General features: G+C 42.3%; 5 protein-coding genes across 6 annotated transcripts; all 5 read left to right on the top strand.

Annotated features, from left to right (window-relative positions):
- Positions 1-4,839: 4,839 nt before the first annotated feature.
- On the top strand, positions 4,840-15,248 carry LOC131081149 (glutathione S-transferase-like). The gene is made up of 7 exons (XM_058020043.1): positions 4,840-4,867; positions 9,124-9,240; positions 9,889-9,940; positions 13,079-13,211; positions 13,523-13,664; positions 14,674-14,805; positions 14,948-15,248. Exons 2-7 carry the CDS (start codon positions 9,154-9,156, stop codon positions 15,068-15,070), a joined length of 669 nt encoding a protein of 222 aa, XP_057876026.1. The 5' UTR covers positions 4,840-4,867; positions 9,124-9,153; the 3' UTR covers positions 15,071-15,248.
- Positions 15,249-17,751: 2,503 nt separating this feature from the next.
- Positions 17,752-24,072, top strand: LOC131080970 (glutathione S-transferase-like). Its single transcript, XM_058019781.1, has 7 exons — positions 17,752-17,815; positions 18,872-18,984; positions 19,631-19,682; positions 21,410-21,542; positions 22,408-22,549; positions 23,207-23,338; positions 23,657-24,072. The coding sequence occupies exons 2-7, from the start codon at positions 18,898-18,900 to the stop codon at positions 23,777-23,779; spliced, it is 669 nt and encodes a 222-aa protein (XP_057875764.1). The 5' UTR covers positions 17,752-17,815; positions 18,872-18,897; the 3' UTR covers positions 23,780-24,072.
- Positions 17,753-33,454, top strand: LOC131080972 (glutathione S-transferase-like). Of its 2 annotated transcripts, none has more exons than XM_058019784.1 (7): positions 17,753-17,815; positions 27,095-27,208; positions 27,814-27,865; positions 30,761-30,893; positions 31,759-31,900; positions 32,558-32,689; positions 33,050-33,454. In XM_058019784.1, exons 2-7 carry the CDS (start codon positions 27,122-27,124, stop codon positions 33,170-33,172), a joined length of 669 nt encoding a protein of 222 aa, XP_057875767.1. In that variant the 5' UTR covers positions 17,753-17,815; positions 27,095-27,121; the 3' UTR covers positions 33,173-33,454. The 2 variants fall into 2 exon arrangements, with proteins under 2 accessions (XP_057875767.1, XP_057875766.1); XM_058019783.1 differs by lacking the exon at positions 17,753-17,815 and adding an exon at positions 25,830-26,014.
- A 3,311-nt stretch (positions 33,455-36,765) lies between these two features.
- LOC131080971 (glutathione S-transferase-like) lies at positions 36,766-43,089 on the top strand. The gene is made up of 6 exons (XM_058019782.1): positions 36,766-36,868; positions 37,465-37,516; positions 40,396-40,528; positions 41,394-41,535; positions 42,193-42,324; positions 42,685-43,089. The coding sequence occupies exons 1-6, from the start codon at positions 36,782-36,784 to the stop codon at positions 42,805-42,807; spliced, it is 669 nt and encodes a 222-aa protein (XP_057875765.1). The 5' UTR covers positions 36,766-36,781; the 3' UTR covers positions 42,808-43,089.
- A 2,151-nt stretch (positions 43,090-45,240) lies between these two features.
- Positions 45,241-52,310, top strand: LOC131080969 (glutathione S-transferase-like). Its single transcript, XM_058019778.1, has 7 exons — positions 45,241-45,330; positions 46,406-46,518; positions 47,121-47,172; positions 49,903-50,035; positions 50,904-51,045; positions 51,740-51,871; positions 52,191-52,310. Exons 2-7 carry the CDS (start codon positions 46,432-46,434, stop codon positions 52,308-52,310), a joined length of 666 nt encoding a protein of 221 aa, XP_057875761.1. The 5' UTR covers positions 45,241-45,330; positions 46,406-46,431.
- The last annotated feature ends 3,583 nt before the right edge of the window (positions 52,311-55,893 follow it).

Below are 55,893 nucleotides of genomic sequence, written 5' to 3'. Positions count from 1 at the left end.
AAAACACAGCTATGACAGGAGTGTTTGTGTCTTAATTAGACAGGCACACTATTTTTCTAGTGCCATGGTGCTTTTTTGCTAATAGTAACAGGTGCTAAAATGAAGGCAGTGTAGGGATGAGGCTGGAGAACATGTATCTGCAGGTTCTGGGGGTCATTTTTACCCTTACCATGTAAGACTTCACTAGTTGGGCAGTGTCTTGTCTCTCCTTGAAGAAAGAGGAATGCCTCTTCAAAACTGACAACTGAGCTGTATAGGTTTGGGCCCCAAAGATGTTTGTGTCTTTTCTGCTCGTTCCAATATAGAAGATTAGGAATCTCCACTTTCAGCAATGAAACATATCCCCATCAACACTTTTCTAACATGAGTGTACGTCCTGTGTTTTATTATTACAACTTCATTACCTTGTGTATAAAGACCACAGGCAGTTTCAGCATGGTTCTTAGGCACACCCAAGCCATCTTTCAGTATTGGTGCTGTGGTAAGGACCGTGCAGGTCTCTGTGTACATCCATTCAGTTTAACCTCTCACCCTGCAGGCTGATGAAGAGAGGCCTCTGTGTAAGGGAGCTGTTCCTTTGTGAACTGGGCACTGAGAGCAGTCCATAGTGCTGCTAACTAGCTGGGCAAGATGAACCAGATTCCTGTTCCATTATCAAACTTGCATTGAGAACTTCCCTTTGAGAACAAGAGAACAAAAGCACATGAAGGTTTGAAGCATCTGACTCAATGCACTTATCTTTCCCTTCACTTTTTATGTGTCTTGTACTATACTGCCAATTTCTTCTGATATTTTTTTCATTTGTAGTTTTTATGGAAATGTAACAACTGTTGTACATGTGCAACCTACAGAACTGACTAAGGATGCAAAAATAAACCTGAAATGAAGGTTTAGATTGTTAATAACTGCATTGCCTCTGTTCTGGAGCAAAACTCAGAAAATTCATTAGGTTTTTAATTCCTGTAAACATTTTTCCTCTTGAATCAAGATGGTTACAATTTTTCATATCTGTCAAACTTATCTGGACAGAAATCCAGCAACTGGTAGAAGCTGTCCTGATGGTAGAAGAGAAAGTGCCCTCCATTCTCTCCAAGTTTCCTTTTCTGCAGGAAATTAAATCAAAGAGTTATGCACACATATACATTTTCAGTTTTGAGGAAGACAGAATGTTTGGCAGTTTCTTGCACTCTTACATAATGCAGATGTAATAAGAGAGAATCAGAAAATACAACCAACAGAGTAAAATACAAAGAATACAGAAGGAAAAAAGCAGAGCTGGGAAATGCATGTGAGAAGTGAATTACAAATCAAATAGTTACAAAAATTATTAGATACATTATTTTTTATGCATGTGATTTCAGTATGAGAGACAGAGAAGGGCTTTCATCTCTCCTATCTTATGATAGAAGTGGAGGAACACAATTAAATAAAAGCAGCAAAATACAAGCAAATAAAAGCAACATTTTCACACTAAGACAGTGGATCTCATTGTTAGAGGATGTCATTGATGCCAGGAATTTAAATGGATGAAAGTAATGTGAAGGATATAATGAACACAGTGAAATCTTGAAAGATACTGAACATTCAGGGGCTAAGCAGCACTCCAGTGCAAAAAGATTAAACTGTGAAAGGCAGGTTATCCCAGTATTGATCACTGTGTGGTTTTAAACCTTGTGCTGTAGGCTTGTACCATCTGACTCGTACCTGCTTTTCTCTCTCAGCAGTTGGACCATCTGCTCTTAGGAAATTGCCTCCTCCCTCATCATCAGCCCTGAGCCACCATCTGATGAAGCTGATTTCACAGGCTTTTGTTGGCTTGATTAAAGGTTTTCCCACCCTATTCTTAGTAGTAGAAAATAAAAATATTCTTTAAACCTTAGTTTAGGTTATTAGTAGTTTTAGTTGTAATAATGCACATAAAGTGAGAGTCTTAGAAAGACCCCCACACCCCTAGACCCCCAGAACACAACAGATACCACATAGAGGAAACATACACTAATTTCACTAATTTTGGTAGAAACACAAGTTTCTACCAAAATATGATGCAATTACAATACATGAGCTATTTAAGTTAAATATTTTACAATTCCATTTGTAAAATATACTAAAGGTCTGTTTCAGTTATCTTTGAAACCTTGATCTTGCCTATCTCACACCTTGATAAAGCAGCCCTTTGACCATGTTGAGACAGATCAATAAAGACTAAACCATCCAAATAACAATGTACTAAAAACCAGATCTCCATTTAAACTCTCCTCACAGCACTAGAGTAGGTGTAAATTTACAGTGGGTGTAAATCAGAATTAGGGTTATTGTTTTCAGACTTTCCCATGCCAGTGGTCCAGCTGAGAGTCAAAGAGCTCAGGGAAATATGTGTGAGGGTTACTGCAGGCTTGGTTAACCTTGGTTTGGGCAGTCAGTAAAGCTTCCTGCACAGAACCAGAGCAGTCACTGAAGGTTTGCAGCAAGGCTTGAGTGATTCATGATTTGTTCAAACTATTCATGTGGACTCAAAGTATCTTTATCACAGTGGTGTTGTGTGTCAGCAGTTTAGGAGCTTGCATGTTTAGGAGTGCAATGAGCAGCATGAGGAGAATCCTCCTACACTTCTATGTTTAATTCTTTGGTGGCATTTAGTGTTGTACCCTGTGCTCAGCTCTGAGAGGATGCTGCACTCAGGCATCATTCCCCAGGCAGCTGCTTGGTGTTTCGTGAGGATTGCAGGGAGGTACATTTTGAGAAGACTTTGAACCTACCTCATCTGCAGCACAAGGAAGTGTGTCTGCAGAGCACAGTGGGAAGGTGACATGCCAGGGCATGGAATGCTCACTAGTTAAAATCTGCCTTTGCCCAAGCCCAGATCCCTTCAGCAGCACCTGGGCCCCATGCCCACTTCTTGAATACTCATGGGTGTGTCATGTGTAGAAGAAACTTATTTTCTTTTCTGCTCTAGAGGTTTACAGAACACCCATTCATGTTATAGATAACAGCAACCTCTTTGATATGATTATCTTCAGGTTCCAAAGGAGCTTTGTAATTACATTATGAAAGGCTGTGCTGGAAGCAAAATAAAAAGAGAGCAAGGGAGAAAGTCTTTCTGCCAAACAAGAATGGGTACAAGGGGAACAACAGACAAATCTAGATGTGGCCATAGTCAGCAAATCCAAAAAGTATCAGAATGCTTTGCTTGACCACTCAGTCATCCCTGACCCTTAAATTAGGGACCTCTCCCTCCCACTCTTTGCCACCAAGCCTACTGCTGTCCTTGGCAGCTTTTGCGACTGCAGAGAGGACAGAGACTACAGTCACATGCATGCTCTTCTGTGGTGTCTGTTCCACACACTCAGGTGCATGCTGACATTAAACACCTCAAAAACAGGACTAGATTAATCTTGATTCAGTACTGGATAGGTATGAACAAATGCTCCTTTCCTACTCAGCTATTTCTCTGTGTGCTGCATTCCTACTGGAGCCACATCTGTATTGCACGGGGATCACCGTGCCCGTGCGTGGTGGAGCATGCATTTACATAATGTTCAGGTAGTCCAAAACAGGGTACCTATTCTGCCAGCTGGGGATTGTTCTGGGCCTCTGCTGGACTTCTGATCCATATTTAGGATTTTTCTCTAGGGTAGCCTGCTAGTAACTGGGTTTGACATAGACAAAATACAGACACATGCATTTAATGTCATGCTTTACTCAGTATACTATGAACTTATGAGAGAGTTAGAAGTAGGCAAAGTGTAAAGAACCACTATACAGTTGGGTTTTGCTGACAGCATCAACCTCTGAAGCACATAAATTACAAATTTGCAGGAAGCCTCTAAGGGAAGTGCATCCTCTGAAGAAACTGTGAGCAATTACCAGGCAGAAAAACCATTACAAAACTCCACCTGAGAGGAAAATGTTACCCGGAGACTTTTGTCCTGAGATTCCCCATAGTGAGGTGCTGTGTTAGTAGAGCCATGGCTTTAGACAGACAAATACAATTTTGATAACAGTGTGGGTTCTATGAACAGATCATCAGATTAATTGTACTGATGTTTGCTGCAGGGGTGTAAAGCAATGCCCAACATCACATGTGGGTCTGTGCTAGAGGAAAGAACCTTGTCTTGGCACCCAAATCCCATTTCCCATTTGCTGTGCTATCCTTGTGTCTGTTCACATCCACTTTCAGTTTTGGGATTTTTAGCTGAAATACAGATAGAAAAGCTGAAACAATTACTTCTCATGGGTAAGAAAATTATCATTTATTTAATCTTTGAGTGTTAGCCATGTACATTCAATTTCAAAAATTAGTGCTATTGCCTTGAGACATAGGGTGGGTTGTGACATAAACTGCTCGTCCATTTTCTATATCAAGTAAGCTTGATACTGTATTTCAAAGTAATTGAGCCCTATTATTCCATACTTTGAGTAACTTCTCTATGCCATACAGCAGCAAAAATAAAGACCTGCCAAATAATTAAATAAGCCTAGAAACTTTAGTGTTTTTTCTTTAAATTATTACTATTACCTTAAATATGACCCAGGAAACATCTATAATTTTCTCAGTGTTTTCAAATGTCTTGCTCTTGTATTTGGGTAAAATGCCCCCAAAATTCCAAGAGAACAGTTAGAATAGATGGCTACCTTAGAAACTGTGAGGTTGGTATCATGGTGTAGTCAAATCAGCAAACAAAGACTGTCTCTGCTTGGGTGTCAGTTTTCAGACCCATACCTCTTTAAACAGGATAGTGTCAGTTTAAGAGCATTGGAAGGCTTTTTTCTCTTATTGGGTATGGCTGGAAACTCCCCCAAGCTGCAGAGTTTAAACAACCCTGGGGAACCTGCCTGTGCTGGGTGGAGTCTGAGTTAAGGTCAGAAGGTAAGAACTTAAAAATTCCTTTTTAAAGTGTTTGCATGACTATTTTAATGTGACACAACTAAGTTTTTTAGGGCATCTGCTGGTCTAATGTAAATTCTCTGCTTTCCTTAGTTGGTCTGTGTGCCAGGTAGACTAAAAATTGCTTGAGAGTTATTCACCAGTGGAAGCTGCAGGAGAGAAAATGCCAGAGAAAGGTGTGTTTTAATCAGGAAATTAATTCTGTGGTGCAGTCTAGAGCTGACAAAGGCAGCCATGAAACAACTGAGAGGACAAAGTGCAAGTCTCGAGCACTGTGTTATTTCTTCTGGGTTTGAGCAGGAGAGCTGGTCCGTGGGATATGCTGGACTCTAATCTCAGCTCCAGGGCTAAACAGCACTTCCTGCTGAGTGCTCCTGGTTTTGGAAGATGATGATCTCTTAAACTGGTCTTGCATCCTTGAGATGTATGCTTACAGAAATTCTGGACAGGCATGTTACTGAGGCTTACAAAGCAGTAGGAAATGGGATAGAAATATGGATTTTAGACAAAAACAACTAAAAAAATTGTATGTAGTCAAATTTTGTGTTGAGGCTTTTGCTAGATGTCAGGGCAGTGTATGCAAGATGCAATTATTTATTGTACTGCAGCATAAATTCATGACATGAACCAATTCTTCAGCAGTGTCTGGGTTAGTGCAGTAGTCCCCATATGTCCTGAGTAGTGTTTTGGCTATAGGGATCAGATACTACTTAATTAAAATTAGAAGGGTTTCCATGCCTGTTCTCAACAGTCCCTGGACATGTGGCCATTTGTACCTTTTGCAAGAGTCAATTTTCTTCAGCAGGAGAGGTCAGACATAGCTTTTCAGGAGCAAGAAACACCAGTTCATATCATGGACTACTTGTAAGCCTGGTGGTTTGTACTGTTGTTATACAATATATGTTAGACCATTTCCTATCTCTTTTTTTGTCCTCCTGCCATATGGTCAGGCTGATGAATGATAATGCATTTCTGTGACAACTGTAGAACTTTAACAGTTCAGTCATTCATGGAGCATTTGATAATTTCTTCCACAAGAAGTCATAAATCCACACAGCTTCCATAGCTGCCCACTGGCACAGCACACTCCAAATGCATACTGAGAATCAGCATAAATATTTACAGACTCAGAGCAGCTTATAGATCTTTGTTAATGCAATTAATTCAGCTGCTTGTGTGCTCAGCTTTGGACTGAGTGGTGGAGTTTCTGCTGCTTCATTCTCGGTAGTTAGTCAATAACCTGCATTCCAGGTTAATAATAATGTGACCACCCACAAATAACAATTCCAGATTGGTATTTAGAAACAGCACATCTGGTACATCTGCTTGAGCCTTTTAGGGTTTATGGCGGGTTACTGCACAGCTGTGATGTCATTGCTTTCCCAGGTGGAAGGAGTAGTGTAGTGGGATTTGGCATGTCAGTTATTATCCCAGAGGCTGTTTCTTGCCCTTCTTGTGCAAACAAGGTGAATGATTTACCACAGTGTGGCAGTCCCAGGACAACTGCAGCCAGCTTCAAAATCTTCAACACACAGCCTTGTGTGTTGCCCAGTGAGTGGGTCCTTCATCACCTTAGGTTATCAGTATCAGGGGTTTTCCTATTTCCTTGGAAGAGCTGTCTGGCACTGGCAGAATCCTACAACTTCTGAAAAGTGTTAGTTTTAATACCTGGTCTTGGAATGTTTTGAATTGTTTTAATATGATTTTCAGATAATAGCTACTCAACTTGCTGAATGTTGCACACATATTCTGTACTTCCCTTACACAAATTGTAACTTATATAGAAAGGCCCAATGACCATTTTTAATTAAGGCAAACAATGAGGAATGGGCGACAGCTGTACAAGATTACTTGGCTACTAATAAAGTATCAACATATTCTATCAAAAATTGATCAACTTTTTTAAACAGTACATCCTGAAAGTCTCTTAGTAAAACTAGAAAAATAGTGAAGGTCTGAGTGAAATCCTGAGGCCTTGGCTTTGTAGGCTGTATCTTTCCCCAAATAAATGAAAAAAAGTGTTGAGAGTCTGGATGAATAGGTTTGCTTTTTTAACGTAGAAGTTGCCAAGTCTCTAGTTAGTCGAGGGTTGTATCTTCTGATCTTTGGGAATCTCAGGTGTCAGTACTCACAGGGGAATAAGCAGCTAAACTGAGCCCACCAGACAGGACTCAGGTCCAGACCCACGAACTGAAAGTAGCTGCCTGTATGTGAGCTACAGGTGTCAGCTCCTGTATAGTCAGGAGATAGCGATGCATTCAGCAGATCTAAAGATTAAGGTGACTTTTAACCAAAACTCAAGAGGATTTTTTTGTTTGGTTTTGTTTTTTAGTTAGTTTGTTTGTTTTTATTGTTTATTTTTTTTTTCTGTGTTGGAAGCTTAAGGTAGGTAAAATCCACTCAGAGCTGACAGAGTTTTTTTAGTTAAAAAAAAAAATCTTATGGCAAAATTTAATTCTATGTTTGTCATTGTTCTTCTCACATAATTTAATGCCACATAAAATCTCTTGTTCATGTGAAATGGTAAAATGATGCCTGAGGCTTCTTACTCCTACTCTTCTTCTGCAAACAAAAGATAATGTTTCCAAGAGGATTGAGGTTCATATACTTGTTATTTCAGTCATTGGCTTTTTTAGTTAAAAGAAAGGTCTTATTTACTGTAAGTTTCTGTGCGTTACAAGTTGGGCCAATGTGTGTTGACATGATAGAGATGCAACGAAGCTGAAAAGTGTGATAATGAAAGAAGCACTAGCTAGTTGTTGTGAACTATATTGATAAGCTGCCCTACAGTGAAAAGTAGTTTCTGCATCACACAAGATGCAGAAACTAATAAAACACTGTCCCTAGAGCCAGACATTGTAATTAGGAACAGCTATTCGCACTTTAAAACTGAACATACTTTTTTTTCCATCATGTGTATTTGGATTATGTTTATTAAACTACCCCAAATATCCCAATTTATTTTAGTAGCATGACTTGGTTCTTACTGGAATTGCTCAAGGGGGAACTCTCAATCTTGTTTTTTATTTAGGTGAAGTTTGGGCAAAATATGTTCCAAATGTACTTTGTTTTAAGTACATCTACAAAGCGCTGTGGCTTGAAGAAAACATACCACTGGAGTGTACTAAGCCTGATTCAAATAGGAAATGTCAAGTGGATGCAAGGTGTCACAGATGTAATGCTGCAGCTTTGGCTTTAACTCTGGGGAAAACTGGAGTAATCTGGAAATTTTATTAAGTAAGGCACTCTGAGCCGTTAGGATATGATTAGAAGATCTGTTTTAAAGGGTTTTGTTCCTTCTGATAATCAATGTATGATACAAACATCTTTGAAGGGGAATGCTATTTGTGTTCTTTCAGTAATTAGGGCACGAGGCACAGAGCAATGAAGGCCTGGCTGTGGAGGTGCTCATGCTGACATCTGAGCACTGCCATCCAGCTGCTTGCCCCGGGTATGCAGCAGCGCGGTACGAACGCGCCGTCTCTGCCGTGCTCTGGGAGAGGTGCAGGTACAGCACAGCAGTGACAGCCTCCATGTGCCAGTGCCCCTGGAAACACAGGGCCCCCGTGCCCAGGGGATACTTCTCAGGCCACAGGGAGCCAATGCAGCTCAGTTCCACATCTGACTTTGAGGGACACCTCCATACATAGCAAGGAAATGGGCTGTAGCAATGCAGCTGGCTACAGGAAGATGGCCAAGGAAGCTCATCTTTAATGGAATAAAGGGAATATCAACAATTCATTCACCCCTCTTTGAGGAAAGAAATGGACTGCCTATGAAGCTGCAAAATGCACGTATGGCAAACAAAGCTAGACAAATTTCACCCTACTGGTAAAACATGTTTTCCTTTTCTTCTTTTCAATGATGATGATAGACAATGAGGTTAGGTGAGTAATTTCCCTGAGGATGTGGCAGGATTTTCAGTAGCTTTGTATAATTGTCTTCATACAGCAGTGTTCCCCCTGTAGCTAGGGACTCATATCACTTGTTTAAACAGGTCTGTGTTTGCTTACAGTCATAAGAAACCTCCCTGGCAGCACTGGGGAAGGCTTTACAGATTCACACACCTTTCCTTTCCTAGCACTGGCTGTGTGGTGACACTGGCCTGTCTCTCATTTTATGTTTTGAACCAAATGAAATTTAAACTCCAGCAGGTATAGCAAGAATAAAAGGTGCATCTCCCCTCAAAATAACGGTGCTTAAAACACCAGTTTTATGAGATACTGTTTTGTGCTTAGTATCTTTCAGGGAACCAGGAGCTTAGGATCATGTCAGGGAAGCCCAGGCTTACCTACTTGAATGGAAGGGGCCGGATGGAGCCCATACGATGGCTGTTGGCAGCAGCTGGTGTGGAGGTTGGTTGACATTTCCAGTAGAGTGTTACAGACTACTGTTCTCTACTTTCCTCAGTTGGGGACAATTTAACATGCATATGGCAAATAAAAGCTGCATGAGGGTGGCTAAATTCTTTTGTCCAGTGGCACTGCACATTTGTAAGTACCTTGTTCCATGGTTGATACTTGGGATGCAAACTCAGTGGCATTTAGAGTTTATTAGAAGTAGTAGCAATCTCCTGACGTAATTAATCACAAGGGGATAAAATGGGGATTTATTTAAAGGGCCTTTATTAATCATAAGTTATCTAGTTGTGCTAGCAGTCTTATTAAGTTTGCAGTTGCAATGTGTGTATGCTGGGGTGGGGTTAGAAATATTTGATGTGCAATGTGTTTCCCTTGGCACTGGCTCCAACCTCTTGTTTCTGTAGATTCCTGCACACTGTTTGAGCTTGGTCTTCAGTTATTTCTGAATCAGTGCACTGATGCAGAAGTATCCAGGGTGTGTGAGGGATCCTTGGGACATCTGCACCTAAACAGTGCAGCTGCAGATCTGGCCCATTACCTTTTGCTTGACTCAGTAATTCTGGGCATGGTTATGTGCTATCACTTAACAGAAGAAAAATGTCCAAATACAGCAGCTTGACACAATTCTCACTCCTTTTTCAGTTTGAAGAAGTTTATTTGGAAACAAAAGAGCAGTATGAAAAGTTAATCAAAGGTAAGATTCCTGACACCTAAGACTTAGTCCTTCAAAATAATTGTCCAGCCTAGCTAAACTTATGGTTTGAAATAATTTACTTAAACCAGTGGAAACTTCTGGGTGAACACCTTGAATAGTGCAATACTAGCTTTGAGAAACCTGCTATTTCCAGTGCCAAATAATTGGTATAAGCTAAAAGCCAGAGCTTCTGTGTTTATTGTGTTGATTGTGTTTATTCTAGTACATTAAACACGCGAACACTTCTACTTAATACAACTTACTTACCTATGCTGTTGAATTGTTAGCATGGTACCTGGCACAATTTTGGTCCAGGGCAAATAGAACTTCCTGAGCCTGAGGTGTGAAGCTTCTCCTAGTTAAAAAGCATGGAGCCAGCAGGGAGACCTGTGGAAAGCCTGGCGTGGTCAAAGCAGCATGCCACAAAGGCTTCATGCCAGCCTTGGGAGCAAGACCAGTTCTTCCCGCACACCAGTGCAAACCCCTAGCCACTGCTCTTGATATCTGGTCAGAAGAAATCCAGCAGTGAACCCCTCTACAGACACCCTGGAAAGAGAAGACCTTCCTGCCAGAGTGGAGAAGGAGTTGGGACAAGTGAGGAGCAGCAGAGAGTGCATGTGCCCCACAGTTTACCTGCTGCCCAAGACGAGTGAGAAAAACCTCGGAGCAGGCTGGGCTTGCCAAGCCATACAAGGAGGCTTGGAAGAGGTCTTGCCTGCATTGTGGCTGAGCTCAGAAAGAAAAAGCTGTGTCTAAAGAAATTCGGTCAGGGAAAACTAAAGTGAACAAAAATAAGATAGAAGTGGTATCAAGTAGATAAGAATTAAATTTGCAGGTCCAGATTGCTGGGACTCTTACAATGTGGGAGGACAGTGTAGTGTACACAAACCAATCATAGCTCCAAATGTAAGAGCACAGGTGCTGAAAGCCCAAATCTCTATATCCTTCACAAGAGTGGGTTATCTAGAAAGAGTGATACTGTAACCAGGATTGTATCTGAGCTTATTGATATCCAGAGAGAAGAATTAAATGGTTGTGAAAAGGATAGGGAAGTTTTATAAGGAAGATCAAGCATTTTATGTCTATATATTGAGCTTAAGATGGTGAGAACACAAAGAAAAAGGTGTGGTTCAATAGAATGGGTTGAAGAAAGATAGATAAATTAGTCATCCTGATAAAGGGGCCTCTGGAATGTTGCCAGTTGTGCAGGGCAGGACTCAACAGGAGGAACTCTACATTACTTCTCCCTTAAACTTTTTTCTCTCCCTACCAATATGATTTTTGACAGTTTCCTGTGTTTAGACACTACCACATCATTAGACTGGCCCAGGCATGACTTTTACCTGTGCCAGCTGATGATCCTCCAGGCAATGCCCCAGCAGTGGTGGCATTGTTCCCAACAGGCAGCTTGCAGAGAGACAGCTCTTTTGGAGGCAAAGAGAGTTAAATACCCTTGGTCTGTGCAGACCTGTACCTCTTGGCCTGTGGGATCACTAACCTGCTCAGTCTGTGCAGCCAAAGATTGCCCAGGTGGTACCTGGGTATCAGTGAGCTCTGCTGCTTGGTTACAAATAGCAGGTGATTGTTTTTTAATGTGTGCTGCACAGACCACCTTTGGAGAGCACAGCCCAATCCCTGGAATTACTGGTAAACTCCTTTTAATTCTGTATATGTATTCTGTGCTGTGAAGCAGTTCTCCCTACAAAATGAGGGAGGAGAGGCAGTCCACTACTGATTTTAAGAGGGACTCCTCTTTTCTGTATATAAGAAACAAATGGTGTATTCAGGCATATTTGCTGCGTTGCTTTTTGTCAAGGGCCAGAAAGACAAATTATATTTTTCACTTCACATATTTCTGCTGAAAAATATTCTTCCAGATCTATTAGTTTTCCTATTCTATTGCTCCCTAGATGGGTACCAAGTAATGTTTCTTCCTTAAGGTGCAGAGACGTGTTCTGGAAAGACAAGAACACACATGATCTTTCTCTGAATGTTTACAAGAAGCAAATACAAGCTATTTGTTGCTGCAGAGATAACTACTCTTTGAATTTCAACTGTAAATTAATAATGTAGAATGAGTGAAGAATATTAATTCTAGCCCAGCAAGTTATTTTAACAGCTTTGGAGAAAAAGGCAGGCAGATGTGCCTGTTGAAATGAACCTTTCTATCTGAAAGAAGGATTCACCAAACAGATATAAATTGAGCAATTAAAAGAAATGATTGACTTTGAGCAATGCAAGTGGCTGCTGCCTATTTTGTTCTGGAGTTCTGCTGTGATTATAAACAGGGCAGATTGTTCTCTAGATGCCATTAGTGTGTAGATGGAGGAAGGAGTGTCTCCAAAAACAGTGAATTAGTCCAGCAGAAAACTGGTCTAGAATAGACTGACTTTGCAATGCTAAATCTCTGTGTGTACTTAGCTCTCAGAACTGTCTCACTGAAAGCTCAGACAATTGCTCCTACCAGCACCAGCAGAAAATGGGACTGTAAAGATGTTTCTATATAGGCCTAAATTGTTGTAGAATGGCACTGAGACTAGGCCTGTAAAATCTATGGGGACACTCAAACTCTGGTCCTGAAGTGGCTGTGTGAAACTTATTCAAACACCAACAGCTGTCACAGGCTCTCCTTTAGCTCTGTAGCTTCAGGATGTTTAAAGTGGCCTGACCCTTTCCTGTATTCCTGCAGCTTGGTCTTGCTGCAGTACTGCCCATGTATGTCCCTGTCAGGGAATTGATCTGCATTCAAAAGAATTGGATTTTTTTAAAGTTCAGATTTACTAGGTATCTTCATTCTCCTCCTATTCCTTGGGTTGGAAGTGCTGGTTCAGGCTTTTCCTGCCAGCATGAGGCAGGCTCCAGAAGTGCAGAGGTGCAGGCAGGGCCAACTTCCACCAGCCAGTGAAGCTCTGTCAATGCTGTCAAGCCCAGGGCCTAGCTGTGCTGTGGTGACTTTGCTACAGGAGTGTGATGCAGGCTGTTTTATCTTCCCCACAATGTTAGTTGTCCTGTGAGTTGTACAGTTGGAGCAGGACATCAGTGGTCTCCTACTCTGCAAGAGAAATGTGCTCAGTGTCTCACTCTCCTGTACACCTTGCAGGAGGAACTAACAGGCTTTCCTTCACCTCTCCACCCTAGATGGATTCCTGCTCTTCCAGCAAGTGCCCCTGGTTGAGATCGATGGGATGAAGATGGTGCAGACCAGAGCCATCATGAGCTACATAGCAGGGAAATACAATCTCTATGGGAAAGACTTGAAGGAGAGAGCCCTGTATGTAACACCTCCTATCACTAACACAGCAGTCTGTTATTTGATAGCTACATTATATAAGCCAAATTCAATCCTGTAAATCCCATATAAAGGCATCAAAAAGGCTAACAATAAGATTTAACCACTGCTTCTGAAATGCTCCTATCAGAAACAGGCTTCTTTTCTTTTAGAAAAATATTCAGGTTTCGTTCATGACTGTGAAAATTGGCACTATATTGGTGATATAAAATTCCTGTAAGTTGACTTAGTTAATTGGAAAACAGATGAAATAACTTCTGTGCTTTTTTCTCCCATCTTCTCCTGACCAATAGGATTGACATGTATGTGGAGGGAATATCAGATCTGATGCAAATGATTTTGATGTTTCCTTTCTCTCCACCTGATGCAAAGGAGAAAAATCTTGAGTCAATTAAGGAGAGAGCAACTAACAGGTACTTTCCAGTATTTGAAAAGGTAAGTGACAGCAAGTATGTGTCTATCAAACTTGCAATTATCCAAAAAGTTTCTGCAAAATAAGAATGTGTTTGTAGTGTAGGTCAGTTCCCAATCCTCAGCGTTTTTGGCTATCAGAAAAGGGGAAATACAGCAACACATTTTCCTCTCTTTGTTTGCTTGTGTTGTCAGGACTGTGGTATTTGAATATCTGTGAAGCAACATGTTCTCAGCTGTACAGAAAAACTTTTCACTAAAAGTTTTGTGATTATTTTTCTTGAAGGAGCAGTTCTATACTTATATTTGTTTGAAGCCCATCTCTCTGCCATACTTAATTTCATTTGGAAAAGTTTCACTGGAGGAACGCCAAAATCCCTTGTACACAAATCTTGTAGAGAGGAGTACTTTAGTAAAACTACAGTCACAGATTCATAAAACAATAAACCCAACCCATATGATTCATGCATCTGGCAATATTTCCCACTTTTGTAATATTGATTTAGTTTTCATGCAAAACAATAATAAAGGCTGAACATCACACAAGTTCTTAGCACTAAAATAGTCTGTTCCCAAAGGCAGGGATTTTCTTTAGTTAGTTGTTGCAATTCTGCATTTCTAAGTTTGCTTCTTGATATCAGCATTGGACATCACTTCACATGAAACATCTAAATGGGAGTTCTATGAATTCCTTAAATTGCTTGTTGCTTCCTCCGTTGTCCCTATTTCTAATTCTAGGACTGTTACTAGTCTACTGAGGCATGTGGTTTTGTTTCTGTTCCTAGTGCCCATCATCATTCATTATTACTTAGTGACCAAAGTTTGTAGTCTGTGTACTAGAACATGAAATGAACAAAACTTCATTTTTTCCCAGCAATAATGAAATTTAGGCGCAGCTTCAGCTGAAAAGTCCACCCTGAAATTTCAGATAGAATTGCTGCTCAGCTCTGCAGCTGTGCTGTGAGGTTTAGATGCCAAGGATGCCCATATGCCCCACTCTCATCTGCAGCCCATGTTTTCTTGTCTTCTCCAGGTTTTGAAACAACACGGCCAAGACTTTCTTGTGGGCAACAAATTCAGCTGGGCAGATGTTCAGCTAATGGAAGCCATTTTAGCAGTGGAGGAGAAAGTTCCTGATGTGCTCTCAGGGTTTCCTCAGTTGCAGGTAATTTAATTACTGAGCATGCTGTATTCAGGAGCTAGAGGTCAGTCCTGAAGTAATCATCTCCCCATGCTGGGTAACTGACATTTTTGTGGCTGGAATTCCTCTCTTGCTCTGTTTTTTAATTATTTTATTTTTTTTTTAGGTGTTTAAAACCAAAATGAGCAATATGCCTACAATTAAGAAGTTCCTGCAGCCTGGCAGCCCAAGGAAACCCCCACCAGATGCCCATTATGTAGAAACTGTGTTGAAGGTTTTTAAGAAATGAAAGCCTTGCCACCTTTGGTGAGACCCAAAATGCTGGGAGAGCAGGAGAAAGCAGAGCAGCAACCCCAAACCCTAACCCAAAGAAGAAGGAAGCTCAGCAAATTAGTATTGTTTTAGTTAAAACCAGTACTAGAGGAACAAAGCAACCCATACCAGAAATAAAGCATTCTGTTACACTGGCAATGTGACAGCAGCTTTTTCTTTATTGATATGGCAAATGCTTGGCAAAACATGAAAACAAAGGGGTATGGAGGCAAAAAACTATTTGTAGGGTTGGGAGTTTACTAATTTGGAAAAAGAACAATGCAGTGTTAGTATTGGCAGAATACAACTTGTTGGAGAAGATATTTTCTACGTGATAAGAAGCTCAGAGTAACAGCTGAGGAAGAGAAGAAAGAGAGGACTTGCATCACCACTTACCCTTTAAAGAAGTTGTTTCAAATTTCCATTATCAAATTTAAAGCTTGTGGGTGAATTGGATTTTTAAGGTCCCTCAGTAAAGTTTTTTCAAAACTGATTACTTTTGTCTATAAATCAGGTATTTCAAACCTGAATGATCATACCAGCTACTCCCAAGGTGCTTACAAATACATTACCTCTTGAGAGCAAAGTGTTGTGAAAGCAAGGTGCAGTCTGCTTTGCAGACTGTGGCAAGGCAGAGGGGGTTTATTTCTACACCTTTAGGACAGAACACAGAGCAACAGATACTCACAGTCCATTTAATTTCAAATAAAAATATTACAGCAGACAATAAACAGCATTGTGAAGTGGCCTGATGCAACAGAGAAGCAGCTGCTTAGAAGGAAACTGTGTTCCAACAACTGTCAGTAACCAGATCTGATGCTTAATAGTCTATGACGAGTGAAAAAAAAAAGAAATTAGAAAAAATATGGAAAAATGAACCTGAGGGAGAAAACAGAAGAATAATATTTCCCAAAATACCTCAATGAAGTGACATTTCTGAAAGTCAAGTTATGAGACAGACTATATTGGATTTAGTTGCCTGAAATCTCAATGGATACTTGTGACAGAACAAGAAATGTCAATGTTGGCATTAAATCACCCTCTGAAGGGGGTGCTCCTCTCCCCTGCCTCTAAGGGGAGGCTGAAGGGACTGGCTTCATCAAAACTTCTAACTATCTCAGTTGAGACACAATCATTTTTGAGTATTCAGCTGTAACTGAAGAGCATGCTGAGGGATTCCTCCTGAGTTTGGACCTATTGGAAGGAGACTAGACAGCTAGACCAGATGTAGATGTCTACAGAGCTAGGTGAGATGGGTTTTCCTAAGTTGTCTACACTATCATTAACTTTTAGGCTTGAACTCATGTTTCCCTACCAGGTGATCACCAGACTCAGGATGTCTCCTAGAGTTTATCAGGGGCAGGCCTACAAATGGTGAATCCAGACAAGTTTCCTAAGAGAGGTTTGGGTTTGTGAAACAGCCAGATGAACCTTGGTGCACATGTCACTGCATGGGAACTTCAATCTCCTACAGTATCCTAGATTCTGTGTCATAAGTCATATGTGTCCAGAAATATGGGAAACACTGTTTCCAACAGTGTCAGAGGCTGGATGGAAGACCTTCCCAAAATGTAAAGAGGGGACAGAGGGACATAGAACCCTAACCAGAATGGGGAGCTACAAGAGGTGCTGTCAGTCAGGGGTCCTCTTCTGTGAGGCCCGGCTCTCCTTATGTGCCAAATGGGATAGAGGGTGTTCCACATGGGGACTAGACACCTCCTAAAAGACAATACATTGCAGTGGTGACTCTTTTGGTGCCTTGTCCTTCTGTGATTCCAGCTCTAAATAAATGATTAAGCTTATTTTCTTGTCAAGCATGGAACACAATGATGTAACAGGTACCAACAGTAAGGATTGACAGGATGAGGGTCATTTTCAGCTACCAAGCAATCAGGTATGCATACAGGAAGGACATGAAGGTGACAGCCTGCTGTACTGTAACTGCAGGTGATGGCTACAACACTATTACCCAGGTAGGTTAGATAGGCAGGAAGGTACATGGGAATGTATGCTGTATTTGAATGTATGACTTCTTGAAATCTATTGAGTTGTCCAAAGAACGCAGTCAGGACTGTGGAGTGCAGTTTGCCTTCTGATGCCACACTTCATTTACTGTCTCTTTCAGCTGTCTTTGGTGTGTATTTTCACTGAGTCAAATTCAGGAAATATAAAAAAACAAACCAACCCAGATGTCCAGAGAGGATTCAACAGAAGTCACCTGAAGGAATTTGCACTAAGCAAGGCATAGAAGCTTGTGAAAGATTCGAGCTGAATTAGTTGATGTGATTTATGTAAAATGGCTATGTGTAAAAAGTAAAAAAAACCCAAAACAAACAACAATACCCCTAGAATAAAAGTGAGATTGCCATAGCAGTATTCTTTTAATCTGAGTGAGATTTTCAGCTGTTATAATTATTTTTAGCTAGCATGGTAACAAGCAAGGAAAATAGGAGGCATATAACCATTTTGTGCTAGCACACGTTTCCGAAGATCATAACCTCTGATTTATTTTACATTTCTACATAGTCAGCATTAGTGAGGAATTTATTTGCTGCAGGTCAGAAGTAGCTAATAAGAGATAATGGGTTTTGTTTGCTCAAGAGAGAGAAGTTTCCTGTTTGCAGAGAGCTGTTTGGAACGCTCAGTGTAGGAGGGGCTCCAAAGTTATATAATCTTAAGGCAGAACTGCTGTAAGTTTTGAGTGGGTCACACTGTGCAAAGGGTAAGTAAGTTTTTTGCTTTATTTTTTCCCTAAAATGCAGGGACTTGCACATGAAACTCAGTCATTGCATGGGTTTTACAGAATAAATGTGTGTATGTATTTTCTTTAGTAATATGGATATGTGTACCAAATGTTAATACTCAATCAGCTGCTTTTAAGGTGTAGAGAATTAAGAAGTACAGATAACAAAAGTGGGGAGTGTTTCACTGCCTCCTTCCTACTCCAGAGAAGCTGACATGTTATTTACAAGGGGAATATGGTGGTGATTTGGCTGTTTTCCTTTTGCTGCTGTTAAAGCTTCAGCTTTGTTGCTGACAGGGTGTCAGTAGCTGTGAGGCTGGTACAGGCTGGGCACTGTTTGTGTGTGTTTGTGGCTGATGTGCACACATGGTTCTGAGTGGGGTGGGTGACACTCTGCCTAGAAACTGTTGTTGCTTTAAGTGTCTGCCTAGAAACTGTTGTTGCTCGAAATTCCAGCAGAGCTGGAACTGGACCAAGCAAGCATTGCCCTGAGGCTGTGCCAGTGTTAAAGGCAAATCTGATGTTACCAGAGGCAAAATTAACTTCCATTTTTTAGAGGTTTGTCTAAAGACATTTCAGAAGCATGGAGTGTTGTAAAATGGATTGACTGATGGAAAGGATACCTTCCTGGCTGGTTATAATGGAGCATAATGGCTGCTGGAGAAAGCAGAGCAATTGCTGAGTTTATAGCATGTATCTGATTAAACAGTAACTGTGTTCTGAGATAATGCCAAAATTCACAAATTGCACATGCAGCTTAGTGGTCAGAACAAAACACATTGTACGCAAAGATTAAAATACTTTAAAATCCTTGTTCTCTGTCTGGGCCAACTCTAAGTACAGAATTCTGCTTAAATATTCTGCATGTATAAGTAATATTTGAAGGCAAAATGATACATGGCAGTCTCTCAATATAATCTTTTACCTCCGCTGTTAATTAATTAAAATCTTGAACCATAAATCAGTGGTTCCAAACAAGACAATTTGAGAGCCAGTTAGAGATTCAAAACTGCAACCCTGCTTTCTTCATTGCAGATACCAGGGAATCAGGAGGTGGAAACATGTCTGGAAAACCCAAGCTGCACTACTTCAATGGACGTGGCCGCATGGAAACAATTCGGTGGCTCCTGGCAGCAGCTGGGGTTGAGGTTTGCTTCTGGTCTTTTGTACTGCGATTCTGTGACAAATATGTGCTTCTACTGTTCCTTCTGAAAAGTGTGACTGAGCAGCAGTTTCAAGCTCTGCCTTCAGTGCATTGCTGAGCAGGCCAATAGGGACCACGAGCTTGCCCTAAGCAGGGGGCAAGTTCCTGTCTCACTTGCATGCATCGTGTGCAAAGCCTGCAGGTAGCACCAGAAATGCTCCTCCCCTGTAGCTACAGAGAGAAGAAATTTAGAACCCCCGCAGCAGAACCTGGCTTCTTAATCTTCTGATTACAGAGGTCAAGCACCTGCAATTCTGAGTACCTTCAGTTAAATTCCAAAGTCCAAAACAGCAAGAGATTATTATTGCTGCCTCAATGTAGTTTGCCTTTAAACGTACTGGATATTGTAAATCACAAAGTAAATTTTTTACCTCTGACCGATTCTGATACTCAACCTGAGATGGTGTATGGGAATCTGTGTGTTTCAAGATCCAGGGGTTTCTGTCACAGTTATGGCCTGACAGCTTTCAAATATTATTTACATTTTAAAAATATAAAATTGCCCAAAAGACATCTCTTTAGGTCTTCTTTACCTAAAGGAGGAGAGGCTAAATCATGGAATGACAATAGAACTTTTCTCCCTCCTGCAGTTTGAAGAATCTTACCTGGAAAAAAAGGAGGATCTGACAAAGTTACAGAAGGGTAAGTTTCCTTCACTTTTAGATTACAACAGCAGCAATAGTAAAAATAGGAAGAATCAGAATTGAAATTAGAATTAGAGTTACTTGTCTGAGAACACTTAAGAATTGTTAAATCTTAGTGCCTTAAAAGGAAAGTCTCTTAACTGGATTTTGTACATGAGCTCTCAGAGGTGCCGAGAGAGGTCCTGCAGTTTGATAGCTGATATCATCCACCCAGTTGCTTTAATCTTCACTGAATGCCAGAAGGGCTGAGGTCAGAAGAGACCTCTCAAGATTGCCTACTCCACCTCCCCCACTTCAAGCAAGGCCCCCTCCAGCCAGTTACCCAGGACCATGCCCAGCTGGGTTTTGAGTATCTCCAAGTGTGGAGAATGTACAGCTTCTCAGGACAACCCACACAGTCAAAGAGCCTTTCTTGAAGTTCAGACATTTGACTCTCCTTTGCTTCAGTTTGTGTCCATTGCCTTCCATCCTATGGCCATAGAGACCTTTGTCTTCAGATCATCTTGAAAGTCATTAGCATCTTAGGTTGCCTACAAATTGTTGCTTTATAATCCCTTTGAAAACAGAGTTCCAGATTTCCGAGTTTACCTGTTCCTTTGCTGCATTCCTGCCTCCCAAGGCAACAACCCACCGTCCTGGCTTCTGCTTCTGTGTTCCTGGACATGATAATCATGTTTCTTCCAAACCAAATTGCATGTCTGTGCTTTTCACCTGGCCTGTGAAAAGCAACCTGATCTTGGGTTAGCATTTGCAGTCCTGCTGTCCTGTAGGAATAATCACTTGGTCCTTATGTAACAGGCTGCCTTTCAAAAAGTATTTTGGGACACAAGCATAAAGCTAAAAAAAATGTACACTTACAAAAGGGACATATCTCATCATTCCCTAAGCAAAAACTCTTGCAGACTTTCTGATCTGATACCTCTCTTTCTGGAGGTATTTCTTCTTGCTAGGACAAGGCTTCTGCATACTGGCAGAAGAATTGCATGGCTCCAGCCTCACTCCAAGTGATAATTGGGTCTTGCAGGAATCTCATGGAACTCATTTGTTGGTCTCACTTCATGCTTGTATAGATGGGATGCCATTTATAAAGTCAATAAAGTTGTCACAAAGATATTCTATGCTTTTCTATTCACTATTATTTATATATTCATTTGTATTCACATTATAAGTCAGCCAGTGATTAGAAAGTCCAGATGTATTTAGCAGAACATGACAGAAACTGGCTGGACCAGATCTTTCAGTCCTTCTCATCTCTGTGAACCTCCATGAAAATCACCTGTGTTAGAGCCATGCAGTGCATGTATTTTTCAATGTGTGACGGCTGCCAGATCTGCATTTGACTGTTGCCTCAGTCTGAAATTTCCACAACTTCATTGCTATAGTATTAAGTTATTAACATGTCACTGCTGTATGATGAGCATTGTCCACATCTTCCTGTAAGAATGAGGAAGGTTGCTACCAAAAGGGTTGTCAAGCATTGGAACAGTCTGCCCAAGGAAATGGTTGAGTCTCTGCATGTAGATGTGCACTTGGGGAGAGGGTTTAGTGGTGGAATTAGGCATTGCTGGTTTTACAATTGGATTTGATGATCTTGGGATATTTTATCCAGCCAGATTGATTCAGATTCTAAATAAAAAGGAATACATGTGGTTTCTTTGCCTAACACGTGTGGGTGGTTCTCACTGATGTACTGCACTTCTCCCTGTGTTCTTCCCCTTGGCCTAGATGGATCCCTGCTCTTTCAGCAAGTGCCAATGGTAGAGATCGATGGGATGAAGCTGGTGCAGACCAGAGCCATTGCCAACTACATATCAACCAAGTACAACCTCTACGGGAAGGACGTGAAGGAGAGAGCCCTGTACTGTAACAGTACCACCTTTGCTTGTTAGACCCCAGCCCACCCTGTAGCTCAGGGAAACACAAGGGTATCCAGCTCCCAGCTGGATTCAGTGGGAGAGGGCAGCAGTGCACGAGATCACTGTGACTGCAGCTGATGTCCACAGCAGAGAGAGCCAGCTGGATTCCATAGGGCAAGCGAGCCCAGGAATCATCAGTCAGAGGTCAATGCACTTATCAGAAGAAAGCAGTCCAGGGGGGCAGACTGTCCCACTGATGCTGCATTTCATTTTCTCCTGCAGTTGTCAGCAGCATAATTTTACCCTCCTCACATTCAGGGCAATGTCTTTTAAGGGAACAAAATCCCTTCTCTCTCTAATTACCAGGAATTAGTGCAGATTTCATAACAGTTTATTAAAGGAGAGGACTCCTGGGGCTCATGTTTTCACCTGAGGTATTTCTGAATGGTTGAACTTAATCAGCCCTGGTAAACACATGTGTCACGATATTTGCTAGAAATGGTATGGACCTGCTGTAAATCTTAGGCTGTCTTATTGGATTTTTAACACGAGTCTGGATGGCACACATGAGAATTCTGTATTCAGGTTGACAAACCCATATTCCAGACAAGAATCAGTCCCAGTAAGAAGTGGGAGTCCTACAGTCTTTAGGTTTCCCTAAGAATTTTGCATTTGCCTTTGGCCCAAGCTCCCTCCCTGCCTGGCCCCAGTGCAACTGCATTCCTGGGGGAACTTTGCCAGGGTATGTGTGTGTGTGTGGGGGACAGAAGAGGCAGGGATTTCCCAGCATCTGTGAGGTTGTGCCAGGAGTTATTGTGCTGTTCAGAACTACTGTGTGACCTGACCAAGTGGATCTCTTCCTTTCAGAATTGATATGTACGTGGAAGGAATGTTCGATCTAAATGAGTTACTCATGACATATGAAATCCAACCAGCAGACAAAAAGGAGCAGCATTTTGCAAATATGATGGACAAGACTGAAAACAGATACTTCCCAGTCTTTGAGAAGGTATGTGGCAAAGAGCTAGTGGCTAAATTGATGCTGTTACCTTGAAGCTCCATCCTGGAAGCACACTGGTTTAATGGAGGAAAACAGAAGAGAAGCTACCCCTGGAAAATCAATACTCTGGTTTTTAGTGGTGCTGGGATTAAGGTGGAGACAGGATACCACAGATGGGACAGAGGGCACTTCAAATCTGGGAGAGATGTACAGCTGCAAAAACCCAGCACACACAGAGCTCCCCAAATGTCCATGTTTCAGTGTGTGTGTTGTTCAGACAAAAGACTCTACAGCACCAGCTTTGACATCAAGGTTCCTACTAAAATGTAGATGGCCCTGTGCCATACATGCTGTGTAAAAGCATTGCAGTTCCTCCTGTATCTCATACAGCTTGGGCTTCAGTGCAGCTACAGCAGGCAAGGCAAGATGAGGCCAACTGTGCTGCCAGACAGGAATGTACAAGTGAAAGAGCTGATAGATGATGCCTAGGGTGGCAGTGCCTTCAGATCATTGTTTGTACTTCAAGTATTTGAACTGCATTTCCTTCTTTCACTGACAACTCTGTGCAATGTGTGACCCTGCTTTGAAGATATCACCTTATATACGAGAAAAGAACTGATAAAAGAGCGAGAAAAGACATGATCTTCTTCTGTTCTCTGTCTTTAGGTTTTGAAAGACCACGGAAAAGACTTTCTGGTTGGCAACCAGCTGAGCAGGGCAGATGTTCAATTACTTGAAATAATTTTGATGATAGAGGAGTGGAAGCCTGATATCTTTGCCAAATTTCCTCTCTTGCAGGTAAATGAATGGGCAGTTTGAATGGAGAATGAATTGTAAAGAGCACTGATTTAAAGTGGCTGGGAAATATGTGGGAGTGAGATGGTCAGAAGTGACATGGCAAAATAATAAAATATCCTAAAAACTTTTAGCTGGCCCCACATCCTCATTGTTATTGCCACATTCTGTCACTACAACTGCAAAAGCATAAGAGGGGAAGTGTATAGTTTCTTCTGCAGCATCAAGCTGTGATGTGACTTTCAGAACACGGATAACATTGAAATGTCTGACAGTTGCAATGATTCTTAAGCACTGTGCTGTTTTGGTTTTGTTTTGTAGAGTTTCAAAGCAAGACTAAGCAACATCCCCACAATAAAGAAATTCCTGCAGCCTGGCAGCCAGAGGAAACCACCATCAGATGACGATGTTGTAGACAAAGTGATGAAAATTTTCTACTCCTGAGCAGCACCCTAAAGCCACAGAAACTCTGTTTCATTGTATTTGCAGATAGTAGGAAGGTGAAATTAATGAAAAGAATGGAAATGTCAAATTAATGGAATAAGTGAAAAAATGTTTTTGATCTTTCCTTACCAACAGGGCTGGTTTTAGCCTACTGCAGACACTTCAGTGTTAAACTACATGAGTGTACCAGCAAAGGAAACAGTTCACTAAATAGGGGGTATATGGGACAACACAGAATGCCTTAGATAACTAAAAAGCTACCTGAAATAAATTCTTACTATTGATACTCAAAACCCAGCTGTTCATTGGTTTCTTGCTGCTACTTCTAGGCCTAAGATCTGTCTGGTTTTGTTTTTCTGCCATTCCCAAGAATTGTTGCAAAATTAGGAGAGATTATCCCATATAGTAGGCCATGTTGCAAAATTAGGAGAGATTATCCCAAATAGTAGGCCATGTTTTTTTTTTTTTTCCCTAGGAAATTCATAGAAAAGCCTGCATGTTCTGGCTAGATGAGGGTGAATGTTTGGATTCAGCTTTCCTCTGAGCTTAACTTGGAATATCCTTGGACCAGAGCTCCTAGTGTGCCTCTGCTTTGCCACTAGACACTTGAAGTCTTGTAATGCAGCTTCACCCATGTTTCCTTTATCAGGAGATCTATTGCAGCAGCTAAAAGCCCTTTGCAGACTCTGAGAAACAAATGCTGGTCACCAGCTTAAAACTTGTTAAGGAAGGATTCAGGATGGTGTCAGGTCTTAATGAGACCCTGGAATGCAGGAATCAATATTGACTTATGTCACTGTATATTAAACCAAGTTTAATGCAAGTTGTACTGGAGTTGTTCATTTTAATCACTTAAATCAAGCTCCACTAATGAGGTTATCAAGACTGTTGAATTTTGAGAAATATGTGCAATTATATAGTTAAATGTGTTCCTGTCCATGGCAGGAGGTTTGGAACTAGATGATCTTTAAGGTCCCTTCTACCCCAAACCATTCTATGGTTCTGTGATACTACTTAAACCCCAAATAAACCAAGTTTTTAAATGCAAGAGTCAGTGCCCTAAATCCAGCTACAACTAGAGCACTGTCAGTTTTCAGCTGGGCAAACTCAGGGTTCTGTAGGTCTTGCTGAAGCCAACAGTGTCATCATAGGAAATGTCATGCTGCTGGAACCAGTTTTTTCATTTAAAAAGAAAATAAACCCATGTTTTTCATCAGCAGAAAAGCATGCTAAAAGATGCAGAGAGTTGTTGCTGGAGCTGTTTCTCTCCTGCTTCACTGGAACATTTGGGCAACACTTGCAGCTAGTGTACAGTAAGGATCTGAGGGATAAAACCCCTCCTACTGTAACAAACCAATTGTTTTGTGTGACACACTGCAATTTATACAACCTCCCTGTGTAACATAAGTGAATATTCCTGCTCACTGCTATCTTTAGGGTAATTCAGCCAAATTTTGCATGTATTTTTGGACTTTGACTGCAGGAACTGCCTACATCAATATTAACCACGTAGATTAGATAGGCAGGATGGAGCAAGGAAGATTATTCTGTACTAACTGTCTCAGATCAATACAATTCTATAATGTAAGCACTCAGGAGTGCAGAGGGCAGTTTGCCATCTGATACCACACTTCATTCACTGTCTCACACAGTTCTCTTTGTTGTTGGTGCATATTTCTACTGAGTCAAAGTGAGGGTAACATTTTTTATAGAAAAAAATTCAAAACCAACCCTGCTGCCCAGAGATGAAATTGAGCAGAAGTGTCCTGAAGGAATATACACTTAGCAAGGCATAGAAGCTTGTGACAGATTTGAGCTGAATTAGTTGATGTGATGTATGTAAAGTGGCAATGTATAAAAAGTAAAAAACCAAAAGCCATTAGAATTAAAGAGTGATTGGCAGTGCAGCATTCTTTTCAACTGAGCTTTTCAGCCATTACAATTTTTTTAAACTAGCAAGAGGAGGCACATAACCATCTGTGCTAGGACAGATATTTCCAATGACCATGACCTCTCATCTACCTTACATATTGACATTGTCAGGATTAGTCAGGATTTTATTTTCTGTAGGTGAGATGTAACTTAATAGAGGTAATTGATTTTGTTTGCTTAAGAGAAAGTGATTTCTCATTTGCAGAGAATTGTTAGCAATACTTGCTGTGGGAGGGGCTATAGAGATATATGATCTGAAGACAGAACGGCTGAGAGCTTAGAGTGAGTTCCACTGTGCACAAGGTAAGTGGATTCTTTTATTTGGACATGCAGGGAGTTGTTGTATGTGAAACTAAGTCATTGAATGGGTTTTATAGATTGAATGTGTGTATGTACTTTCTTTACTAACATGATTATGTGTACCGAATGTTAATTCTTAATCAGCTGCTTTTGAGGTGCAGAGAATTAGAAAAAGAAGTGCAGATACAACAAGTGGGGAGTGTTTTCTCTCACCTCCTCCTTCCTACTCCAGAGAAGCTGACATGTTATTTACAAGGGGAATATGGTGGTGGTTTGGCCATTTTCCTTTTGCTGCTGTTAAAGCTTCAGCTTTGTTGCTGACAGGGTGTCAGTAGCTGTGAGGCTGGTACAGGCTGGGCACTGTTTGTGTGTGTTTGTGGCTGATGTGCACACATGGTTCTGAGTGGGGTGGGTGACACTCTGCCTAGAAACTGTTGTTGCTTTAAGTGTCTGCCTAGGAACTGTTGTTGCTCGAAATTCCAGCAGAGCTGGAACTGGACCAAGCAAGCATTGCCCTGAGGCTGTGCCTGTGTTAAAGGCAAATCTGATGTTACCAGAGGCAAAATTAATTTCCATTTCTTAGAGGTTTGTATAAGACATTTCAGAAGCATGGAGTGTTGTAAAAGGGATTGACTGATGGAAAGGATTCCTTCCTGGCTGGTTATAATGGAGCATAATGGCTGCTGGAGAAAGCAGAGCAATTGCTGAGATCATAGCATGTATCTGATTAAACAGTAACTGTGTTTTGAGATAATGCAAAAATACACAATGAGCACATTCAGTGTTCTGGTCAGAACAGAACACTTTGAATGAAAACTGTTTTGATTGACTGCTTTTCTCTCTGGGCCAATTGCTGTAAGGACAGAATTCTGCTTAAATATTCTGCATGTGTTAGTAATATTTGAAGGTGGAATGATACGTGGCAGTCTCTCAATATATTCTAACTTTTATATCCACTGTTGATTAATTCAAGTCTTGGACGATAAATCATTGATTTCAAAAAAGACAACTTAGAAAGCAAATTAGAGAGTTGAATCCAGGATTGTGAATGTTTATTGCACAACCCTGCTTTCTTCATTGCAGATACCAGGGAATCAGGCAGGTGGAAACATGTCTGGAAAACCCAAGCTGCACTACTTCAATGGACGTGGCCGCATGGAACCAATTCGGTGGCTCCTGGCAGCAGCTGGGGTTGAGGTTTGCTTCTGGTCTTTTGTACTGCGATTCTGTGACAAATATGTGCTTCTACTGTTCCTTCTGAAAAGTGTGACTGAGCAGCAGTTTCAAGCTCTGCCTTCAGTGCATTGCTGAGCAGGCCAACAGGGACCACGAGCTTGCCCTAAGCAGGGGGCAAGTTCCTGTCTCACTTGCATGCATCGTGTGCAAAGCCTGCAGGTAGCACCAGAAATGCTCCTCCCCTGTAGCTACAGAGAGAAGAAATTTAAAACCCCAGCAGCAGAACCTGGCTTCTTAATCTTCTGATTACAGAGGTCAAGCACCTGCAATTCTGAGAACCTTCAGTTAAATTCCAATGGCCAATGTCCAAAACTACAGGTTTTCTTTTTTTTTTTTTACCTCTGACAGATTCTGATGGTAAACCTGAGATGGTGTATGGGAATCTGTGTGTTTCAAGATACGAGGGTTTCTGTCACAGTGAAGGCCAATGTTCCTGAAAGATTTCAAATATGATTTATGTTTTAGAAATATAAAATTGCCCAAAACACATCACTTTAGGGCTTTTTTACCTAAAGGAGGAGAGGCTAAATCATGGAATGACAATAGAACTTTTCTCCTTCCTGCAGTTTGAAGAATCTTACCTGGAAAAAAAGGAGGATCTGACAAAGATACAGACGGGTAAGTTTTCTTCACTCTTAGATAATAAAAACCGCAATAATAATAATCAAAATAATCAGAATAGAAATTAGAATTGCTTGTCTGAGATCTCCTAAGAATTCTGAAGTCTTAGTGCCTTAAAAGAAAATGGCATAGACTGGATTGTACATGAGCTCTCAGAGTTGCACACTGCAGTGTTAGGTGATATCATCCACCCAGGTGCTTCAACCTCCACTGAATCCCAGGAGGGCTGAGGTCAGAAGGGACCTCTCAAGATTATCTACTCCACCCCCCCACTTCAAGCAAGGCCCCCTCCAGCCAGTTACCCAGGACCATGCCCAGCTGGGTTTTGAGTATCACCAAGGATGGAGAATGTACAGCATCTCTGGACAACCCACAGAGTCCAAGAGCCTTTCTTGAAGTTCAGATGGTTGACTCTCCTTTGTTGTATTGCACTAAATAGTTCATTTAGTTGTTGTTCTGCACTGGGTGTCTGGTAAATTGCACTGATCACATGGTCTGTCTCCTTCTCCCCTTTGCCCCCTGAGCCCCAGTAGCAGTGGTTTCTCCCTTGTCTCCTCCTCTCCTCTCCCCCTCCCCACTTGTATCCCACTGCCTGTGGTTCTTTACCTCCACTCTCCAATCTCCTGTTTAAAATCTCCCACCATCAAGCATTCCTCCTCTTTTCCCCCAGGGATGTTGCCTGGATTTCCAGGTGACACGTCTCAAGGAATAAAGTAGGGCTCTGGTCCTGAGGAGAAGAGAGCCTCGAGTCTTTTCCTTTTGTCCTCGTAAAGGCTGGGATGGGCGGGGGTCCAGAGCAGCCGGATGGCACCGAACGGCCCCAGAGATCAGCCCCTACAGTTGGCACCCAGGGGTCGTCTCCCACGAGGTCTCACTCCTTTGCTTCACTTTGTGACCACTGCTTTCCATCCTATGGCCGTAGAGGCCTTTGTCTTCAGATCATCTTGAAAGTCATTAGCATCTTAGGTTGCCTACAAAGTTGTGGTTTTATGATTCCTATGAAAACAGAGTTCCAGATTTCCGAGTTTACCTGTTCCTCTGCTGCATTCCTGCCTCCCAAGGCAAAAACCCACCGTGCTGGTTTCCGCTTCTGTCTTCCTGGACATGGTAATCATGTCTCTTCCAAACCAAATTGCATGTCTGTGCTCTTCACCTGGCCTGTGAAAAGCAACCTGAGCTTGGGTTAGCATTTGCAGTCCTGCTGTCCTGTAGGAATAATCACTTGGTCCCTATGTAACAGGCTGCCTTTCAAAAAGTATTTTGGGACACAAGCATAAAGCTAAATGCACCCTTACAGAGAGGGACATATCTGATCAGTCATCTGAGTCAAGAAATATGATTCCATCAAGGAAAACTCTTGCAGACTTTCTGATCTGATACCTCTCTTTCTGGAGAAGATTTTTTTACATCTTTCAGGCTAAGACAAGACTTCTGCATGCTAGCAAAAGCGTTGCAAGGCTCCAGCCTCACTCCAAGAGATATTTGGGTCTTGCAGGAATCTCATGGAACACACTCATTGTTCCCATTTCATGCCTAGACAGATTTAAAGTCAAAAAGTTTGATCAAGAGGAGTTTAACGTAGGGTGTGAAAGTTTGAGAATTGGGAAGTATAGTGTACCGATTTGATTGTGCAGGTGGAGGATGGCAATTAGTAGTGGGAGTGAGCTGGCCAGTGTGTAGAATAGGAGGTAAATGCCAGCGTTTAGGTGCTCTGGCTGGCTCCCTCATTGTGTGATGAGGATGAGGGTGCCTTTGTATGCGGTGTAGAAGAGCATTAGCTCTGAGGCCGAGCAGGCTAGAAGGATGAACAGTTGAGCTAGGATTACTGTTGTGGCAAAGATTCGTTTGCGGGTGATGGGTTCTTGTTCTAGGTGGTTTTGGCTTGCTATGATTATGAGGGGGAGGAGTCAGCACGAAAGGACTAGCAGGAGGGAGGAGATTTGGTCAATGGATGTTCAGGGGGTTAGGCCTTTGGGTAGTATGTTGGTGTGAGTCATTGCAGGCTGACGGTGGTGATTAGTAGGCTGTATTATGTGATGTTAGTCATAGGTGTTTGCGTGAGGAGAGGAGGGTTAAGGGGAGGAGTACTGCAGTTGGGGCGATGATTTTTAGCATTGTAGGAGGTTGAAGTTGTTTAGGTGATTGGAGTGGTGGGTACGGGTGGAGGCTACTGGTAGGGCCAGCCCTGTGCCTCCTTCGCAGGCGGAGAATGTTAGTACAAGGAAGGGTAGGATGGTAGCGGCTGCCATTTGTAAAGTCAAAAAAGTTGTCACAAAGATCTTCTTTGCTTTTCAATTCACTATTATTTATATATTCATTTGTATTCACATTATATGTGGGTCAGTGCTTAGAAAGTGCAGATGTATTTGGCAGAACATGACAGAAACTGGCTGGACCAGATCTTTCAGTCCTTCTCATCTGTATGAACCTCCATGAAATCACCTGTGTTAGAGCCATGCATTGCATGTATTTTCAATGTGTGACAGCTGCCAGTTCTGCCTTTGGTTGTTTCCTCAATCTGAAATTTCCACAATTTCATTGCTATAGTATTAAGCTATTAATATGCTACTGCTACATGGTGAGCATTTTACACACTTTCCTGTAAGAATGGGGAAGATTGCTACCAAAAGTGTTGTCAAGCATTGGAACAGGCTGCCCATGGAAGTGGTTGAGTCACTGCATGTAGAAGTGCACCTGGGGAGAGGGTTTAGTGGTGGAATTAGGCATTGCTGGTTTTACAATTGGATTTGATGATCTTGGGATATTTTATCCAGCCAGATTGATTCAGATTCTAAATAAAAAGGAATACATGTGGTTTCTTTGCCTAACACATGTGTGGGTGGTTCTCACTGATGTACTGCACTTCTCCCTGTGTTCTTCCCTTTGGCCTAGATGGATCCCTGCTCTTTCAGCAAGTGCCAATGGTAGAGATCGATGGGATGAAGCTGGTGCAGACCAGAGCCATTGCCAACTACATATCAACCAAGTACAACCTCTATGGGAAGGACGTGAAGGAGAGAGCCCTGTACTGTAACAGTACCACCTTTGCTTGTTAGACCCCAGCTCACCCTGTAGCTCAGGGAAACACAAGGGTATCCAGCTCCCAGCTGGATTCAGTGGGAGAGGGCAGCAGTGCACGAGATCACTGTGACTGCAGCTGATGTCCACAGCAGAGAGAGCCAGCTGGATTCCATAGGGCAAGCGAGCCCAGGAATCATCAGTCAGAGGTCAATGCACTTATCAGAAGAAAGCAGTCCAGGGGGGCAGACTGTCCCACTGATGCTGCATTTCATTTTCTCCTGCAGTTGTCAGCAGCATCATTTTACCCTCCTCACATTCAGGGCAATGTCTTTTAAGGGAACAAAAACCCTTCTCTCTCTAATTACCAGGAATTAGTAAGATTTAATTACAGGTTATTAAAGGAGAGGACTCCTGGGGCTCATGTTTTCACCTGAGGTATTTCTGAATGCTTCAGTATAATAAGCCCTGGTAAACACATGTGTCAAGATATTTGCTAGAAATGGTATGGACCTGCTGTTAAACTTAGGCTGTCTTATTGGATTTTTAACACGAGTCTTCATGGTACACATGACAGTTTTGTAATCAGGTTCACAACCCATATTCCAGACAAGAATCAGTCCCAGTAAGAAGTGGGAGTCCTACAGTCTTTAGGTTTCCCTAGGAATTTTGCATTTGCCTTTGGCCCAAGCTCCCTCCCTGCCTGGCCCCAGTGCAACTGCATTCCAGGGGGAACTTTGCCAGGGTATGTGTGTGTGTGTGGGGGACAGAAGAGGCAGGGATTTCCCAGCATCTCAGTGAGGTTGTGCCAGGAGTTATTGTGCTGTTCAGACCTACTGTGTGACCTGACCAAGTGGTTCTCTTCCTTTCAGAATTGATATGTACGTGGAAGGAATGTTCGATCTGAATGAGTTGCTTCTCATGTATGTTATCCAACCAGCAGAAAAAAAGCAGGAGTATTTTGCAAATATGATGGACAAGGCTGAAAACAGATACTTTCCAGTATTTGAGAAGGTATGTGGCAAAGAGCTAGTGGCTGAATTGATGCTGTTACCTTGTAGCTCCATCCTGGAAGCACACTGGTTTAATGGAGGAAAACAGCAGAGAAGCTACCCCTGGAAAATCAATGCTCTGGTTTTTAGTGGTGCTGGGATTAAAGTGGAGACAGGATACCACAGATGGGACAGAGGGCACTTCAAATCTGGGAGAGATGTACAGCTGCAAAAACCCAGCACACACAGAGCTCCCCAAATGTCCATGTTTCAGTGTGGGTGTTGTTTCACACAAAAGACTCTACAGCACCAGCTTTGACATCAAGGTTCCTACTAAAATGTAGATGGCCCTGTACCATACATGCTGTGTAAAAGCATTGCAGTTCTTCCTGTATCTCATACAGCTGAGCCTTCAGTACAGCTACAGCAGGCAAGGCAAGATGAGGCCAACTGAGCTGCCAGACAGGAATGTAGAAGTGAAAGAGCTGATAGATGATGCCTGGGGTGGCAGTGCCTTCAGATCATTGTTTGTACTTCAATGTTTGAACTGCATTTCCTTCTTTCACTGACAACTCTGTGCAATGTGTGACCCTGCTTTGAAGATATCACCTTATATACGAGAAAAGAACTGATAAAAGAGAGAGAAAAGACATGATCTGCTTCTGTTCTCTGTTTTTAGGTTTTGAAAGACCATGGAAAAGACTTTCTGGTTGGCAACCAGCTGAGCAGGGCAGATGTTCAATTGCTTGAAGTCATTTTGATGGCAGAGGAGTACAAACCTGATATACTTGCCAAATTTCCTCTCTTGCAGGTAAATGAATTGGCAATTTCAATGTACAATGAATTTTAAATAGCACTGATTTAAAGTGGCTGAAAAATATGTGGGAGTGAGAGGGTCAGAGGTGACATGCAAAATAATCAATACCCTAACAATTATATAATAGTAGAATTATTATATTATAATCAAATACTCTAGCAATGTAGCTGGCCTCACCTACTCAATATTATTGCCACGGTTTGTCACTACAACCCCAAAAGCATAAGAGGGGAAGCACATCATTTCTTCTGCAGCATCAATTTGTGATGTGACTTTCAGAGCATGGATAACATTGAAATGTCTGACAGTTGCAATGATTCTTAAGCACGGTGCTGTTTTAATTTTGCTTTGTAGAGTTTCAAAGGAAGAGTAAGCAATATCCCCACAATAAAGAAATTCCTGCAGCCTGGCAGCCAGAGGAAACCACAAACAACAGAGGAAGATGTCGCCAGAGCAATGAAAATATTCCGCTCTTGAGCAGCTGTCTGAACCTATACAAGCTGTATGGATATTTCATTGTATTTGCTGATACTGGCAAAATGAAATTAATGGAATTAGTGAAAAAAAAAAGAAGTTTAATCTCTCTTTCCTTAGCCACAGGACTGATTTTAGCCTACTGCATACATTTCAATGTAAAGCTACATCAGTGTACCAGCGAAGGAAACAGTTTGCTAAATATGGGATATATTGGACAACACTGGGTGCCTTAAATGAGTAAATACAATACCTGAAATAAATTCTTACTATTGATACTCAAAACCTGGCTGTTCATTGATTTCTTGCTGCTACTTCTATGCCTAAGATCTGTCTGGTTCTGTTTTTATGTCATTCCCAAGAATTGTTGGAAAATTAGGAGTGAATATCCCAACGAGTAGATCTTTTTTGCAATACAGCTAGTCTGTAGCTGGACAAATAAGTCTGGCAAGAATATGAAACCTAATTTGGCTCTCCTGATTTGATAAATAACTCGCTAGTTGAAGAGTGATAGGATAGATTTGAACTCAAACAGAGCACCCCAACTAATCCCTCTCAACCATAAATACAGAGACATTACTGGTCAGAGTGCTGGGCTATGTTAAGACCCAGACCAAGCAGCAGCTGAGTTCTGGTAGTTTAGAGCTGCCTATAGAAGAAACTCTGAACAATAAAACACGCGGCTTGTTGAGGACTGCTCGGTGAGTCCCTGTTGTGTGTCTGCCTCCAACTAAGCACCCATAACGTAAGAGGTCCTGTATTTTTTTCTGGGAAATGCCAGGAAAAGCCTGCAGGTTCTGGTTAGCTGAGGCTGAAAGTTTGGATTCTTCCTTCCTCTGAGCTTAACTTGGAATATCCTTGGACCAGAGCTCCCACTGTATCTCTGCTTTGGCACTAGACACTTGAAGTCTTGTAATGCAGCTTCACCCATGTTTCATTTATCAGGAGATCTATTGCAGCAGCTAAAAGCCCATTGCAGACTCTGAGAAACAAATGCTGGTTGCCAGTTTAAAACTTGTTAAGGAAGGATTCAGGATCATGTCAGGTCTTATGGAGACCCTGGAATGCAGGAATCAATATTGACTTATGTCACTGTATATTAAACCAAGTTTAATGCAAGTTGTACTGGAGTTGTTCATTTAAATCACTTCAAGCAAGCTCCACTACTGAGGTTAAGAAGACTTTTGATAAACTTGTTGAACTTAGGTAAATATGTTCATTTATGTAGTGAATTGTGTTCCTGTCCATGGCAGGAGGGTTGGAACTAGATGATCTTTAAGGTCCCTTCTACCCCAAACCATTCTATGATTCTGTGATACTACTTAAACATCAAATAAACCAAGGTTGTAAATGAAAGAGTCAGTGCCCTAAATCCAGCTACAACTGGAGCACTGTCAGTTTTCAGCTGGGCAATCTCAGGGCTCTGTAGGTCTTGCTAAAGCCAACAGTTTTTTCATGAGAAATGTCATGCTGCTGGAACCAGTTGTTTTTTTTTTTTATGAAAAAGGAAAAATCCCAATATTTTTCCTCAGCAAAGCATGTATTACAGAGGGTTGTTGCAGGAGCTGTTTCTCTCCTGCCTCACTGAAGCGTTCAGACTTGCAGCTAGTGTCCCAGAAGGACCTGAGGGAGAAAGCCCCTCCTACAGTAACAAATCAATCCTTTTGTGTGACACTCTGCAATTTATACAACCACCCTGTGTAATTTAAGAAGAATATTCCTGCTCACTGCTATGTTCAGGGTAATTCAGCCAAATTTTGCACGTGGATGTTCACCTTGACTGCAGGTACTGCCTACATCAATATTAACCACATAGATTAGATAGGCAGGATGGTGCATGGAGGATTACTCTGTATTGACATCGTAAATCAATACAGTTGGCAAAAGAAAACAGCCAGGAGTCCAGAGGGCCGTTTGACTTCTGATACCACACTTCATTCATTGTCTCTCACAGTTCTCTTTGGTGTGTATTTACACTGAGTCAAATGTAAAAACTGACCCCAATGTCCGTTGATGAAATTGAGCAGAAGTGTCCTGAAGGAATATACGCTTAGCAAGGCATAGAAGCTTGTATCAGATTTGAGCAGAATTAGTTGATGTGATTTATGTAAAGCGGCAAGGTGTAAAAAGTAAAAAACCAAAAGCCATTAGAATTAAAGTGTGATTGGCATTGCAGCATTCTTTTCAACTGAGCTTTTCAGCCATTACAATTTTTTTAAACTAGCAAAGAGGAGGCACGTAACCATCTGTGCTAGGACAGATATTTCCAATGACGATGACCTCTCATCTACCTTACATATTGACATTGTCAGCATTAGTCAGGATTTTATTTTCTGTAGGTGAGAAGTAACTTAATAGAGATAATTGGTTTTGTTTGCTTAAGAGAAAGAGGTTTCTCATTTGCAGAGAATTGTTGGCAATACTTGGTGTGGGAGGGGCTATAGAGATATATGATCTGAAGACAGAAGAGCTGACAGCTTAGAGTGAGTTCCACTGTGCACAAGGTAAGTGGATTCTTTTATTTGGACATGCAGGGAGTTGTTGTATGTGAAACTCAGTCATTGAATGGGTCTTATAGAATAAATGTGTGTATGTACTTTCTTTACTAACATGGTTATGTGCACCAAATGTTAATTCTTAATCAGCTGCTTTTGAGGTGCAGAGAATTAGAAAAAGAAGTGCAGATACAACAAGTGGGGAGTGTTTTCTCTCACCTCCTCCTTCCTACTCCAGAGAAGCTGACGTGTTATTTACAAGGGGAATATGGTGGTGGTTTGGCCGTTTTCCTTTTGCTGCTGTTAAAGCTTCAGCTTTGTTGCTGACAGGGTGTCAGTAGCTGTGAGGCTGGTACAGGCTGGGCACTGTTTGTGTGTGTTTGTGGCTGATGTGCACACATGGTTCTGAGTGGGGTGGGTGACACTCTGCCTAGAAACTGTTGTTGCTTTAAGTGTCTGCCTAGAAACTGTTGTTGCTTGAAATTCCAGCAGAGCTGGAACTGGACCAAGCAAGCATTGCCCTGAGGCTGTGCCTGTGGTAAAGGCAAATCTGATGTTACCAGAGGCAAAATTATTTTCCATTTCTTAGAGGTTTGTCTAAAGACATTTCAGAAGCATGGAGTGTTGTAAAAGGGATTGACTGATGGAAAGGATTCCTTCCTGGCTGGTTATAATGGAGCATAAATGGCTGCTGGAGAAAGCAGAGCAATTGCTGAGATCATAGCATGTATCTGATTAAACAGTAACTGTGTTTTGAGATAATGCAAAAATACTCAATGAGCACATTCAGTGTTCTGGTCAGAACAGAACACTTTGAATGAAAACTGTTTTGATTGACTGCTTTTCTCTCTGGGCCAATTGCTCTAAGGACAGAATTCTGCTTAAACATTCTGCACGTGTTAGTAATATTTGAAGGCGGAATGATACGTGGCAGTCTCTCAATATATTCTAACTTTTATATCCACTGTTGATTAATTAAAGTCTTGGATGATAAATCATTGGTTTCAAAAAAGAGAACATTGAAAGCAAATTAGAGAGTTGAATCCAGGATTGTGAATGTTTATTGCGCAACCCTGCTTTCTTCATTGCAGATACCAGGGAATCAGGAGGTGGAGACATGTCTGGAAAACCCAGGCTGCACTACTTCAATGGACGTGGCCGCATGGAACCAATTCGGTGGCTCCTGGCAGCAGCTGGGGTTGAGGTTTGTTTCTGGTCTTTTGTACTGTGATTCTGTGACAAATATGTGCTTCTACTGTTCCTTCTGAAAAGTGTGACTGAGCAGCAGTTTCAAGCTCTGCCTTCAGTGCATTGCTGAGCAGGCCAACAGGGACCACGAGCTTGCCCTAAGCAGGGGGCAAGTTCCTGTCTCACTTGCATGCATCGTGTGCAAAGCCTGCAGGTAGCACCAGAAATGCTCCTCCCCTGTAGCTACAGAGAGAAGAAATTTAGAACCCCCGCAGCAGAACCTGGCTTCTTAATTTTCTGATTACAGAGGTCAAGCACCTGCAATTCTGAGTACCTTCAGTTAAATTCCAATGTCCAAAACTACAGGTTTTAGGTTTTTTTTTACCTCTGACAGATTCTGATGGTAAACCTGAGATGGTGTATGGGAATCTGTGTGTTTCAAGATACAAGGGCTTCTGTCACAATGAAGGCCAATATGCCTGAAAGATTTCAAATATGATTCATGTTTTAGAAATATCAAATTGCCCAAAACACATCACTTTAGGCCTTTTTTACCTAAAGGAGGAGAGGCTAAATCATGGAATGACAATAGAACTTTTCTTCCTCCTGCAGTTTGAAGAATCTTACCTGGAAAAAAAGGAGGATCTGACAAAGTTACAGACGGGTAAGTTTTCTTCACTCTTAGATAATACAAGCCGCAATAATAATAATCAAAATAATCAGAATAGAAATTAGAATTGCTTGTCTGAGATCTCCTAAGAATTCTTAAGTCTTAGTGCCTTAAAAGAAAATGGCATAGACTCGTTTGTACATGAGCTCTCAGAGTTGCACACTGCAGTGTTAGGTGATATCATCCACCCAGGTGCTTCAACCTCCACTGAATCCCAGAAGGGCTGAGGTCAGAAGGGACCTCTCAAGATTATCTACTCCACCTCCCCACTTCAAGCAGTTACCCAGGACCATGCCCAGCTGGGTTTTGAGTATCTCCAAGGATGGAGAATGTACAGCTTCTCTGGACAACCCACAGAGTCCAAGAGCCTTTCTTGAAGTTCAGATGGTTGACTCTCCTTTGTTGTATTGCACTAAATAGTTCATTTAGTTGTTGTTTTGCACTGGGTGTCTGGTAAATTGCACTGGTCACATGGTCTGTCTCCTTCTCCCCTTTGCCCCCTGAGCCCCAGTAGCAGTGGTTTCTCCCTGATCTCCTCCTCTCCTCTCTCCCTCCCCACTTGTATCCCACTGCCTGTGGTTCTTTACCTCCACTCTCCAATCTCCTGTTTAAAATCTCCCACCACCAAGCATTCCTCCTCTTTTCCCCCAGGGATGGGTCCTGGATTTCCAGGTGACACGTCTCAAGGAATAAAGTAGGGCTCTGGTCCTGAGGAGAAGAGAGCCTCGAGTCTTTTCCTTTTGTCCTCGTAAAGGCTGGGATGGGCGGGGGTCCAGAGCAGCCGGATGGCACCGAACGGCCCCAGAGATCAGCCCCTACAGTTGGCACCCAGGGGTCGTCTCCCACGAGGTCTCACTCCTTTGCTTCACTTTGTGACCACTGCTTTCCATCCTATGGCCGTAGAGGCCTTTGTCTTCAGATCATCTTGAAAGTCATTAGCATCTTAGGTTGCCTTCAAAGTTGTGGTTTTATGATCCCTATGAAAACAGAGTTCCAGATTTCCGAGTTTACCTGTTCCTCTGCTGCATTCCTGCCTCCCAAGGCAAAAACCCACCGTGCTGGTTTCCGCTTCTGTCTTCCTGGACATGGTAATCATGTCTCTTCCAAACCAAATTGCATGTCTGTGCTCTTCACCTGGCCTGTGAAAAGCAACCTGAGCTTGGGTTAGCATTTGCAGTCCTGCTGTCCTGTAGGAATAATCACTTGGTCCCTATGTAACAGGCTGCCTTTCAAAAAGTATTTTGGGACACAAGCATAAAGCTAAATGCACCCTTACAGAGAGGGACATATCTGATCAGTCATCTGAGTCAAGAAATATGATTCCATCAAGGAAAACTCTTGCAGACTTTCTGATCTGATACCTCTCTTTCTGGAGAAGATTTTTTTACATCTTTCAGGCTAAGACAAGACTTCTGCATGCTAGCAAAAGCGTTGCAAGGCTCCAGCCTCACTCCAAGAGATATTTGGGTCTTGCAGGAATCTCATGGAACACACTCATTGTTCCCATTTCATGCCTAGACAGATTTAAAGTCAAAAAGTTTGATCAAGAGGAGTTTAACGTAGGGTGTGAAAGTTTGAGAATTGGGAAGTATAGTGTACCGATTTGATTGTGCAGGTGGAGGATGGCAATTAGTAGTGGGAGTGAGCTGGCCAGTGTGTAGAATAGGAGGTAAATGCCAGCGTTTAGGTGCTCTGGCTGGCTCCCTCATTGTGTGATGAGGATGAGGGTGCCTTTGTATGCGGTGTAGAAGAGCATTAGCTCTGAGGCCGAGCAGGCTAGAAGGATGAACAGTTGAGCTAGGATTACTGTTGTGGCAAAGATTCGTTTGCGGGTGATGGGTTCTTGTTCTAGGTGGTTTTGGCTTGCTATGGTTATGAGGGGGAGGAGTCAGCACGAAAGGACTAGCAGGAGGGAGGAGATTTGGTCAATGGATGTTCAGGGGGTTAGGCCTTTGGGTAGTATGTTGGTGTGAGTCATTGCAGGCTGACGGTGGTGATTAGTAGGCTGTATTATGTGATGTTAGTCATAGGTGTTTGCGTGAGGAGAGGAGGGTTAAGGGGAGGAGTACTGCAGTTGGGGCGATGATTTTTAGCATTGTAGGAGGTTGAAGTTGTTTAGGTGATTGGAGTGGTGGGTACGGGTGGAGGCTACTGGTAGGGCCAGCCCTGTGCCTCCTTCGCAGGCGGAGAATGTTAGTACAAGGAAGGGTAGGATGGTAGCGGCTGCCATTTGTAAAGTCAAAAAAGTTGTCACAAAGATCTTCTTTGCTTTTCAATTCACTATTATTTATATATTCATTTGTATTCACATTATATGTGGATCAGTGCTTAGAAAGTGCAGATGTATTTGGCAGAACATGACAGAAACTGGCTGGACCAGATCTTTCAGTCCTTCTCATCTGTATGAACCTCCATGAAATCACCTGTGTTAGAGCCATGCATTGCATGTATTTTCAATGTGTGACAGCTGCCAGTTCTGCCTTTGGTTGTTTCCTCAATCTGAAATTTCCACAATTTCATTGCTATAGTATTAAGCTATTAATATGCTACTGCTACATGGTGAGCATTTTACACACTTTCCTGTAAGAATGGGGAAGATTGCTACCAAAAGTGTTGTCAAGCATTGGAACAGGCTGCCCATGGAAGTGGTTGAGTCACTGCATGTAGAAGTGCACCTGGGGAGAGGGTTTAGTGGTGGAATTAGGCATTGCTGGTTTTACAATTGGATTTGATGATCTTGGGATATTTTATCCAGCCAGATTGATTCAGATTCTAAATAAAAAGGAATACATGTGGTTTCTTTGCCTAACACATGTGTGGGTGGTTCTCACTGATGTACTGCACTTCTCCCTGTGTTCTTCCCTTTGGCCTAGATGGATCCCTGCTCTTTCAGCAAGTGCCAATGGTAGAGATCGATGGGATGAAGCTGGTGCAGACCAGAGCCATTGCCAACTACATATCAACCAAGTACAACCTCTACGGGAAGGACGTGAAGGAGAGAGCCCTGTACTGTAACAGTACCACCTTTGCTTGTTAGACCCCAACTCACCCTGTAGCTCAGGGAAACACAAGGGTATCCAGCTCCCAGCTGGATTCAGTGGGAGAGGGCAGCAGTGCACGAGATCACTGTGACTGCAGCTGATGTCCACAGCAGAGAGAGCCAGCTGGATTCCATAGGGCAAGCGAGCCCAGGAATCATCAGTCAGAGGTCAATGCACTTATCAGAAGAAAGCAGTCCAGGGGGGCAGACTGTCCCACTGATGCTGCATTTCATTTTCTCCTGCAGTTGTCAGCAGCATCATTTTACCCTCCTCACATTCAGGGCAATGTCTTTTAAGGGAACAAAAACCCTTCTCTCTCTAATTACCAGGAATTAGTAAGATTTAATTACAGGTTATTAAAGGAGAGGACTCCTGGGGCTCATGTTTTCACCTGAGGTATTTCTGAATGCTTCAGTATAATAAGCCCTGGTAAACACATGTGTCAAGATATTTGCTAGAAATGGTATGGACCTGCTGTTAAACTTAGGCTGTCTTATTGGATTTTTAACACGAGTCTTCATGGTACACATGACAGTTTTGTAATCAGGTTCACAACCCATATTCCAGACAAGAATCAGTCCCAGTAAGAAGTGGGAGTCCTACAGTCTTTAGGTTTCCCTAGGAATTTTGCATTTGCCTTTGGCCCAAGCTCCCTCCCTGCCTGGCCCCAGTGCAACTGCATTCCAGGGGGAACTTTGCCAGGGTATGTGTGTGTGTGTGGGGGACAGAAGAGGCAGGGATTTCCCAGCATCTCAGTGAGGTTGTGCCAGGAGTTATTGTGCTGTTCAGACCTACTGTGTGACCTGACCAAGTGGTTCTCTTCCTTTCAGAATTGATATGTACGTGGAAGGAATGTTCGATCTGAATGAGTTGCTTCTCATGTATGTTATCCAACCAGCAGAAAAAAAGCAGGAATATTTTGCAAATATGATGGACAAGGCTGAAAACAGATACTTTCCAGTATTTGAGAAGGTATGTGGCAAAGAGCTAGTGGCTGAATTGATGCTGTTACCTTGTAGCTCCATCCTGGAAGCACACTGGTTTAATGGAGGAAAACAGCAGAGAAGCTACCCCTGGAAAATCAATGCTCTGGTTTTTAGTGGTGCTGGGATTAAAGTGGAGACAGGATACCACAGATGGGACAGAGGGCACTTCAAATCTGGGAGAGATGTACAGCTGCAAAAACCCAGCACACACAGAGCTCCCCAAATGTCCATGTTTCAGTGTGGGTGTTGTTTCACACAAAAGACTCTACAGCACCAGCTTTGACATCAAGGTTCCTACTAAAATGTAGATGGCCCTGTACCATACATGCTGTGTAAAAGCATTGCAGTTCTTCCTGTATCTCATACAGCTGAGCCTTCAGTACAGCTACAGCAGGCAAGGCAAGATGAGGCCAACTGAGCTGCCAGACAGGAATGTAGAAGTGAAAGAGCTGATAGATGATGCCTGGGGTGGCAGTGCCTTCAGATCATTGTTTGTACTTCAATGTTTGAACTGCATTTCCTTCTTTCACTGACAACTCTGTGCAATGTGTGACCCTGCTTTGAAGATATCACCTTATATACGAGAAAAGAACTGATAAAAGAGAGAGAAAAGACATGATCTGCTTCTGTTCTCTGTTTTTAGGTTTTGAAAGACCATGGAAAAGACTTTCTGGTTGGCAACCAGCTGAGCAGGGCAGATGTTCAATTACTTGAAGTCATTTTGATGGCAGAGGAGTACAAACCTGATATACTTGCCAAATTTCCTCTCTTGCAGGTAAATGAATTGGCAATTTCAATGTACAATGAATTTTAAATAGCACTGATTTAAAGTGGCTGAAAAATATGTGGGAGTGAGAGGGTCAGAGGTGACATGCAAAATAATCAATACCCTAACAATTATATAATAGTAGAATTATTATATTATAATCAAATACTCTAGCAATGTAGCTGGCCTCACCTACTCAATATTATTGCCACGGTTTGTCACTACAACCCCAAAAGCATAAGAGGGGAAGCACATCATTTCTTCTGCAGCATCAATTTGTGATGTGACTTTCAGAGCATGGATAACATTGAAATGTCTGACAGTTGCAATGATTCTTAAGCACGGTGCTGTTTTAATTTTGCTTTGTAGAGTTTCAAAGGAAGAGTAAGCAATATCCCCACAATAAAGAAATTCCTGCAGCCTGGCAGCCAGAGGAAACCACGAACAACAGAGGAAGATGTCGCCAGAGCAATGAAAATATTCCGCTCTTGAGCAGCTGTCTGAACCTATACAAGCTGTATGGATATTTCATTGTATTTGCTGATACTGGCAAAATGAAATTAATGGAATTAGTGAAAAAAAAAAGAAGTTTAATCTCTCTTTCCTTAGCCACAGGACTGATTTTAGCCTACTGCATACATTTCAATGTAAAGCTACATCAGTGTACCAGCGAAGGAAACAGTTTGCTAAATATGGGATATATTGGACAACACTGGGTGCCTTAAATGAGTAAATACAATACCTGAAATAAATTCTTACTATTGATACTCAAAACCTGGCTGTTCATTGATTTCTTGCTGCTACTTCTATGCCTAAGATCTGTCTGGTTCTGTTTTTATGTCATTCCCAAGAATTGTTGGAAAATTAGGAGTGAATATCCCAACGAGTAGATCTTTTTTGCAATACAGCTAGTCTGTAGCTGGACAAATAAGTCTGGCAAGAATATGAAACCTAATTTGGCTCTCCTGATTTGATAAATAACTCGCTAGTTGAAGAGTGATAGGATAGATTTGAACTCAAACAGAGCACCCCAACTAATCCCTCTCAACCATAAATACAGAGACATTACTGGTCAGAGTGCTGGGCTATGTTAAGACCCAGACCAAGCAGCAGCTGAGTTCTGGTAGTTTAGAGCTGCCTATAGAAGAAACTCTGAACAATAAAACACGCGGCTTGTTGAGGACTGCTCGGTGAGTCCCTGTTGTGTGTCTGCCTCCAACTAAGCACCCATAACGTAAGAGGTCCTGTATTTTTTTCTGGGAAATGCCAGGAAAAGCCTGCAGGTTCTGGTTAGCTGAGGCTGAAAGTTTGGATTCTTCCTTCCTCTGAGCTTAACTTGGAATATCCTTGGACCAGAGCTCCCACTGTATCTCTGCTTTGGCACTAGACACTTGAAGTCTTGTAATGCAGCTTCACCCATGTTTCATTTATCAGGAGATCTATTGCAGCAGCTAAAAGCCCATTGCAGACTCTGAGAAACAAATGCTGGTTGCCAGTTTAAAACTTGTTAAGGAAGGATTCAGGATCATGTCAGGTCTTATGGAGACCCTGGAATGCAGGAATCAATATTGACTTATGTCACTGTATATTAAACCAAGTTTAATGCAAGTTGTACTGGAGTTGTTCATTTAAATCACTTCAAGCAAGCTCCACTACAGAGGTCAAGAAGACTTTTGATAAACTTGTTGAACTTAGGTAAATATGTTCATTTATGTAGTGAATTGTGTTCCTGTCCATGGCAGGAGGGGTGGAACTAGATGATCTTTAAGGTCTCTTCTACCCCAAACCATTCTATGATTCTGGGATACTACTTAAACATCAAATAAACCAAGGTTGTAAATGAAAGAATCAGTGCCCTAAATCCAACTACAACTAGAGCACTGTCAGTTTTCAGCTGGGCAAACTCAGGGCTCTGTAGCTCTTGCTAAAGCCAACAGTTTCTTCATAAGAAATGTCATGCTGCTGGAACCATTTTTTTTTTTTTATGAAAAAGGAAAAATCCCAATATTTTTCCTCAGCAAAGCATGTATTACAGAGGGTTGTTGCAGGAGCTGTTTCTCTCCTGCCTCACTGAAGCGTTCAGACTTGCAGCTAGTGTCCCAGAAGGACCTGAGGGAGAAAGCCCCTCCTACAGTAACAAATCAATCCTTTTGTGTGACACTCTGCAATTTATACAACCACCCTGTGTAATTTAAGAAGAATATTCCTGCTCACTGCTATGTTCAGGGTAATTCAGCCAAATTTTGCATGTGGATGTTCACCTTGACTGCAGGTACTGCCTACATCAATATTAACTACATAATTAGATAGGCAGGATGGTGCATGGAGGATTACTCTGTATTGACATCGTAAATCAATACAGTTGGCAAAAGAAAACAGCCAGGAGTCCAGAGGGCCGTTTGACTTCTGATACCACACTTCATTCATTGTCTCTCACAGTTCTCTTTGGTGTGTATTTACACTGAGTCAAATTCAGGGAAAAGTTTTTGACAAAAAAATGTAAAAACTGACCCCAATGTCCGTTGATGAAATTGAGCAGAAGTGTCCTGAAGGAATATACGCTTAGCAAGGCATAGAAGCTTGTAGCAGATTTGAGCAGAATTAGTAGATGTCATTTATGTAAAGCGGCAAGGTGTAAAAAGTAAAAACCAAAAACCATTAGAGTAAAAGTGTGATTGGCATTGCAGCATTCTTTTCAACTGAGCTTTTCAGCCATTAAAATTATTTTAAACTAGCAAAGAGGAGGCATATAAACGTCTGTGCTAGGACAGATATTTCCAATGACGATGACCTCTCATCTACCTTACATAACTACATTGTCAGCATTAGTCAGGATTTTATTTTCTGTAGGTGAGAAGTAACTTAATAGAGATAATTGGTTTTGTTTGCTTAAGAGAAAGAGATTTCCCATTTGCAGAGAATTGTTGGCAATACTTGCTGTGGGAGGGGCTATAGAGATATATGATCTGAAGACAGAACAGCTGACAGCTTAGAGTGAGTTCCACTGTGCACAAGGTAAGTGGATTCTTTTATTTGGACATGCAGGGAGTTGTTGTATGTGAAACTCAGTCATTGAATGGGTTTTATAGATTAAATGTGTGTATGTACTTTCTTTACTAACATGGTTATGTGTACCAAATGTTAATTCTTAATCAGCTGCTTTTGAGGTGCAGAGAATTAGAAAAAGAAGTGCAGATACAACAAGTGGGGAGTGTTTTCTTTCACCTCCTCCTTCCTACTCCAGAGAAGCTGACATGTTATTTACAAGGGGAATATGGTGGTGATTTGGCCGTTTTCCTTTTGCTGCTGTTAAAGCTTCAGCTTTGTTGCTGACAGGGTGTCAGTAGCTGTGAGGCTGGTACAGGCTGGGCACTGTTTGTGTGTGTTTGTGGCTGATGTGCACACATGGTTCTGAGTGGGGTGGGTGACACTCTGCCTAGAAACTGTTGTTGCTTTAAGTGTCTGCCTAGAAACTGTTGTTGCTCGAAATTCCAGCAGAGCTGGAACTGGACCAAGCAGGCCCTGAGGCTGTGCCTGTGTTAAAGGCAAATCTGATGTTACCAGAGGCAAAATTATTTTCCATTTCTTAGAGGTTTGTCTAAAGACATTTCAGAAGCATGGAGTGTTGTAAAAGGGATTGACTGATGGAAAGGATTCCTTCCTGGCTGGTTATAATGGAGCATAATGGCTTCTAGGGAAGGCAGAGCAATTGCTGAGATTATAGCACGTATCTGATTAAACAGTAACTGTGTTCTGAGATAATGCAAAAATACACAATGAGCACAAGCAGCTTAGTGGTCAGAAGAGAACACTTTGAATGAAAACTGTTTTGATTGACTGGTTTCCTCTCTGGGCCAATAGCTGTAAGTACAGAGTTCTGCTTCAACATTCTGCACGTGTTAGTAATATTTATAGGCAGAATTATACGTGGCAGTATCTCAATATATTCTAACTTTTATATCCACTGTTGATTAGGCAAAGTCTTGGACGATAAATCATTGTTTCAAAAAAGAGAACTTTGAAAGCAAATTAGAGAGTTGAATCCAGGATTGTGAATGTTTATTGCGCAACCCTGCTTTCTTCATTGCAGATACCAGGGAATCAGGAGGTGGAAACATGTCTGGAAAACCCAGGCTGCACTACTTCAATGGACGTGGCCGCATGGAACCAATTCGGTGGCTCCTGGCAGCAGCTGGGGTTGAGGTTTGCTTCTGGTCTTTTGTACTGAGATCCTGTGACAAATATGTGCTTCTACTGTTCCTTCTGAAAAGTGTGACTGAGCAGCAGTTTCAAGCTCTGCCTTCAGTGCATTGCTGAGCAGGCCAACAGGGACCACGAGCTTGCCCTAAGCAGGGGGCAAGTTCCTGTCTCACTTGCATGCATCGTGTGCAAAGCCTGCAGGTAGCACCAGAAATGCTCCTCCCCTGTAGCTAGAGAGAGAAGAAATTTAGAACCCCCGCAGCAGAACCTGGCTTCTTAATTTTCTGATTACAGAAGTCAAGCACCTGCAATTCTGAGTACCTTCAGTTAAATTCCAATGGCCAATGTCCAAAACTACAGGTTTTTTTTTTTTTTTACCTCTGACAGATTCTGATGGTAAACCTGAGATGGTGTATGGGAATCTGTGTGTTTCAAGATACAAGGGTTTCTGTCACAGTTATGGCCAAAGTGCCTGACAGATTTCAAATATGATTTATGTTTTAGAAATATAATATTGCCCAAAACACATCATTTTAGGTCTTCTTTACCTAAAGGAGGAGAGGCTAAATCATGGAATGACAATAGAACTTTTCTTCCTCCTGCAGTTTGAAGAATCTTACCTGGAAAAAAAGGAGGATCTGACAAAGTTACAGAAGGGTAAGTTTTCTTCACTCTTAGATAATACAAGCCGCAAAAATAATAATAAAAATAATCAGAATAGAAATTAGAATTGCTTTTCTGAGATCTCTGAAGAATTCTTAAGTCTTAGTGCCTTGAAAGAAAATGGCATAGACTCGTTTGTACAAGAGCTCTAAGAGTTGCACACTGCAGTGTTAGGTGATATCATCCACCCAGGTGCTTCAACCTCCACTGAATGCCAGAAGGGCTGAGGTCAGAAGGGACCTGGTTGACTCTCCTTTGTTGTATTGCACTAAATAGTTCATTTAGTTGTTGTTTTGCACTGGGTGTCTGGTAAATTGCACTGGTCACATGGTCTGTCTCCTTCTCCCCTTTGCCCCCTGAGCCCCAGTAGCAGTGGTTTCTCCCTTGTCTCCTCCTCTCCTCTCTCCCTCCCCACTTGTATCCCACTGCCTGTGGTTCTTTACCTCCACCCTCCATTCCCCGGTATAAAATCTCCCACCATCAAGCATTCCTCCTCTTTTCCCCCAGGGATGTTGCTTGGATTTCCAGGTGACACGTCTAAAGGAACAAAGTAGGGCTCTGGTCCTGAGGAGAAGAGAGCCTCGAGTCTTTTCCTTTTGTCCTCGTAAAGGCTGGGATGGGCGGGGGTCCAGAGCAGCCGGATGGCACCGAACGGCCCCAGAGATCAGCCCCTACAGTTGGCACCCAGGGGTCGTCTCCCACGAGGTCTCACTCCTTTGCTTCACTTTGTGACCACTGCTTTCCATCCTATGGCCGTAGAGGCCTTTGTCTTCAGATCATCTTGAAAGTCATTAGCATCTTAGGTTGCCTTCAAAGTTGTGGTTTTATGATCCCTATGAAAACAGAGTTCCAGATTTCTGAGTTTACCTGTTCCTCTGCTGCATTCCTGCCTCCCAAGGCAAAAACCCACCGTGCTGGCTTCCGCCTCTGTCTTCCTGGACATGGTAATCATGTTTCTTCCAAACCAAATTGCATGTCTGTGCTCTTCACCTGGCCTGTGAAAAGCAACCTGAGCTTGGGTTAGCATTTGCAGTCCTGCTGTCCTGTAGGAATAATCACTTGGTCCCTATGTAACAGGCTGCCTTTCAAAAAGTATTTTGGGACACAAGCAGAAAGCTAAATGCACCCTTACAGAGAGAGACATATCTGGTCAGTCATCTGAGTCATGAAATATGATTCCATCAAGCAAAACTCTTGCAGGCTCTCTGGTCTGATACCTCTCTTTCTGGAGAAGATTTTTTTACATCTTTCAGGCTAAGATAAGACTTCTGCATGCTAGCAAAAGCGTTGCATGGCTCCAGCCTCACTCCAAGAGATATTTGGGTCTTGCAGGAATCTCATGGAATTCACTCATTGTTCCCATTTCATGCCTAGACAGATGTAAAGTTTGATCAAGAGGAGTTTAACGTAGGGTGTGAAAGTTTGAGAATTGGGAAGTATAGTGTACCGATTTGATTGTGCAGGTGGAGTATGGCAATTAGTCGTGGGAGTGAGCTGGCCAGTGTGTAGAATAGGAGGTAAATGCCAGCGTTTAGGTGCTCTGGCTGGCTCCCTCATTGTGTGATGAGGATGAGGGTGGCTTTGTATGCGATGCAGAAGAGCATTAGCTCTGAGGCCGAGCAGGCTAGAAGGATGAACAGTTGAGCTAGGATTACTGTTGTGGCAAAGATTCGTTTGTGGGTGATGGGTTCTTGTTCTAGGTGGTTTTGGCTTGCTATGATTATGAGGGGGAGGAGTCAGCATGAAAGGACTAGCAGGAGGGAGGAGATTTGGTCAATGGATGTTCAGGGGGTTAGGCCTTTGGGTAGTATGTTGGTGTGAGTCATTGCAGGCTGACGGTGGCGATTAGTAGGCTGTATTATTTGATGTTAGTCATAGGTGTTTGCGTGAGGAGAGGAGGGTTAAGGGGAGGAGTACTGCAGTTGGGGCGATGATTTTTAGCATTGTAGGAGGTTGAAGTTTTTTAGGTGATTGGAGTGGTGGGCACGGGTGGAGGCTACTGGTAGGGCCAGCCCTGTGCCTCCTTCGCAGGCAAGAGAATGTTAGTACAAGGAAGGGTAGGATGGTAGTGGCTGCCATTTGTAAAGTCAAAAAAGTTGTCACAAAGATCTTCTTTGCTTTTCAATTCACTATTATTTATATATTCATTAGTATTCACATTATATGTGGGTCAGTTCTTAGAAAGTCCAGACGTAATTGGCAGAACATGACAGAAACTGGCTGGACCAGATCTTTCAGTCCTTCTCATCTCTGTGAACCTCCATGAAAATCACCTGTGTTTGAGCCATGCAGTGCATGTATTGTTCAATGTGTGACAGCTGCCAGTTCTGCCTTTGGTTGTTTCCTCAATCTGAAATTTCCACAATTTCATTGCTATAGTATTAAGCTTTTAATATGCTACTGCTACACGGTGAGCATTTTACACACGTTCCTGTATTAATGAGGAAGGTTGCTACCAAAATTGTTGTCAAGCATTGGAACAGGCTGCCCAAGGAAGTGGTTGAGTCTCTGCGTGTAGATGTGCACTTGGGGAGAGGGTTTAGTGGTGGAATTAGGCATTGCTGGTTTTACAATTGGATTTGATGATCTTGGGATATTTTATCCAGCCAGATTGATTCAGATTCTAAATAAAAAGGAATACGTGTGGTTTCTTTGCCTAACACATGTGTGGGTGGTTCTCACTGAGAGACTGAACTTCTCCTTGTGTTCTTCCCCTTGGCCTAGATGGATCCCTGCTCTTTCAGCAAGTGCCAATGGTAGAGATCGATGGGATGAAGCTGGTGCAGACCAGAGCCATTGCCAACTACATATCAACCAAGTACAACCTCTACGGGAAGGACGTGAAGGAGAGAGCCCTGTACTGTAACAGTACCACCTTTGCTTGTTAGACCCCAGCCCACCCTGTAGCTCAGGGAAACACAAGGGTATCCAGCTCCCAGCTGGATTCAGTGGGAGAGGGCAGCAGTGCACGAGATCACTGTGACGGCAGCTGATGTCCACAGCAGAGAGAGCCAGCTGGATTCCATAGGGCAAGCGAGCCCAGGAATCATCAGTCAGAGGTCAATGCACTTATCAGAAGAAAGCAGTCCAGGGGGGCAGAGTGTCCCACTGATGCTGCATTTCATTTTCTCCTGCAGTTGTCAGCAGCATCATTTTACCCTCCTCACATTCAGGGCAATGTCTTTTAAGGGAACAAAAACCCTTCTCTCTCTAATTACCAGGAATTAGTGCAGATTTAATTACAGGTTATTAAAGGAGAGGACTCCTGGGGCTCATGTTTTCACCTGAGGTATTTCTGAATGGTTGAACTTAATCAGCCCTGGTAAACACATGTGTCACGATATTTGCTAGAAATGGTATGGACCTGCTGTAAATCTTAGGCTGTCTTATTGGATTTTTAACACGAGTCTGGATGGCACACATGAGAATTCTGTATTCAGGTTGACAAACCCATATTCCAGAAAAGAATCAGTCCCAGTAAGAAGTGGGAGTCCTACAGTCTTTAGGTTTCCCTAGGAATTTTGCATTGGCCTTTGGCCCAAGCTCCCTCCCTGCCTGGCCCCAGTGCAACTGCATTCCTGGGGGAACTTTGCCAGGGTATGTGTGTGTGTGTGGGGGACAGAAGAGGCAGGGATTTCCCAGCATCTCAGTGAGGTTGTGCCAGGAGTTATTGTGCTGTTCAGTCCTACTGTGTGACCTGACCAAGTTGGATCTCTTCCTTTCAGAATTGATATGTACGTGGAAGGAATGTTCGATCTAAATATGTTACTCCTGAAATATGGCTACTTACCCCCAGGCAAAAGGGACGAAAATTTTGCAAATATGATGGACAAGGCTGAAAACAGATACTTCCCAGCCTTTGAGAAGGTTTGTGGCAAAGAGCTTGTAGCTCAATTGATGCTGTTACCTTGAAGCTCCATCCTGGAAGCACACTAGTTTAATGGAGGAAAACAGAAGAGAATCTACCCCTGGAAAATCAATGCTCTGGTTTTTAGTGGTGCTGGGATTAAGGTGGAGACAGGATACCACAGAGGGGACAGAGGGCACTTCAAATCTGGGAGAGATGTACAGCTGCAAAAACCCAGCACACACAGAGCTCCCCAAATGTCCATGTTTCAGTGTGTGTGTTGTTCAGACAAAAGACTCTACAGCACCAGCTTTGACATCAAGGTTCCTACTGAAGTGAAAATGGCCCTGTACCATACATGCTGTGTAAAAGCATTGCAGTTCCTCCTGTATCTCATACAGCTGAGCCTTCAGTGCAGCTACAGCAGGCAAGGCAAGATGAGGCCAACTGAGCTGCCAGACAGGAATGTACAAGTGAAAGAGCTGATAGATGATGCCTAGGGTGGCAGTGCCTTCAGATCATTGTTTGTACTGCAGGTGTTTGAACTGCATTTCCTTCTTTCACTGACAACTCTGTGCAATGTGTGACCTTGCTTTGAAGATATATTTTTTTATGAGAGAAGTACAGAAAAAGTTATATTTTATGTATTTCTTTATCATTTTATATTTTATTAACAGAGAAGAGACATGATCTTCTTCTGTTCTCTGTCTTTAGGTTTTGAAAGACCATGGAAAAGACTTTCTGGTTGGCAACCAGCTGAGCAGGGCAGATGTTCAATTACTTGAAATCATTTTAATGGCAGAGGAGTGCAAATCTGATATACTTGCCAAATTTCCTCTCTTGCAGGTAAATGAATGCGCAATTTGAGTGTAGAATGTAAGGAAAGGACCGCTGATTTAAAGTGGCTGGGAAATATGTGGGAGTGAGAGGGTCAAAAGTGACTTGAAAAATAGTAAAATATCCCACGTACTGTAGCTGGCCTCAGCTACTCATTTTCGTATTTGTGGTACCTTCTGTCATTATAACCCCAAAAGCATAAAAAGGGAAGCAAAGTTTCTTCTGCAGCACCAAGCTGTAATGTGTCTTTCAGGGCACAGATAACATTGAAATGTCTGACAGCTGCAATGATTCTTAAGCACGGTGCTGTTTTGATTTTGTTTTGTAGAGTTTCAAAGCAAGAATAAGCAATATCCCCACAATAAAGAAATTCCTGCAGCCTGGCAGCCAGAGGAAACCACGAATAACAGAGGAAGAGTTACCCAGTGTGATCAAAATTTTCGACTGAGTCTAAAGCTGCAGAAACTATTCCATTGTGCTTGCTGATATTGGGGAAATAATGAAAACACTGAAAACCAAGTTTTGATCCTACCAGGAAAGGCAATAGTTCACTAAATAGGGGGTATATTGGACAACACAGAATGCTTTAAATAACTAAAGAGAATACCTGAAATAAATTCTTACTATTGATACTCAAAACCTGACTGTTCATTGATTTCTTGCTGCTACTTCTATGCCTAAGATCTGTCTGGTTCTGTTTTTCTGACCCTCCCAAGAATTGTTGGAAAACTAGGAGTGATTATCCCAAAGAGTAGATCTTTTTTGCAATACAGCTAGTCTGTAGCTGGACAAATAAGTCTGGCAAGAATATGAAACCTAATTTGGCTCTCCTGATTTGATAAATAACCCCCTAGTTGAAGAGTGATAGGATAGATTTGAACTCAAACAGAGCACCCCAACTAATCCCTCTCAACCATAAATGCAGAGACATTACTGGTCAGAGTTCTGGGCTATGTTAAGACCCAGACCAAGCAGCAGCTGAGTTCCAGTAGTTTAGAGCTGCCTATAGAAGAAACTCTGAACAATAAAACACGCGGCTTGTTGAGGACTGCTCGGTGAGTCCCTGTTGTGTGTCTGCCTCCAACTAAGCACCCATAACGTAAGAGGTCCTGTATTTTTTTCTGGGAAATGCCAGGAAAAGCCTGCAGGTTCTGATTAGCTGAGGCTGAAAGTTTGGATTCTTCCTTCCTCTGAGCTTAACTTGGAATATCCTTGGACCAGAGCTCCTACTGTATCTCTGCTTTGGCACTAGACGCTTGAAGTCTTGTAATGCAGCTTCACCCAAATTTCCTTTATCAGGAGATCTATTGCAGCAGCTAAAAGCCCTTTGCAGACTCTGAGAAACAAATGCTGGTTGCCAGTTTAAAACTTCTTGAGAAAGGAGGATTCAGGATCATGTCAGGTCTTAGTGAGACCCTGGAATGTAGGATTTCATGTTGAGTTACATCACTTTATATTAAATCAGATTTTATACTAATTGTAGTCAAGTTGTTAATTTTAATCACTTAGATCAAACTTCACTGAGGCAAAGTGGAAATTTTCCAGGATAGAAATCCATTTTGATTTAGGTGAAATGTACATTTTTTAATTGAGTCTGTGGTTAGAAACCGTAGTTATTTAGCCTAACTGCAAGGCCTAAGCTCAGTGAAGTTACTTCAGTGAAGGACAGAGATGGGGGGGGGGGGGGAGACAGAACATGATAAAGAGAGACAGAAACTGTTATGGGAGCAGGTCAACCTGACCTAAGAATTCTTTCTGATAAAAAAGAAATAGCGGCAAATGTCATGCGAAATCCATAAAAATGAATATGTATGGACCTATTGTAAAACTGTATGCATATGTATTTGAGAGGGAGATAAAAAGAGACCTGAAGTTCTCAGCGGTACGCATGCCTTTTTAAGGAGAGCAATCTCCGCATGCGTCCAGTGCTGCAATAAAACATACCAGCTGTACAACTTTCACAAATTGTGGGGTTTTTTTCTTTTCTCCGCAAAACATTATGGCGAGCCAGGCAGGAGTTCTCTGTCCCCGCAGGGGCAGGGGGGATTGACAGACCTCCAAGGTGCACCCTAGGATTTTTTTCCTGGTGGGGCTCCGCTCGTCTCGACTTGCCTCCTGTGAGGACAGACAAGGACCCAGAGGATATGGTATGTACTGAGGGGCCTCTGGGAGAAAAGAGAGGTAGGGAGCAAATCACTTAGAGATGTCTGGGTGCTCAGCCTGTGGATGCAGCTGATGGAGTAGCTGGATTAGAGATGGAGGTTCATTGTCTGATAGGGCAGAGTGCTAGCGACCCTTGGGGGTGGGTCGAGTGAACCTCTGTGTGTGTGTGTGTATTTGTGTGTGTGTGTGTGTGTGGTGTCCGGACACTCTATCACTGTATGGTTAATATATTGTGTGGTTAATTTTATTGTGTCTGTAATCGTGCGAGTGTGTGGTGTATGAAAGAGACAGTGAACAAGTGAGTTCACCCACGGCACGGGGCCGTGAGTACTACCCGTGTTTGAAGTGGCCGGGTGAAGCTTGAGGCGCCGGCTGCAGCAGGCTCTGGGGGCAGGGAGTGCCCTGCAGAGAAGCGGAACAAGTGGAGAAACATCAGTGATGGTATTTATTGTGTTTAAATGTAGTGATTTGTGTAGATTTGGTACATTTTAACTGTGAGTACGAGCTCAGAGAGTTCCTTTGCCCTGGATGTTTGGACTTGATCTCTGGACTGTGTGCTGATATTTTGATTGTGTCCAGGGAAAGCTGATGTGAGTGAATGCTGAATTATGGTATGCTGTGTTGTGTTGAGAAAAGTAGGCACTTTGAGAGATATGCCCTTTCCCAGTGATTTTGTCTGGTTATTTTCTTCCACTGCATTGTGGTAATTTGATTCTTGGATTGTATAGTGGTGTTTGTGGAGATTTTAGGCTCTTGTTTGCAACAAGAGTAGGATTTTACACAGAAAAACTATGGTATGGTGATTTATGTTTAACTATGGTAAAGTGAATTAAAGGAATTCCAAGAATTCTCCCCACCACAGCAATTCAAGCCTTGGCTCTAGTGAATTTGAGATGGGGGGGGGTGGTGCATGTGTGTCTGTGGGCATATCAGAGTTTTGGCTGTGACAAGCACAGCCTTTTTTGCAAGGCAGTAAAACGAGTGTAAGTAGACATAGTGCTTATTAGATTGTGCAAGAAGAGAACTAGAAAAGACTGATATTTTGTAAAACAGAGTTTAGATAGAAGAGATGAATGAGTTTATGAGACTTCAGCTGGTACTATAGTAAGTCTGGACTGGGAACAGCCTGCTGTAGGGGATTTAGAGTTCCCCATAATAAATGGAATAGCCTGCCTCTGCAGGCAATTCCTGAAGGCCGTTGGTGCATCAAGAGGCTGGCACGCTGCTTTGGTATTATTGCAGTGCGGAGTTTGTGAGACACGCTGGTATTGCTGTTCTAATAAGCGTCAGGGCACATGCCCCGAGTGTAAATTAAAGTTTTCTGATCAAGCTGTTTCAGAACCTAAGATCTTAAAGCTCGTGTGTGGGAAATCACATCTGATACCTGCCACCTGCAGCTGTGTGTGGGAGTGTGGGAGGAAGACTGGGAAACTACTGTGAAGGACATAATGTGAACTAACCAAAGCAAAGAGGTTCCTGAACTAGCCCCTTTTGGAAGGGCTCACTGGAACAAGGCTGCCAGTAGAGGCAGCTCAGGAAATAAAAAGTTTTATAATACCTCATTGCAGTTAATACTGTTTTAAAATGGGAAGGTAAATGGGATGAGGTTTTGTATGCTGATATGTTTTTTGTTTTAAGAAATCACCCAGAATGGCAAAGAGACTGTGGGATCAGAGCGCCCTCTGGTCTTGGCCCTTGAAAAGGAAAACAAAGCAAGGAGAAGGGAAATCAAATGTGTTGTTCGGCATGCAGCATAAGATAGCAATGTATGAAGTCAAACAAAGATTATCATGCTGAAACACAAAGCGATTACAGTTCACAAAATGAGTACATATGATTTGTTAAAGGCTCCTCCTAAGGTAAGGGAG

Source organism: Melospiza georgiana, chromosome 3, assembly GCF_028018845.1.
Source record: "Melospiza georgiana isolate bMelGeo1 chromosome 3, bMelGeo1.pri, whole genome shotgun sequence".
Taxonomy (NCBI): domain Eukaryota; kingdom Metazoa; phylum Chordata; class Aves; order Passeriformes; family Passerellidae; genus Melospiza; species Melospiza georgiana.
Note: the sequence above shows the minus strand (reverse complement) of the source record. Positions and strands in the feature narration are given on the sequence as shown.

What these genes read in the sequence shown, in the direction of transcription:
- LOC131080971 (XM_058019782.1), top strand. Translation starts at nt 36,782, where the DNA reads ATGTCTGGAAAACCCAGGCTGCACTACTTCAATGGACGTGGCCGCATG. An exon ending in ACTTTCCAGTATTTGAGAAG is followed by an intron (nt 41,536 to 42,192) that starts GTATGTGGCAAA and finishes CTCTGTTTTTAG; the next exon opens with GTTTTGAAAGACCATGGAAA. An exon ending in CCAAATTTCCTCTCTTGCAG is followed by an intron (nt 42,325 to 42,684) that starts GTAAATGAATTG and finishes TTTGCTTTGTAG; the next exon opens with AGTTTCAAAGGAAGAGTAAG.
- LOC131081149 (XM_058020043.1), top strand. Translation starts at nt 9,154, where the DNA reads ATGTCAGGGAAGCCCAGGCTTACCTACTTGAATGGAAGGGGCCGGATG. An exon ending in GTATGAAAAGTTAATCAAAG is followed by an intron (nt 9,941 to 13,078) that starts GTAAGATTCCTG and finishes TCTCCACCCTAG; the next exon opens with ATGGATTCCTGCTCTTCCAG. An exon ending in ACTTTCCAGTATTTGAAAAG is followed by an intron (nt 13,665 to 14,673) that starts GTAAGTGACAGC and finishes TGTCTTCTCCAG; the next exon opens with GTTTTGAAACAACACGGCCA.
- LOC131080972 (XM_058019784.1), top strand. Translation starts at nt 27,122, where the DNA reads ATGTCTGGAAAACCCAAGCTGCACTACTTCAATGGACGTGGCCGCATG. An exon ending in TCTGACAAAGATACAGACGG is followed by an intron (nt 27,866 to 30,760) that starts GTAAGTTTTCTT and finishes CCTTTGGCCTAG; the next exon opens with ATGGATCCCTGCTCTTTCAG. An exon ending in CCAAATTTCCTCTCTTGCAG is followed by an intron (nt 32,690 to 33,049) that starts GTAAATGAATTG and finishes TTTGCTTTGTAG; the next exon opens with AGTTTCAAAGGAAGAGTAAG.
- LOC131080969 (XM_058019778.1), top strand. Translation starts at nt 46,432, where the DNA reads ATGTCTGGAAAACCCAGGCTGCACTACTTCAATGGACGTGGCCGCATG. An exon ending in TGGCAGCAGCTGGGGTTGAG is followed by an intron (nt 46,519 to 47,120) that starts GTTTGCTTCTGG and finishes TTCCTCCTGCAG; the next exon opens with TTTGAAGAATCTTACCTGGA. An exon ending in ACTTCCCAGCCTTTGAGAAG is followed by an intron (nt 51,046 to 51,739) that starts GTTTGTGGCAAA and finishes CTCTGTCTTTAG; the next exon opens with GTTTTGAAAGACCATGGAAA.
- LOC131080970 (XM_058019781.1), top strand. Translation starts at nt 18,898, where the DNA reads ATGTCTGGAAAACCCAAGCTGCACTACTTCAATGGACGTGGCCGCATG. An exon ending in TGGCAGCAGCTGGGGTTGAG is followed by an intron (nt 18,985 to 19,630) that starts GTTTGCTTCTGG and finishes TCCCTCCTGCAG; the next exon opens with TTTGAAGAATCTTACCTGGA. An exon ending in CCAAATTTCCTCTCTTGCAG is followed by an intron (nt 23,339 to 23,656) that starts GTAAATGAATGG and finishes TTTGTTTTGTAG; the next exon opens with AGTTTCAAAGCAAGACTAAG.